The following is a 72,089-nucleotide window of genomic DNA, read 5'->3' as shown; positions in this document are numbered from 1 at the left end:
AAGTTGATAAGAGATTTTGAAAAAAAAAAAAAAAAAAAAAAAAAAAAAAAAAAAAAATGGAAATAGATATGAAGGTAACCGGAGCCGGTACCGAAAAGCTGTTTGAGATTGCAATACAGTCCGAATTATCGGAAAAGAGCATATTGTACCAGAGAAAGGTGATGAATGAAGGCAGAGAGCCAACAAATAAATATGAGATTAATACCGAGAAAGAGGATAAGGGAATAATGAGGTATTCCTATAGAATTTGGGTTTCGAAAGTTCAAGAGCGTAAGGATGAGAACTTAGATGAGAGCCATAGTTTGAGGAATAAGATTTAGAGCAAACCCTGAACGTGATAGTCAGGGAGGTCGCCATCAAGATAGAAGGAACCCATGACATAATGGAGAGGAAAATGAGGATTTTAAATTAAAAGATGACCCCAATTATGGGGAGTAGGATGAAACATTTCATACTAAGGAAATAGAAAGTCGAGTAAGGAAAGGAGAACCGAGACGGTACTCCTATACGGCAATTCATGGACCTATCTAGACAGAACTTAGACTATTATACCCAACCACCACCCTGAGGGGACAATGCGGCAGGAAATTCTTTCATGACCTTTAAATCGTTAAGCTCTCAGAGTTCCAAGGAACAGGTTGACCTAGTCGAGGCAAGAGCCTGGCTAAAGGAAATATAGGAATCATTTGAGATTCTAAATGATTGACGAATCACAAAAGACTGTTTTTATCACTCACCCTCCTAAGAGAGAGACCACCTGCTGGTGAAAGGCCAAGGAAGGCACGGAGCAAGAGATTATAATAAACTGATTTAAGTCCAGTCAATTGTTTTCGGGAAAGTAATTCCCAAAGATAAGGAGATAGTGTAAAGCTTTAGAGTCAGAACAAAGGCAGACGAGTATGATAAATTATGAATCTAAGTTGTAAAAGTTGTCAAGATTCGTTCTGAAGACGCGAATCCAGAATGACGGGATATTTGAAATCAATGCTTATGTTGTGTTGGTTCATGAAATAATGATAAGAGAAAGGAAAATAAAAAGGAATTGAAGTGGAAAGGAATAAAAAGGCAACAGAGTTTGAGGAATGATAAGGGAGTTGGGTATGAGGAAACCCTAAAGACTCCTATTAATAGAAATAGAAAAGTATATGATCGTCAGGATGAGGGTGATTCACCATGAGTTAAAGTTGACGGTTGAAGGCATAAGAGATGCATATAGTTTATCCCCTGTAAGTTGGGAAGATTCGAGGAAACCTTGAGATAATTCGAAGGATAAATAATGAGACGCGGATAGACTGAGGAGACAAGAAAGTAAGAAATTAAGAAAATTGGATGAAGGAAGTGACCTTCAAGAATGGGAAATGTAAGACCGGTGGCTTGATACCCAGAAAGGGAGACGCCAGGTATGAAAGATATCCCAACATTGAGATGACTGTTGAGATAAACAACAAAAGTAAATAAGGAATTATTAAGAAGAGGTTCACGTTGAACACGACCAATATCTTCCAGAACATCCATGTTATCGTTACCAGATTAGGCAAGAAAAGAGGATAATCGTTGTTATCTTTTGGAGGCCATTTTGATTAACCTCATTTTGTATACAGATGTTATTGTGAAATTAGGAATATACTATCGAGGTGGGAATGATTGAATAAGATACCCTTATCAGGGATATATGACTTTATTTATCCATGGATGGATGCATGTACCTTTTCAAAGGTGGAATTAAGGATAGAACATCGGTAACTTAAAATGAATCCTAGGGGAATGCATAAAGGTTGGCATTTCACCCTTAATAGGGATAGTATGAGTTTTGACAGTATGAATTGGAAAGGATTAAGGTAACAATAACCTTTAAGAATTAGTGGAGAAATTTTTCAGATGTATATAGACAATGGTTCTAGTAATAGTGAATGGTATTTTGATATGCCCTGTATCTAGGGAATACAGGAGGAACGATTGAAGGATAACCTTAGAGGTTTTACAAGGAGAAAGGTAATATTCAAAATTCTCAAGAATAAAAATGTTGATAAAGGAAATATGACATAATTATAATGATGCCAAGTGGGGCACGTGTTAAACCACGAGAAAGTATGGATCGAACCAGTAAAGGTCGAAATTGTTCAGGGCAATTAGGACCTAAGATAAAAGATGTTCTAAGTATGATTGAGAGTCAGTCGTGACAGTGATTAACCTCTAAAGATTGAGGCAATAACTTATGGAAAAATGGTGATATTTTTTTTCCATCTGATTTTAAGGAAAACATCTTCACTCAATCAGTGATCGGAAATAAGGTAGAAAATTTATTTGGAGGTGGTTAAAATGACATTGACTGTAAGGAAATTTTACTATCAGGAAAGGCCAAAGAGGTGGCCGACACTTTAAGGGTAAGTGGATAATTATAGGCGCGTGTGCCAAAAGAATACAGTGATGATGGTTAAAACTGTGAAGGTTGTATTATGGTTTGGAAGATTGACATTCCTTCTGATGACTGTGCAATACCCAACCGTAATAGTAGTTGGTAAAGGTTTAATTCGTGTAATCGCCATGATCGGGCTATCTATCTTAGAAGGTCCTATCTTGAGAATAATCCAGGACCATGTTTCAAAAAGGACTAGATGAACCCTTGAGTTAATTCTTCTATTTAGGGCGTATGATTAAGAATGGTATTAACCTGCTATCGTTGCTTTGATTGAAACTCTTCTGCACTTTTATCTGCTTCATGTCATGAAAGTACGTCAGAGTTTGGAGTGTTCTTCATGAATTGTGATTGGTGGTTATGTTAACTCCTTAGGAGAATTTGATACGACATGTATGGACTCCGTATGGTTAGCTATTAAGACTTCATGGAAAATGAATGACTACAGTAGGTTAGTAGTGGACCATAGTAATGCAGCAATGATTCTGCGAGTGGTGAGCTGATTACAACCGTGAGAGTTGTATTGGAATGGATGTTGAGGTTGAGTACCACTAATCGGGTCGTGGTAATGTATAAGTTATCATTAATAGACTAATTAAGTAGAGTATCTACCAATTGAATATTTATTCCTTCTTATGAAAAGAGAGTCGTATTACTATATGAGGAAGGTTGCGGTGCAAGCATAGAATTCTAGTAACGATGATGTCTAGAATGAGATCCCAGATTCAATTTTCGATGTCGAGGGAGTTTCAAAGGTGATTGTGTATAAGCTCGAGGAAGAGCATGGGTCCATAGAATGATGGACGGAATGGCAAAAATATTTAGGCATGTGAAATACGATGCTATAACACTTGATGTTGATATAAATATATATGTTTCGTTCTCCTATGACAGACCTCTATAGTTCAGAGGTAGGTTCCAAGCCAGATATTTGGTGACAGTATATATTTTTTTTCATATATACAATTCTCTTCAATTTGTTCTTTTCTCTTCTTTTCATTTCATATAAGCTGAGAAGAACAACCCTTCCAGAAGGGGAGGTATTGCCGAATGACTATCTATCTGTGTGATAGAAGCCGAGTAGGATACCAGCTATTGTTTAATTGCTTGTCAAGTACTAAAGGCTGGCCACCTTCTGTACTAACTATGCGATATAACAAGTGTTCATGATCATAGTGATCTCTCAACAAATTCCTTTACTTCTATATGATTAATCAAACTTTGGAAAATAGAAACAACTGAAAAAGGAGTAATAAAGTGGTGGTAGTATGCGGAATGGAAACACATTCGTGATACTAAGGTTGACGTGGTTATTAAAAGGTTATAGAACGCTAACAAGCAAAAGTATAACCCGTATAATATTAGGAACGGAAGGTAGTAGCGATTACGAACTGGAAAAGAATGGGTATTGAGAAGCAAAAGTTCTAATGATTGGAAGCTATGATGAGAGTCTGTGTAATAGACTTGAAAGAATTTGGAATGATCACTTAATTCGGATTGAGTTATCTTACGACAATAGATCATATGTCATTATCGAGATGTCGCCTTATGAGATCCTTGAGGGAAGACAATGTCGATCTCCCTTATGTTAGGATGAAGTTGTAGAGCGCAAGATGCTCGGACCCGCAGTAGTCTAAAGGACCAAGGATATGATAGATCTAATCAGAGGACGGCTGGTAGTAGCCCAAGATGGACATGATAAGTATGTTGATTTGACACGAAAGGATAAAGAGTACGAAATAGGGGACCTAGTAATGTTATAGGTATCCCTTGGAAAGGATTGATGAGATTCGGAAAGAAAGGAAAGCTAAGTCCACCAATTGTTGGACCCTTGGATATATTAAGACATTTGGGAAGTTAGCATATGAGCTAGCCCTACCCCCGAACCTGTAGCAAGTTCATAACGTGTTCCACGTATTAATGTTAAGGAAGTGTAATTCAGATGCCAGACAAATAGGGGCATATGAGCGCATAGACATGCAACCAGACGTAACCTATATGGAGCAACCAGGAAGGGTTATAGAGTGAAAAGGAACGAGTGCTTAGGAGAAGGGTTATCAAACTAGTAAGAGTTTGATGGGAGAACCACAATGTGGGAAAATTGACTTGAGAGTTAGAAAGTGCAATACTAAGAAAGTATACCCATTTGTTTTCTATCTGATTCCGGGACGGAATCCTTTTAAGGAGGGGAGACTGTAATAACCCCAATTTTTGAGAAATTTTGAAACCCTTATGAATAGTGTTTTTGCTGAACGAGAAAACTTTTCATGCCACGCTATGTAGGGGTTCTGTTATTGATCTTATGGGATATTATTAGTACTCTATGAAGTATATAAGTGTATGTAAAGATCGTCAGAATCCAATTCCGAACACTTTGGTTTTTCCCGGAAATCCACAAGATACGGAGAGAATTGAGTATAAGGTAACAGAATAAAAAGGATTTAAATTAAAGGATTATAAGAGAGGATCATAAAAGGAATACAATGTATTGAGAAAGGTTAAGGGAACCTAAGTAATAAGATCCCGGGTATGATCCTTCAAACGATAAACGAGAACGAAAGTTAAGCGAACCGTATAACAGATCAGCGGTCATTAGGCAAACGATTAGGAAGTTAATCAAAGGGATTAATGGGAGTGATGTCATCCAACCAATAGAAAGAAGACAAGGAAGGAAGGATGACATCATGTGGATGAGATAAGCATGACATGGGAAGGAGGAGGTGTGGTGGCTTTGTAACCACACAAATCCAAGGGCAAGAAGGTAATTTACTAAATCAAAAACAAAACCAAATCAACCAACCAAAAATCAAGACAAGGCAAAACACAAAATTCTTCTTCTTCTTCATGAAGCTCTCGGGTTCTCTTCTTAAAAAATGGAAGTTCAAGCTCCTCCACTTATTATTTAGCAAGGTAATTATCCTAGCTTCTCCTAGTTAAGTTACATACTTCCTATAAGTTTAAGCTTCTAAATCCAAGCCAATCTTTTTCTATAAATCATCAAAGAAGATGGTGAATAGTGTTTTCAAGAACTAAAATTTGTGTTCTTGAAGTTTTGTTTAGATTAAGCTTGGATAAGGGCTTTAAAGATGATTCCAAGCCATCCCCTTGATTCTCCACTCTCCAAGGAAGGTATAATCTCTTAACCAAGCTTTGTTATTGAAAGTTAAGAGCATAAAATGAGTATTAGAGTTCATGAGAGGCTTGATGATTGTGTATGTAGAGATTAATGGGTTTTGGGTTGTTTTTGAAGTTGTAAATCTTGGTTGTTGATTAATGAACTTAAGTGTAGTTTAAATTCATGATAAAGAATAGTATAAATGGTTAATGTGGATTTGTTGGGATTGTTATGATGTGATAAGGATGGATGTTTGTTGTATGATGGATTTGAGGTTGGATTTGAGGTTGATTTGGAATGGGTTTGAATGGTTTAAATATGGGAAATCGCGTAAACATAGCCGTCGTAACGTCCGATTTTCTTTGGACTGTTTTGTGCATAGCATTAGGACCCGAGGACCCCCTACTAGATTGTGACCACTGCCATGTTTAGATAGCTCATGTTACGAGCTTCGTTTTGATATGTAGTTCGTTCGATTCCGATTTACGGTTTAGGAGAAACGACCGTTTCAAGTAACGGCGTTTCACGAACGAAACTTTTTCCCTCGCCTTACTTTAAAACATAGGTTAAAGACCATAAAGGGTTAATTAATGTATGAAACATTTATGGTAAGTGTGTTAGGCAGTTGGTAAGACACTCGCGAAGGAATCGCTTTAAAACTCGTAAAGGTTAAATTATTAAAAATGGTGGAGCCGAGGGTACCCGAGTGGCTTAAGCGAATCAGTGAGCGCAAAACAAGCGTTAGAGTCTAAGTTAGTTAAAGTATAGATTTACAAGTGACTTTGGTTTAATTCCAACTTACTTGTTGTTTATAGGTTACCAGACTCGTCCCGAGCCATTCGTAACCCCAGTCGCTCAGGCAAGTTTTCTACCCGTTATACTGTTGTTGTGATGTAAATATATGTATATGCATTATCTTGTGATATTGCATGATTGTTATTAGCAAATTTTGCGATATATTGGAGCATGCTGATATGGTATATATGCATGTCTGTTTCATAATCTGGTTATCTATATGTTGATTTCAATGCTTATAGTTGCATAATACCTATGCTAGAAATAAGCAAGTAGTTGCGTATACCCTTAGTATAGGGGATAAAAGGTGAGCATATTTCTAAACCGGGAGTCGATGTTCCCGAGTATATTATATATATATATTTATTTATATATATATATATGGATATAGTTTTTAAAACTATTAATCGAATAAGGTTTATTCGATAACTTTAACTTTATTTTATTATTGAATATTATTTCGAATATTATTCGAAGGCGTATGACTCCTTTACATTATTTATTGGATATTACTTGGACATTCATTTGAGGATGTATGACTCCTTTATTTTATTTAATGAATATTATTTATAATATTCATTCGAGGTATTATGACTCAGCTTATTTTATTTATTGAATATTATTTGAATATTCATTTGAGGATCTATGACTCCGATTATTTGCTGAGATATATTCTTTATTTTATTAAAGAATAAGGTGTCGATAATCAAACTTATTTTTGATTATTCAAATAAAGATATTACTTTCGTATAAGTATATCTTTGATTATTTGCTATTCATTTCAAGTATAAGTTTTAATACTTCTACTTCAATTATTTTATAAAGATTATTTTTTTATGGGAATATTATTTAAATAATAATATTCAGACATTTTCTAAATATTCTGGGGACTGATTTACTTCATCAAATCAGTTTTACTCCAAACACTCTTTAAAGTGTTTTCGAGTCTTTAAAATGATTTTCAAAAGTTAGAGCGGATCCCAAAACTATTTTTATATTTAAGATCTTCCTTTTAAAAAGGGGATTTAAATACTCGCTCAAAACATGGGGGATCCGGCTCGGTGGTGTGTTTTATATTCGCAACAAGGTTGCTGTCTTGGTAAAAGAGTGTTTGATTACTTACCCAATATTCGGGAAGTAAAATTCTTGGAACAAGTTAATCCATTAACAGGCATCGCCTGGGAAATATCGGTGAGTTTTCCTTTCCAACTAGGTACGACTTCTTGGTGGAGCCGTATCAACAAGTTTCTACTTGGGGAAAGGGGGAAACGAGCTTTACGTTTCAGAGTCATGGATTTCATCTGAACTAGGAGTGGCGTAAGTGGCCGAGTAGCGCCGGCCCAGCCTTATTATATTGGCCCAAATGGCCTGGAAGTTCCGCTAAGGCGGTCCATTCCTTAGGAGTTCAGTGTTCGGTTGACAAGTAAATCCGACAGGTTCTCCTCTACATGTAGAAAATGGTGGGGTTGTACTACTACGACTGATCATCGTAAGTGGTCTTCCTGGCGCGGCAAACTCCCGTAATGAGTTCATCATCCAATTGGATAATTTCTGCAACACTACCCAGAGCACTTCGATGGAAAGGCTACGGTTGGGCGATTGTTGAGTGTTGGCAGGGTCAAGTTTTCAAAATGATGTTTACATCAAATGAAGTATCTCGTAACTTCATTTTATTTTGATAATATTTTAAAGATTTAATCTATTCAAATCTTGTCTTATAGTCTCATCTATGTGATGAACTTTTGAAGCTAATTTATAACTTGAACGGTGGTAGTTCAAGTAGTATTGGGAAAGATATAAGTATATTGGGGTATCTTGTAACTTCATCTTTTAAACTTATATCTAATTAATAATTGTCTTATGAATGACAAAGATTTTCAGAAAAACGTTGAGACAAGGTTAGATATATGAGATCACCTTGCAACGATATTTTTTTTATACAGTTATACACTGGGACTTTGTGTATATTATGCATGGAAGAGGACTTCCAATATTTTGAAAAGTATATATGTATATATACTGAATATTTTGCGACTTCATCGCATTAAGATATCAAACTTGGTTCATTTCTTTTGACCAAGACTTTCATGAGTATTATGAGTAGGCTCATATATTGTAAATCATTATATATATTATTTTGGTGGGCTTGCTGCTCACCCTTGCTTTATTTCTTCATCACACAACAACAGTTAGGAAAGATGGCCAGACTCCAGCAGACCCAGCGCAAGCGCGTGGGAAGCATCCCGCGTCTTCCCGATGATGTTGTGGCTGCTATAGCTGCAGAGGTAGATCTATTGGTAGATCAGGCATTCTATTTTTGAGAATCAAATTATGTATAATTATAACTTGTGGCAGATAATGGCAATTAACTGTAAATTTATCAAGTAATCATTTTGGGTTGTAATAACTTTTAAATTGTGGATTCAAAGACTTGTACTTATTTGAATTTCATCTCTGAGACTATAACGGGTTGTGGTGTGTGTTAGTGTGGGGTCACAGCTTAAGGTTATTATTATTAATTAAGTGAAGTGATATTGTGGAAAGAAAGACCGTGACGACCCGGATCCCCGACCCCGGATCTGGGGGTGTTACAGTGACAAGTTTGATTGTATCCCTTGCAACTTGAAAGTTATAAAAAGTTTCCACAAGCTGAGAGTAGACCTCAAGAAAACAAAAATTGGGTCTAAAACAGACAGGAAAAATGCACAACAGTCAATGAATTCTATTTTATCTGAAACAACTCATTATACTCCTGCTAAATCAGTTAACAAGAAGAAAGTGCCCAGCACTGCTTGGGTTGCTAGATACATTTAAAACTCATTGTGTGCAGGGCAAAATGAAGAAGATCATATGGATCATAGACAGTGGATGTTCCAGACATATGACAGGTGATAAGGCCCTGCTATCACAATTTGAGGAGAAGGCTGGCCCTTTGGTGACCTTTGCAGACAACAGCAAAGGATTCACAATGGAATATGGTAAGATTATTTCTGGAAATATTGTCATTGATGATATAACATTGGTAGCTGGTCTTGAAGTAAATCTTCTCTGTGTCAGCCAGTTTGCAGACAAAGGTTTTAAAGTTTTATTTGACAAAGAAGAATATATTTTCATTAGCAAGAAAACCAATGAAGTTGCTCTAAAAGGAGCAAGAAAAGGAAGGTTGTTTGTTGCAGACTGTGACTCAATAAATGAGGATGGTATTTGTTGCTTCTACACAAGGCATCTATAGAGCAAAGCAACTTATGGCATAAGAAACTCTCACATCCGAACATCAATGCAATCAACACCTTGGTCAAGAAAGAGTTAGTGAGAGACATGCCAAAATTAGAGTTTGCTCAAATTGAAGTTTGGGAAGCTTGTCTGTGGCGCCCCAAAACCCGGGGTCAGGAGTCTCTAAACTCACACAACTCACACTACAATATGTAATACTCACGCTTCACGACCCCACACTTAACACACACACACTACATATTATTGTCTTGGAAACGAACCATCATTACTAGAGAAATTTTATTACAACCCAAATGTAATTAGTCTTACCGGGGGTGACCTTTAAGTAAGGTTAATCCGCCGGCCGAATATACGCTTCTTATTTCTTATTTTACATAAACCATACTTATAAATAAGCCGAACTATAAACAACTGAAAACTAATCCAGCTTATTCCGACTACCTGAGGTACTGCACCAAACAATCTACGGAACAGCTGGCCATTTCCTACCCGTTTCCTGGCTGTGGTTCTCATGGCAGGCATCTTGATTCACTGTTGTGTTGTGTCAATTTAAGAAAATAAGTGTGAGCTAAGATGCTCAGCATAATAATGTACAGTATGAAAATGACTGTATAATGACATCATATATTATATATATGTTATATTTAAAAGTAGATTTCTCGGTGTCCCACACCTTCTTATGAGAATAATTCTTTTAAGGGGTTTTTATAACCTGCGAATACCTTCATAGTAATCCCAGCACCTAGGCTTGGGTTACGGTATTGCATATCAATTCCAATTGGAAGATTTTTGGACATCTCGCAGGAGCCACCGCATACGATGATCAGTCGTCCTACGGAAAGTAACCTTCTTTACTAGTAAAAGGACTAATACCGTCATCTCTCAGGTATCACCCTGGCCGTATTCGGGCTACATGTCCCATTTTCGGGTATACACATACTTCACAAGTTCCTGAGTACACAAAGTACCTTCGCCTGCGGTACCTTTGGTAGCCCATCCAGCACACGTAGTACCAGAGTCTACCCCTCCATTGTCCTTCAACAGAATTCTATCCATCCCGGGAACTTGAACCACATCGAAGTTCCCCAAGCGTTTTGCTTGTTGATAGAGATTATTTATCTTTTTAGAATATAAGTGTATATATATGTATATACGTACTTCCGAGAATTTCAGAGGAAGTACTAGGGATGTGAGTTGACCGTTGTCAACAGATAATTAATAAGGGGAAAAGTTTCTTCTTGAAACTATATTTAATATAATAATAAGTCGGGATAATATTCACCGACAATCTGAAATTACTCGAATGATACTTCTAAATCAGAAGGTATATCAGGATCTATGATCTTTAAATCAATAACAATCCTTAAATAAATAATCATTAATTAAATAGTAGTCTATAAATAATTAAATGATAATTGATATTCATCATACCTCGAATGAGTTATTCTTTTAGAAGATTTATTTAAATAGTGTTCATCAACTAGTTTGTGTTTACATAATTAATAATCTATAATGATTAATCGGGTTTGAAATAAATAAATGTTGAAGTATACTATTCCTATAATAAAGGAATACGTATATAATATTTAATATCCGAATCAATAAAATATAGTTGATGGAATATGCTCATTGGGAAATCGTTTTAAAAGTTCGAGGTGTTTTAATGTTTCCTAAGTGGACGATGAGTCCCTTTAAAACGTACTATTATGGACTTATATCCGTCCTATAATATCTCCAGAATGATTCTCGGGTTTTATCTTAAATCCCGACCGACCCTCGGTCTTCTATCATACATTACGCTTAAAGCGAAATAACATTTCACGATATATACTTATCGTACAACATCGCTATATCATGCGAAAATTCAAAACTACGTATCATGGAAAACATAGTATTTATGCGATGATAGTAAAACAATCTTTTCACAACACAACAGTAAAATGGAGTTGGGTTTGTAAACTTTCCTGGGTATCTCGAGGTGGAGGATGCTCTAGGTTCTGCTCGGAAATCTATAACCATAAACACATTTCATTTCGTTAGGTTCCGTCCTAATTAACGGTAATTCGCACTCATGCGCTACTTATTATACACCCTCTCAACTCATACTACCCATAACATTTATTTTAAGTCATAAACACTTTATGGTCACTTCATTTTCCTAAGTATCTTGAGTTCATTCTCATTATCGTTGTCGGCTCCGCTTAAGGATTCTTACGGTTTCTACTCGCGCGGTCTCGGCTCCGACATTTTTATAAAATTGAAAAATCATTATTTTCACTTGAAATTTTTATGACAGTTATGAAACTTCACATGTTACTCTCTGTAAAAATTTCATGATTTATGAATACTTTTAAGTCTATTCTTTATATTTTCAAAGTTCGTGAGTTGTAGCAGTTTTTGTCGCGTAAATCACTTTTACTAAAACGATCATAACTTTTGATCCGTAAATCAGAATTAAGCGATTCAAGCGCCTAAACGATCCTTATAACATTTTATATCTTAAACAAAGGTTATTTCTCAAGAATATGCAGTTTACAACTTCGAGAGTTTCTGCAGAAACTTAAAGTTACGGTTTGTTGTTTTTAACGAAGTTACGTTTACGATCGGGGTTTCGTTTATGCCTACGATCGGGGTTTCGTTTATGCCTTAACTATCAACACAACCACCAACAATTATCATATCATCATCAAAACACAAACTCCTCTCTAGAACATCATGTTCTTGAGGCAACAACAACCAACATTAAATCTACTTAACTTAATCATCAAGATTTCATCAATAACACTTAGTAAGCTAGGTTTACTACCACATACTAAATGGATCTTAAAAATGAACCTTAAATAAAGTTGGGCCAAAGATTTTTACCTTTCTTGAAAGCTTGAGACGTGTTCTTGAGGATGGTGGAGGCTTGGAAGTGCTTGGTATGATTTTTGGAACCTAAAACCACCATTAAAATCAAGAAACCAAAGAGAGGTTACTATTCACACTATTCACTAGTGAGTTTCTTGAATTTATTCCACCCATCAAAACTTGATAAAAAGAGATGAAAGATTTTTCTTACCTTAGTTTAGTTGCTAGGAGGCTTGGGAAATAATTGTGGGATTTCATAAGAACTAGAGCTTGGAGTTTTGAATTACAATTTCTTCTTTTCCTTCAAATAGCCGAATGGAAGAAAAAATGGGGGTGGGGGGTATTTATAGCACTTGGTTGCTTCTCTTGGATGAATTCTAGGTTGCTTCTTGGAAGGTGACTTGATATCTTTGCAAGTTGATCTTTATTCTTCCTAGGATAGCTTAGGTTTATTCCTTGTCTCCAAATCCATGGACAAATCTTTGTAGCTTGCTAGCTTACAAGCTAAACTACAAGGTTAGCTCCGTAGCACACTATTTGCTAGCTAGCTTGGTCATCCTAGGGTTAGCTTACTATTTGATGAAGTAACCATGGTTACTTCCTTACCATGGTTTAGTTAGTGCGTTACGTTTAATTAATCGTTTACGCGTTCGCTCGGTTACTTAAACGTTCTCCGCAATACTTATTCATAAATGGTTCGCAATGTAATTCTTTTCGTATTTATTCCTTATATTTTTATTTATCCTAATTGAATATAAATCCGTAGGATTTTAATCTCGTAATTATATTGTGATTCCCGTAGTCCTTGATAAGTCGTAATTACGGTTGTTTTTCAAAGTTCGTTTTCTTCAAAAACTAATAGCGTTTATATACACTTATTTGGTACGTATAGTCGTAATATCTATTCTGAAACTCATTTTCTTATGCACTATATAGTGTGGGCTCAAAAGTTTTCCCGTCTGTCAGGGTTACTATTCATTAAACGTTTTACAGGGTCTCAAAAATTCGAGTTATTACAGTCTTCCCCTCTAACAAGGATTCCGTCCCGGAATCAATTAGAAAAATAAGTGGGGATATCTATTCCTCATGTTGTCTTCAAGTTCCCAAGTTGATTTCTCAACATTTTGATTTCTCCACAAGATCCTAACTAGCTTCACCGTTTTGTTCCTCAGCACTTGTTCTTTCTGGTCTATTATCCTAACTGGCTGCTCGATGTAGGTCAGATCTGGTTGTAAATCTACCTGCTCGTACTCTATTACATGTCGGGCATCGGCATGGTACTTTCTCAACGTAGATACGTGAAACACGTTGTGTACTTGTTGCAAATTAGGAGGCAAGGCGAGCTCATAAGCTAGAGGTCCTATCCTCCTCAAAATTTCAAAGGGTCCTATGAATCTGGGACTCAGCTTCCCTTTCTTTCCAAATCTCATCACTCCTTTCCACGGAGATACCTTCAATAACACCGAATCTCCTACTTCATATTCCCTATCCTTCCTGGTCTGATCGGCGTACTTCTTTTGTCTATCCTGGGCTGCTGCCAGTCTCTTCCTGATAAGTTTCACCATTTCTCTGGTCTGCTGGACTAACTCTGGTCCTAATAGCTTGTGTTCTCCAACTTCATCCCAACACAGGGGAGAGCGACATCTTCTCCCGTAAAGAGCTTCATACGGGGGCATTCTTATGCTAGCGTGATAGCTATTGTTGTAAGAAAATTCTATCAGGGGTAAGTGATCATCCCAATTTCCTTTGAAGTCGATGGCACATACTCGCAGCATATCTTCTAGGGTCTGTATAGTCCTTTCGCTTTGTCCATCCGTCTGGGGGTGGTAAGCGGTACTCATGTTTAGTCTGGTGCCTACACATTCCTGGAAGCTTCTCCAAAATCGGGAATTAAACCTCGGGTCTCTATCTGACACTATGGCTACAGGAACGCCGTGTCTTATTACAATTTCCTTCAAGTAAATATCTACCAACTTGTCTACGGTGTACCTTTCGTTGATTGGTAGGAAGTGTGCGGACTTGGTCAGTCTATCAATGATAACCCATATAGCATCGTGATTGGTCTTTGTCCTAGGTAAGCCTATCACAAAATCCATGGCTATGTGTTCCCATTTCCATTCCGGAATTTCTAGGGGTCGTAACAGTCTACTAGGTCGCTGGTGTTCCGCCTTCACTCTTTGGTATGTCAAGCACTTGCTAACCCACTCTGCTACTTCTCTCTTCATGTTAGGCCACCAATAATATTCCTTAAGGTCACGGTACATTTTCGTACTTCCTGGGTGGATTGAATATCTAGAGCTGTGCCCTTCATGCAACAGCTCGTCCTTTAATTCTTGCACATTCGGAATCCAAATCCGGGACGCATACCTCATGATCCCTTCCTCATCCTTCTCGCATCTCACTTCCTCACCGGTCAATGTCCCTTTTTCCTCGCTCATCTTCTTTTCCTGACATACTCGTATCTTTGTAGTCAGTTCTGGTACTAGCTTAATCTCAAATAATCCTTCCGTTCTCTTACCGGTCATTCTTACGTCGATTTCCATCTTCTCAAATTCCTTAACTAAATCCTCCGATGTCATTATCATCTTGAGTCTTTCCTTCCTACTAAGGGCGTCATCCACCACATTGGCTTTACCCGGGTGATACAAAATTTCACAGTCGTAGTCCTTTATCAACTCTAACCATCTCCTTTGTCTCATGTTTAGTTCCTTCTGAGTAAAAATATACTTGAGGCTTTTATGGTCAGTGTAGATCTCGTATTTCTCACCATATAGGTAATGTCTCCAAATTTTTAGGGCAAATACTATGGCTGCTAATTCTAGGTCATGCGTAGGGTATCGGCTCCCATACTCCTTCAATTGTCGAGAGGCATACGCTATAACCTTGTCGTGCTGCATTAGTACACATCCTAATCCTTTCAGTGATGCGTCGCTGTATATCACAAACTCTCCCTTTCCATCGGGAAGAGCGAGCACCGGTGCTGACACCAGCCTCTTTTTCAGTTCTTGAAAACTCTCTTCACACTTTTCCGTCCATACGAACTTTTCTGCCTTCCGGGTAAGTCTAGTCAGTGAACCGGCTATCTTAGCGAAGTCTTACACGAATCTCCAGTAATAACCTGCTAAACCTACGAAACTCCTAACCTCTGTCGGGGTTGCTGGTCTTTCCCAATTGGATATCGCCTCTATCTTGGCGGGGTCAACTAAAACTCCTTTGTTACTCACCACATATCCAAACGACATGACTAAGAATTCATAGTGTCCATACCTAGTGCGAAAAGCAGTCTTTGGTATATCTTCCGGTTTGATTTTCAACTAGTGATATCCTGTCCTTAAATCTATTTTGGAAAAATGTACAGCTCCTTTGAGTTGGTCGAATAGGTCGTCAATTCTGGGAAGAGGGTACCTATTCTTTATAGTCAGCTTATTCAGCTCTCGATAGTCTATACATAATCTCATGTTGTCATCCTTTTTCTTTACGAATAGTACTGGTGCTCCCCATGGTGACACACTGGGCCTTATCATTCCGTTATCTAATAATTCTTGCAGTTGAGAAGCTAGTTCTTTCATCTCAACTGGGGCTAACCTATATGGGGCCTTGGATACGGGTGACGTTCCTGGTGCTAACTCTATAGCGAACTCGATTTCTCTGTCAGGTGGTAATCCTGGTAAGTTTTCTGAAAATACATCCTCGAATTCGTTTACTATGGGTATGTCCTGTATATTGGGGACCTCCTTCTGGGTATCTATCACATAAGCTGAATAGGCCTCATTACCTTTCCTCAACAATCTTTTTGCTTGAAGCATGGTCAAAAATTTATGGTTCTGTCGTTGACCTTTAAACACTACTTCTTTATCATTCTGCACTCTTATCTTAACTTTCTTCTGTTCACAATCTATTTGCGCTCCGTTATGGGATAACCAATCCATTCCTAAGATCACATCAAATTCTCCTAACGCGAATGGTATTAAGTCGACCTCGAAAATCTCCTCTTCTAATTTCAGCTTGCACTTAGGGTATATTTGATTTACAGGGATTATTTATTTGGTTGCTATTTCCACTCATAATACCTCACATAAGGGTATGGCATTAAGTTTTAACTTGCTAGCAAAATCTTGAGATATAAAAGACTTGGTTGCTCCAGAATCAAATAGGACATTTGCATGTTCGGAATTTAACAAAAGGGTACCTGCTATCACGTCAGTGTTTCGGACAGCATCCTGAACAGTCATGTTGAAGGTCCTAGCGGCTGGAGGTCGGTTAGATGCAGCTCTACTCATTCCTGAGGCTGGGGGCTTCAACATTGGGCAATCCCGCTTCATGTGTCCTACCTTCCCACATTGGAAACACGTTATTTTGGGCCGGGTGCAACTGTTGGCAAGGTGCCCGATTTTGTCACACAGGTAACATCTCAGAGGGGCTCTTGTCTGGTTACACACTCCAAGGTGCCTCTTCTTACAGGTTTGACATTCTGGTATTGGGCCACGTGGTTGGCTATGAAATGTTGCCCTAGTTTATCCGCCGCCCTGGCCAACGCTCTCACTTGGGGCCTTTCTGAATCCGGGGCCTCTTGCAGATTGGGACACCGCTCCCCTGATGAACCTACTTGGAAGGCTCCTATTTCCGGTTCCTATTCCTTGGCTTCCTATCTTCCTCTTCCTATTCTCCTTCTCTTTCACAGTCTGCTCACTACCAGCTTCAACAATCGAGGCTTTCTGTACTAAGGTGGCATAGTCTATCAGTTCTAACACTGCTACTCAGTTCTGTATCCATTGTTTCAGACCAAGCTGGAACCTTCGCGCTTTCTTTTCTTCAGTATTCACAAACTCAAGCAAAAATCTAGACAACTCAGTAAATTTGGCCTCATATTCTGCCACGGTCATCTTATCCTGTTTCAACTCCAGAAACCTAATCTCCATCTGGGTTTCCATAAACCTAGGGAAGTACTTGTCTAAGAACAGTCGGGTAAATCTATCCCATGGGATGACAGCATCAGTTTCTAGGTTTCGTTTGGACTCCCACCAATAGTTAGCTTCTCCTTTCAATATGTAAGAAGCGAAAATGGTCTTATGTCGTTCCTCAACTCCTAGTATCTCGAAGGACTTTTCTATCTCTTTGAGCCAGGCCCGTGCTTCAACGGGGTTAGCAGATCCTAGAAACTCTGGGGGTTTGAGGGACTTGAAGGCTCTAAAGACAGTAGTTGTAGTCTGTTGGGCAGCAGGGGGCTGTGGTGGAATAGGCTGTTGGTTCAGATTTGCTCTTAGTAGTTCCATAAATTCATTCACGGGGTTCCCTCCCTGATGGGTATCCTCAGCCTCTTCTTCTATATATTCTTCCTCATCATATTCATTATAGTTTATGTCTTCTTCACTTCCCTCATTTACTACTGGGTCACCTCGTTGTTGGTTAACAGACTCTGCGGGATGTGCCCTGGTTCTTCTTCTACGGGGTGGCATTATTCTGATAAGGAAAATTGGTCACATGATTATGACAGTTAGGTTATTTTATTCATATATAAGCATGTCATTTATTATTTAACAGGTTTTATAAAGTGCATTAATATAGACATCAATTCTTTAATAACTGCTTCGATATATATTCATAAGATCTCCCAATTATATCTTGGGGATGAAACAACTAGCCGAGTTCATACATGCCTGATTACAATCTATCACTGCTAGTTCTAAATACTGAAAGGAAAATACATAAGCCGTGTACCCTGAAAGGCTGGGAACGCTATCTACTAGTAGCGATCCTATCAAAATTGGTGACAAGTCACTCAGCCTTCTTCAAGGTCTACATCTAGTCACTAATCTCTCAGTCACTATCACTGCGAGTGAGGTCACGCACCCTCCTCATCGCTCCTGCAATCATCATCTCTGCATCGACTACCGGGATGTATCCTCCCACTGATGTCATCCTCATCTGAACCTGGTACGGAGCTCGATCCCATCGATCTCTCTACGGGCTATGGCTGGGGAAGCAGCTCTGAAGTCTCCGGGGTATCCTAGTCGGGTAGCTCTCTCACCTGTCAGTGCATGGCGTAACTCAATAATGCGGGCAGACACCACCGTGATCTCATCGTTAAGCTGACTCACTACCCAGTCCTGTACGGCTACATGCATGGTCGCCGGTGGTGGTAGAGGTGAGTCTGGGTCGCTAGAGGATATGTTCTGGACCTCATGGAACTGTGCTCGTATCGCCTCCTCATCATCGTCATCCGTATAGGACATAGGGCTCTGGATCCCTGGGGGTGCTGTAGGAGAGCGAATAGCCTGGTGTGGGTACATCTCTACATCTCTCCATACTACGCCATTAGCTACGGGGACAGGAAGCTCAGTCTCATCTTCTAGGACATCCTCAGTAGGGTCATTGTCTGAATCATCAATGGGTGGGCTCTCTGGCTCAGGAATAGGGTTATACTCAGGAATCATCAAATCATCAACAGGGTCAACCTCCCTTCTAGGCTCCACTGGTACCTGACACAATAGGCAAGGTGTTACTAACTTAGAGTCGGAATTCCCTTGAGGGTAAAACAGTCAAGACTACTCGTGTAGCCCGACGATGAACTCGACTTGAGCTCTAATTAATTGTTTTATTATTCTTAGGTCTACATATTTTATATCCTATCGTTTCCAAGATTTGATAACCTAAGGCTCTGATATCATTTCTGTGGCGCCCCAAAACCCGGGGTCAGGAGTCTCGGAAGCCACACTATCTAAACTCACACAAATCACACTACAATATATGTAAATACTCACGCTTCACGACCCCACACTTAACACACACACACTACAGGTTATTATCTTGGAAACGAACCATCGTTACTAGAGAAATTTTATTACAACCCAAATGTAATTAGTCTTACCGGGGGTGACCTTTAAGTAAGGTTAATCCGCCGGCCGAATATACGCTTCTTATTTCTTATTTTACATAAACCATACTTATAAATAAGCCGAACTATAAACAACTGAAAACTAATCCAGCTTATTCCGACTACCTGAGGTACTGCACCAAACAATCTACGGAACAGCTGGCCATTTCCTACCCGTTTCCTGGTTGTGGTTCTCATGGCAGGCATCTTGATTCACTGTTGTGTTGTGTCAATTTAAGAAAACAAGTGTGAGCTAAGATGCTCAGCATAATAATGTACAGTATGAAAATGACCGTATAATGACATCATATATTATATATATGTTTTATTTAAAAGTAGATTTCTCGGTGTCCCACACCTTCTTATGAGAATAATTCTTTTAAGGGGTTTTTATAACCTGCGAATACCTTCATAGTAATCCCAGCACCTAGGCTTGGGTTACGGTATTGCATATCAATTCCAATTGGAAGATTTTTGGACATCTCACAGGAGCCACCGCATACGATGATCAGTCGCCTTACGAAAAGTAACCTTCTTTACTAGTAAAAGGACTAATACCGTCATCTCTCGGGTATCGCCCTGGCCGCATTCGGGCTACGTGTCCCATTTTCGAGTATACACATACTTCACAAGTTCCTGAGTACACAAAGTACCTTCGCCTGCGGTACCTTTGGTAGCCCATCCAGCACACGTAGTACCAGAGTCTACCCCTCTATTGTCCTTCAACAGAATTCTATCCATCCCGGGAACTTGAACCACATCGAAGTTCCCCAAGCGTTTTGCTTGTTGATAGAGATTATTTATCTTTTTAGAATATAAGTGTATATATATGTATATACGTACTTCCGAGAATTTCGGAGGAAGTACTAGGGATGTGAGTTGACCGTTGTCAACAGATAATTAATAAGGGGAAAAGTTTCTTCTTGAAACTATATTCAATATAATAATAAGTCGGGATAATATTCACCGACAATCTGAAATTACTCGAATGATACTTCTAAATCAGAAGGTATATCAGGATCTATGATCTTTAAATCAATAACAATCCTTAAATAAATAATCATTAATTAAATAGTAGTCTATAAATAATTAAATGATAATTGATATTCATAATACCTCGAATGAGTTATTCTTTTAGAAGATTTATTTAAATAGTGTTCCTCAACTAGTTTGTGTTTACATAATTAATAATCTATAATGATTAATCGGGTTTGAAATAAATAAATGTTGAAGTATACTATTCCTATAATAAAGGAATACGAATATAATATTTAATATCCAAATCAATAAAATATAGTTGAGGGAATATGCTTATTGGGAAATCGTTTTAAAAGTTCGAGGTGTTTTAATGTTTCCTAAGTGGACGATGAGTCCCTTTAAAACGTACTATTATGGACTTATATCCATCCTATAATATCTCCGGAACGATTCCCGGGTTTTATCTTAAATCCCGACCGACCCTCGGTCTTCTATCATACATTACGCTTAAAGCGAAATAACATTTCACGATATATACTTATCGTACAACATCGCTATATCATGCGAAAATTCAAAACTACGTATCATGGAAAACATAGTATTTATGCGATGATAGTAAAACAATCTTTTCACAACACAACAGTAAAATAGAGTTGGGTTTGTAAACTTTCCTGGGTATCTCGAGGTGGAGGATGCTCTAGGTTCTGCTCGGAAATCTATAACCATAAACACATTTCATTTCGTTAGGTTCCGTCCTAATTAACGGTAATTCGCACTCATGCGCTACTCATTATACACCCTCTCAACTCATACTACCCTTAACATTTCTTTTAAGTCATAAACACTTTATGGTCACTTCATTTTCCTAAGTATCTTGAGTTCATTCTCATTATCGTTGTCGGCTCCGCTTAAGGATTCTTACGGTTTCTACTCGCGCGGTCTCGGCTCCGACATTTTTATAAAATTGAGAAATCATTATTTTTACTTGAAATTTTTATGACAGTTAGGAAACTTCATATGTTACTCTCTGTAAAAATTTCATGATTTATGAATACTTTTAAGTCTATTCTTTATATTTTCAAAGTTCGTGATTTGTAGCACTTTTTGTCGCGTAAATCACTTTTACTAAAACGATCATAACTTTTGATCCGTAAATCGGAATCAAGTGATTCAAGCGCCTAAACGATCCTTATAATATTTTATATCCTAAAAGTTATTTTTTAAGAATCTACAGTTTAAAACTTTGGGACTTTCTGCAGAAACTTAAAGTTACGGTTTGTTGGTTTTAACGAAGTTACGTTTACGATCGGGGTTTCGTTTACGCCTTAACTATCAACACAACCACCAACAATCATTATATCATCATCAAAAAAAAAACTCCTCTATATAACATCATGTTCTCGAGGCAACAACAACCAACCTTAAATCTACTTAACTTAATCATCAAGATTTCATCAATAACACTTAGTAAGCTAGGTTTACTACCACATACTAAATGGATCTTAAAAATGAACCTTAAATAAAGTTGGGCCAAAGATTTTTACCTTTCTTGAAAGCTTGAGACGTGTTCTTGAGGATGGTGGAGGCTTGGAAGTGCTTGGTATGATTTTTGGAACCTAAAACCACCATTAAAATCAAGAAACCAAAGAGAGGTTACTATTCACACTATTCACTAGTGAGTTTATTGAATTTATTCCACCCATCAAACCTTGATAAAAAGAGATGAAAGATTTTTCTTACCTTATTTTAGTTGCTAGGAGGCTTGGGAAATAATTGTGGGATTTTATAAGAACTAGAGCTTGGAGTTTTGAATTGCAATTCCTTCTTTCCTTCAAATAGCCGAATGGAAGAAAAAATGGGGGTGGGGGGGTATTTATAGCACTTGGTTGCTTCTCTTGGATGAATTCTAGGTTGCTTCTTGGAAGGTGACTTGATATTTTTGCAAGTTGATCTTTATTCTTCCTAGGATAGCTTAGGTTTATTCCTTGTCTCCAAATCTATGGACAAATCTTTGTAGCTTGCTAGCTTACAAGCTAAACTACAAGGTTAGCTCCTTAGCACACTATTTGCTAGCTAGCTTGGTCATCCTAGGGTTAGCTTACTATTTGATGAAGTAACCATGGTTACTTCCTTACCATGGTTTAGTTAGTGCGTTACGTTTAATTAATCGTTTACGCGTTCGCTCGGTTACTTAAACGTTCTCCGTAATACTTATTCGTAAATGGTTCGCAATGTAATTCTTTTCGTATTTATTCCTTATATTTTTATTTATCCTAATTGAATATAAATCCATAGGATTTTAATCTCGTAATTATATTGTGATTCCCGTAGTCCTTGATAAGTCGTAATTACGGTTGTTTTTCAAAGTTCGTTTTCTTCGAAAACTAATAGCGTTTACATACACTTATTTGGTACGTATAGTCGTAATATCTATTCCGAAACTCATTTTCTTATGCACTATATAGTGTGGGCTCAAAAGTTTTCCCGTCTGTCAGGGTTACTATTCATTAAACGTTTTACAGGGTCTCAAAAATTCTTGTTACTACATTGTCAAAAAGGAAAAATGAAAAGACCAAGTCACAAGTCAAAAACTGTGAATTCCATAAGTGCACTATTGCAACTTATTCATATGGACTTGTTTGGTCCAGTAAATGTCTTATCAATTTCAAGAAAAAAATATGCACTTATGATGGTGGATGATTTCTCAAGATACAACTTGGGTAGAATTTATGTACTCTAGAGATGAAACTCCACACATCATAATTGAGCACATCAAGAAGATAGAAAAATAGGCTGAAGATCATAATTGTGTAAAGAGATTAAGAAGTGATAATGGAACAGAATTCAGGAATGCAACATTGAGTGAATTCTGCAAAAATAAAGGCATTGTTCAAGAATTCTCAGTTGCTAGAACACCTCAACAAAATGGGATAGTTGAAAGAAAGAATAGAACATTGGTAGAAGCTGCTATAACAATATTGAAGATGCCAAGTTGCCAATAAGTTTTTGGGAATAAGCTGTTAACATTACATGCTATACTCAAAATAAATATCTCATTAACAAGGTTCATGGCAAATCACCTTACTCAATCATGTCTAGGAGAAAGCCTACTATAAAGCATCTCCATGTGTTTGGAAGCAAGTGTTATATTTTGAAAGATAACTCTGAATATGTGGGAAAATTTGACTCACAGGTTTTCGAAGCAATTTTTCTGTGATATTCATTGGAAAGAACTGCCTAAAATGTCTATGTAATTGATCAAAAGAAGAACATGGAAAGCACAAATGTGGCTTTTGATGATGACAAGTGTCCAGGATTGAAATGCCTTGATGATAATAAAGCTGAAGCCCTTGTATTTGAAAACCTCAACATTAACAGTGATTCTGATGAAGAAGATGAAGTTAATATACAACAGATGATGAATGAAGAGATTACTAAACAAGAAAATCATGGAAATGGAAGCTCATCTCAAACACCTGAATTTAATAGCACAAACTCGGGGGGGGAAGAGAAAAAAGATCTACTAGTCATACCAATAATGAAGAAAATGATGAAGGCACAAGTCAACAAACTCACACAAGGAAGTGGGATAGAAGTCACACTAGAGAAGCAATTATTGGTGATCCAACTGCTAGTGTGAGAACAAGAAGTGCAACTACTAATGAGTGCCTACATGCATGCTTTCTGTCTCAAGTAGAGCCTAAAAAAATTGAAGAAGCTCTAATGGATCCTGATTGGATATCTGCCATGCAGGAAGAACTGAATCAGTTTGAAAGAAACAAAGTTTGGGAGTTAGTTCCTGCACCAAAGAACAGAAGTGTAATTGGAACAAAATGGGTGTTCAGGAAAAAGATGGATGAAAATGGTATAGTTACTAGAAACAAGGCAAGGTTGGTTACAAAAGGCTACTCACGGGAAGAAAGAATTGATTATGATGAAACTTTTGCTTCAGTTACAAGACTTGAAGCAATAAGGATTTTTCTAGCATTTTCTACACATTCAAATTTTAAAGTGTATCAAATGGAAGTCAAGAGTACTTTCCTAAATGGTGATCTAGAAGAAGAAGTTTAGGTGCAACAGCCACCTGGCTTTGAAGATCCAGAATTTCTAGATTTTGTGTACAAGTTACTCAAGGCTCTATATGGACTAAAGCAGGCATCTAGAGCTTGGTATGATACATTGTCGGAATTCTTACTTAAACATGGTTTTACTAGAGACACTATAGACTCCTCTACAAGAAGCATAGTGATGATATTATCCTAGTTCAGATTTATATGGATGATATCATCTTTGGTTCTACAATTGAAAAGTTTTGCCAAAGATTCTCCAGGCTTATGCAGAGTAAATATGAAATGAGTATGATGGGGGAATTAAGTTAATTTCTTGGACTTCAAGTCAGTAAAAGAAGTGATGGAATCTTCATCATCCAAACTAAGTATGTCAAAGATTTATTGAAAATTTTTGGTATGGTTGATTGTTCACCTGCGTCTACACCTATGTCTACAGCAATAAAGTTGGATAAAGATAAAAAGGACAAAAGTGTAGATATTTCAATCTATAGAGGGATGATTGGATCATTGCTTTACTAAACTGCAAGTAGACCAGACATCATGTTTGCTACATGTCTGTGTGGAAGATTTCAAGTCAATCCAAAAGAATCACATTTGATGGCTGTAAAGAGAATTTTCAGATACTTGAAGGGGACTCCAAACTTGGGATTATGGTATCCGAAAGGAACTGGCTTTGAAGCTGTTGGCTACACATATACAGATTTTGTTGGATGCAGGGTTGACAAAAAAAGCACTAGTGGAAGCTGTCAATTTTTTGGACAAAGACTTGTATCCTGGTATAGAAAAAAATAACAATTTGTGTCAACTTCTACATCAAAGGCTGAATACATAGCTGCAGGAAGTTGTTGTGCTCAAGTGCTTTGGATTAGAAATCAACTAATGGACTATGGTCTAGTGTTATACAAAATTCCAATTATGTGTGGCAATACTAGTGCAATATCTATAGTGGATAATCCAGTTAATCATTCTAAAACAAAGTACATTGATGTAAGATACCATTTAATTAGAGAACATGCATCAAATGGTACCATTGAGCTCATTTTTGTTCCAACAGAAAAACAATTAGCTGACATTTTTACTAAATCTTTGGATGAAGCAACTTTCACTAGACTTGTAGGTAAAATTGGAATGCTTAATTTTTCATCCTAAGGTAAGAACTCAACTAATGTTTTGCTACAGATTAATTCCTAGTAAATCAAAATTAATTTGATTTAATTGAAAATTAACTGAAATATGAATTATAAATATTTCAGAAATCTCTGCATATTTATTTTTAAAAAATGAAAATTTAGCTTGGAATTTTTCAAATTCTAAGAAAACTATCTGGCTGTTAATTTACATTCTTAATATGTAAAATTAACACAAGGCGAAATCAAAGTGATCAAAAGTATATGGAGAACTGAGTTCTCAATAAGTCTAACTGACTTATCGACAAGTCATTTTAAGACTTCTCGAATGAGTTCTTGATAAGTGAATTTACTGACTTCTCGAGTGACTTCTCGATAAGCTTTATTATGACTAATCGATAAGTCATTGTAGAGTTCTCTAGTGGTGTTAACTCACAGAGTTCTCTACAAGTATAACTTTTAGACTTATAAATAACTCAAAACTGAAATAAAGCAAGGAATTTTCTGCACCTGGAACTCCACAGCAGAATGGAGTTGTAGAAAGAAAGAACATGACTCTTATTGAAGTTGCACGAACTATGCTTGATGAAGCAAAGCTACCAACCTATTTTTGGGCTGAAGCTGTGCAGACTGCTTGTTTTACACAGAATGCCACACTCATAAACAAGCATGGAAAAAAACCATATGAGATGGTGAAGAAAAAGAAGCCAAATCTAAAATACTTTCATATATTTTGATGCAAGTGTTTTGTTCTTAAGACTCATCCTAAACAGCTGTCAAAATTTGATCTAAACGCTGATGAAGGATTTTTTGTTGGATATCCACTTTCCACAAAAGCCTTCAGAGTCTACAATTTAAGAACAAGGGTTGTCATGGAATCTATCAGTGTATCTTTTGATGATAAGAAGATTACTGGACAATAGCTGTGAAAAGAATTTTCAAGTACCTCAAGGGTACAACTGATCTAGGATTTTGGTATCCTAGGGAATCAGATTTTAAGCTAATAGGTTACTCATATGCAGATTTTGCAGGATGCAAAATAGACAGGAAAAACACTAGTGGAAGCTACCAATTACTTGGAGGCAGATTGGTTTCTTGGTTTAGCAAGAAACAGAAATCAATTTACACATCAACTGCAGAAGCAGAATATATTGCTGCAGGAAGCTGTTGTGCACGGATTCTTTAGATGAAGAATCAGTTACTGAACTATGGGTTAGAATTTTCTAAAATGCCTATTTACTGTGATGATCAAAGTGCTATTGCTATGACTGGAAATCCAGTTCAACACTAAATGACAAAGCATATCGGCATTAGGTACCATTTCATAAGGGAACAAGTGATGGAAGGTACAGTGGAATTGCATTTTGTTTCAACAGATCAACAACTAGAAGATATCTTCACAAAACCACTATGTGAAGCTACTTTTACAAGACTGGTAAATGAACTTGGAATGGTTTCAGGTTCTTTCTCAAAATCTGTTTAGTTTTTGTTCTCATACATCGGACTTTATGATCAGTGTTTACAGATTTTCTTATCTCAATGTAATCTGTGCTTAAATTGTAACATATTAAATACTGCTTATTATCTGATGTGATTCTATAAACTCTGAAAGTTTTTTGAATGTTATGTGACTATTCAATCCAATGAGGATTATCTTGTTAGATGCTGACTTAGTAGTCTTTAACAAACTATGTATCCCATGTTTGAATTAGTTATTTATGTGGAAATCAATAACACAAGCAAATTCTGATTTTGATCTTAGTCAAATTTACTTTGTGTATCTTATTACTAAGTCACAAACTAGATTATTGCTTCTTATCTGTCAAATTCTGATGTCAGTAAATCTTAAGGATGAATTACATGCTTGATAAGCCTCACTTATCTGAAGAAAATAAAAGAAAAGAAAAATTGAAATCAGGTACTCCTTTGAGATCTAGAGTAAATATCTGAAAAGGAAGATCCAAGTGCATTGCTGGTATTAAGTTATATGCATTAGAAAAGCAAATTAATTTTTCCTGGTGACTTTTCACATTCTCTGATTACTGGAAAAATATTCTGATAATAGCATAAATTCTGATGACAGTTGTAACTCATTTATACTGAGAAGCCATAGTCAAAAGAATTTTAAAAGATGCACAAAATAAGCACAAACAGTTGAGGTGGATTCTTGCATAACTTTATTCTATAGTAGATTCACAATTCAAGACACATTTTAAGCATTTTTCTTAGTTACGGCTTATTTCTAAGATATACTGAAGTTTATCAGACTTTAATCTTTATCTGATCATTTGCACATACACACACTATCACTCCATATGAATGATGAAAATTAATGTGGTGATTAAGTTGTTTCTGATAAGTTAAGCATTATTTGCATAAATTCTAAGGACAAGTTCTGATTATATTCTGATGATTAAACTCTGAAGATACCAGTCAGTATTTTTGTGAAGAATCACAGAAACAGTCATTCACTTTTTGAGTACATAATCCATATTCTGATGACCGTTAAATTCTGATAATAGTCAAGTTCTGATACAAACTCTGATGCTTATGTGTCACATTTTAATTGGTTGATTCATTATTAGTTTTTACTATAACGGTCATTTTATCAGAAAATAATTAAGTGAGATGAGAACAATAATAATCATTTGACTAATGGGTTGCGTGTTGGTTTTTGTATATGCATGTGTGCAATAATTACTGCACATTTATCGTGCCCACTAATTACTGCCTTGACCATTTACTGCGTGACAGGTGTAACTATGTCGGTTTTACTTCCAAAAAGAGTCGTTGAGTGGAAAGAGTATATATATTAGAGATAAAAGATTATACAAATCTTTTACCTTCTCTCTTACTTTATCTCTTATTTCTTTTACTCTCTATCTTTTTCTCTCTATTTTCTGACGAACTTTCTTACAGGCATTTTATCAAATACCTTGCGAACACACAACTTTTTACTTAATTTTCACAGAAATGGCACCTAAGGATCTTATCTATGATGGAGCCAAGTTTATCCCCAACAACTATATGGCTATTCTCAACAAGGACGAGGCTCCTTCAGAACTTCACTTTATTCAAGATTTTCTAGCTCGAAGTGAAATTGGATATGCTCTGACTCAACCATAGACTCTTTCAGGCATGCAAATTCTAGAGTTTTGGAGGTCTGGAGTCTATGACAATGGTGGTGAAAATGGGTCCCCAAGCATCATTTTCATAACAGGGGAAGATGAGCACTTAGTAACCTTGTCAACTGTTCGATAAGCATTCCATCTGCCAGAAAACTGTACTTACAATTCACAAGTTGGGGAGTCAGCTCTTCAAAACATGATGGCAAATCTTGGCTATGAGAATTTTTTGTCCAAGCTGGGACAACTGAAGAGGCCCTATATCAGGAGGGAGTGGAGCTTCTTTTTCGATTATATTACCAAAGCCTTTGCCAACAAATGCTCAAATTTTGATGTTATTCCAATTCTGAGTCAGCAAATAGGGTATGCACTTCTTAATCAAACTCATTTTGATTATGCTACTGCTATTTTGGGTTTTATAGGTGATAGGATGAAAGAAGATAGAAACATAGTATATTTTGCTAGATTCTGTCAGCTTATATATAATTTATATTGTTCTGATGCACCTCAAAACTTTAGTGAGTTAATTGAACCTTTTAAACTTCACAAAAGAGCTTTCACAGACTTATTATCTACTGATAATAAGAAGAATATACTAAGACCCCTCCAAATTCTTCAATCTGTAAAATAGTTCTTAGTAAATTCTGATCCTCACACATACACTACCATATATCCTGATGTTGCACCAGCATAACCTCCACCTACACAACCTTTCAATACTCAACCACAGCCTACTATCAGAACCTACTATCAACCAACACAATACTCTCAACCACAACCATCAGTACCTACTATCAGAACCTCACCTCTCAAATCTAAAACCAAACCAACCTCTGATACTTCTCAAAAGGTGCCAGTTGTAAAATCTGACACATCCTCTAGGCCCAAAACCAAATAAACTATCTTTGTGCCTAAATCTCCACTAAGGAGAAGAAGAAGGATGATTCTGAGAGATGAATCTGATGAGAATGAACAAGTCCAGGTTCCTGCATCAGAACCTGTGACAGTAGAAGCTGAAGAGTCAACTCTTCAGAAGGAGAATGAAGCTGAGGGTTCTGGGATTTTGAAAAGAAAAAGATCTTCAAATTCTAATACAGATAATATCACTCCACCATCTAGAAGATCAAAGAAGACTAGAGCAGGTATGCATATTGCACAAATTCAATTTAAGGATGCTGAAGATGCTGAGAAAGGGGATCAGGAATCTCTGATCTCATCAGAACCTACAGTCATTGAAGCTTTGACAGCTCCACCTCAACCTGAAGACACTGTTCAAGACATAGTGATCAGACCTCCTATCTATCCATTCAAAGCAACTGCCTCAGTTGGAGATTCAGGGTTAAGTCCTGAAATTGATATTCACAGGTTGAATATTCCTTCTGTTCTCTATCTGGAAGCTCCACCAGCAAAACAACCAATATCTCATGTTTTACCAATTCTACATGCTGAAATTCCTACTACACCAATTATAAATTTGGAACCTGAAGATCAGAATTTGGAAATAGAATCTCCTTCAGTAACATACACTCTGGTGTTATTAGAAAATGATAAGATTTTATCAGATTCTGGAGATAGTGCTCCAGCAAGTGCTCCAGTAAATGCTCCAATTCTTGGCAAGGAGGCACTGCTTAAATTTAATGAAGAAGATGCTCCTGTTATATAGGAGGAGACCTTTAGAGAAGTTGAATGGACAAAGAAATGGAATGAACCTGACTTCATTCCCAGCTCACATGTTCTGTCAGAACATATTTCAAAAGCTGATGAGTTGCTGACAAGTTCTGATTTCAAGCACCAACTAAAAGTCACTGCTCTCAGTACTAAAAATCTTCAAGGTCTACACTCCAAGACTCATGAAAAGGTTGATAAACTCCAGGAAGCATCTGATAAGCTAGACCTGATGCTCAAACTAGATAAGAATAGGTTTATCAGACCAATTCAAGAAAAAGTGGAGGCTATTGAGCTTGTTCAAGAAAAGCAGCAGGCCCAACTGGATGAGGTCCTGCAGAATCAAGCCTCTCAACAAACACAGCTCAATGAAATTCAATCTTCAGTGGAACTCCTTCTTTCTCTACTCCTGTCAGATGATGCCAAAAAGGGGGAGAAGGTAGTTACGTCCAAATGCTCACCAAGCCAAACACTGAAGAAAAAGGATGATTCTGAAGATGACCAGAGAAACCCTTACAAGGGCAAAGGTCAAAGTCAAGGAAAGCAAAGCAGCAAAGTTTCTTCATATAAACTAATTTCTGATTCGAGCAAATCTTCTACACGGAAGAATACAAATTCTGAAGCTGTGAATGCTCAAACTCTAATATCAAGTTCTGATATTAGAACTTTTGATGAACTTCTGATATTAGGAGACTACTGTCTACTATAAGGATCCCAAGATTCAGACTTTTGATGAAGAAATTGCTAAAAGATTGTTTCTCAAGCATAATCTTGGAATGGATTTAGAGACTCTAAAGGAGGAAGAAGCTAGATTTGCTGCTAAGAAGACAAATCCAAAATCTAAAGCTTCTAATGCAAAGAAGCCTCCCAAACCTAAGGAGAAAGGTATTGTGATTAAATAAAGATCTGCCATAGAGATTCCTACATCAAGGACTAGATCTCAAACTACTACTGATCCCAAATACAAGGGAAAAGGAAAATTTGGGGAGACAGTCAAGAAACAGAAGATGAAGATTCCTCAAATTCTGATGGATCATGTGTGCAAGATGGTTCAAGTCTTTGATGATCCTGTGTGCAAGATGGTTCAAGTCTTTGATGATACAGCTGCTGAAGATGAAACTGTTGAAACTCTGAAGAGAAAGAAGATGACAGAAGAATCTAAGACAACCTATGACATAGCTCAAGTTGTTCAGAGTGAAGATATTTTAGAACAGCAAGTTACAGAAGAATCTGCAAATCATGAATAAGTCATCAAGATATCAACCTCTGACAGAGCTCAAGTTGATTTGAACAAGATGACAACTGCTGATAAGAAGAAACTCCTATGGAAAAATATTAAACCATCAGATCCTAAGAAAAGTCAACTGCTATCTGATTTCATGACTGTTAGATTGAATGCCAGAGAAGCAAGAGACAGATCTGGGTTAGGATCAAGCGAAGCCAAGATCAAAACATGAGTTGAAGTAACTATCAAAGATCCATTTTTATTAACTGACAAACTACTTGAGGAAGTTACACAGAAACACTTTGACAAGGTTATATCTGCTTAAGTGGTACTAGATACTCATGATAAGAGTAAAGTTAAAGAAAAGTTGATTCCATTTCTTAAAGATGGAAGAACATACAGAATTAGATGTGCTGAACAAATCTCTTAAAGAACTTCAATTCATTCATTATCTTTTGGAGATAAAGTCTGAGGTTACCAGAAGATGGTCAAATTTCTTGATGAAGACCATAAGGGATAAAGCCAGAATCTTTGGATCAAGGGTTACAGAATTTATTCCAAAGATAGTTGAAGATGATAAAAGAGAAATTCCTATGAGGAAAAATTCTGCTAAGGTAGAAGTAATTCTGAAAGGAAGATGTTTATGTTACGATGAAGACTCTTCACATCCCAGAGTTATTAGATTTGAAGATGGGCTCGAAAGAACATCAATTCTAGCACTCAGAGCAGCCATCTATCAGATTGGTGATAATGAAGATGAAGAACTGATGCAAGTCAAAGCACAGTTAGTTGAAGTTCTGAGAAATGCTGAGGACAAGCTAGTAACAGACTTTACAAGGAATCACTTTGGATTCAGATTGATCCAGTGATATTGGTAAAGCTACATGTACTGTAAGTTGTATTTAGCTGTTTAAAATAATATCTCATTGCATTTGTAATTAAATGTTTTTGACATCATCAAATCTATTAACTTGTATATTTTTCATAATTTATAAGTTGAGGGAGATTGTTAGATATATTTGTGATGTCATGTCTAATTTGATTTGTTTAGTTTCAGAACTTATTATCAGAATATCAGAACTTAACTGGAAATCGGAACTTACTGAAGACAGGAAGTTATCAAAACTTAAGGAGTCAGAATTTATATCAGAACTTAAGTGCAGATACACTTCAGGGATGAAAAGCGGTTGATTTATAGGAGAGGATCTGGATTAAACAAATAAAGATATGCATGGAGAGTTGGACAGCTAAAGGACTACAGAAGATAATCTGATTGATATATTTTAGGAAGAGATATATTTCATATCAATTAGAAGATATCTTATAATTGTGTACTATATAAACACAGCTTAGGGTTTACACTATAAGTGTTATCATTCTCGAGAATATTATTCATAGTAACCCTAGCAGCTCTTAGTGATATCATACATCACTGAGAGAGTAGATTAAACCTATTGTAACAGAGTTTGATATATTGAATAAACTTGTTTTCTGTTATATACTTGTGTTTATAATCGAATTGATTGTAGATACTATATTCAACCCCCTTCTATAGTATCATTGAGGCCTAACAGATTTGTTAAATGGTTATCTAAAGACAGACATACTCAAACTTGTTGAAGCTCTAAGTGAGACACCAATCATAAAAGAACTTGAAATTCTTGTTTACTTAAAGGATCTCATTAGAGAAGAAACAGAAGCAAAAACTGTCTTTACCTAAATATTGTAACTATTTAAACTCAAGAAATCTCCTAATGTATAATTGTTGTAATTGTCTCAATTTTTATGTATTAATCTTATTTTCCATTAAAGCTTGGGGTTAGTATTGTTAACAGACATGCATCTGTATAAGCAATCTTCTCACAAATTAGGGGAGATTGTTGTGCAAGACATGCATGTACAATAATAAGACTAAGTCAAATTGACAATCCTAAGTAAGTTGTATTGTAATCTAAGTTTGCATTTTGTACTATAATACTTAAGTCTATAAAAATATAAATAGAGCAGACTGGAGTCTTTTTCTATAAACAGTATCAAGCCTAAGAATTTTATCTGGAAGAAGATCAAGAAGATCATGCCTCAGAAGAATTATGAAGAAGCTTGGATTTGAATAAATCTGTTTTAGGAAAATAATTCTAAGTCAACATCTCTACAAGTCACGGATTTTGTGTTATAGAGAAGTCATTCGAGAACTCCAGAATGACTTATAGAGAAGTCAGGAAAGCTACTAGAGAACTCTAGAGATATCGATAAGTCAAAATGTCACTAGAGATCTCTGAGATATCGACAAATCAAAATATCACTAGAGATCTCTGAGATATCGATAAGTCAAAATATCACTAGAGATGTCTGAGATATCGATAAGTCAAAATATCACTAGAGATGTCTGAGATATCGACAAGTCAAATTATCACTAGAGATCTCTGAGATATCGATAAGTCTATTTGCCACTAGAGAACTCAGAGATATCGATAAGTCAAAGTGAAGACATGAAGATGAGAGATCTCGACAAGTTAAATTCTCTTATAGAGAACTCAGAGACCTCTATAAGTCAAAACAACCATAGAGTAATGAGAGATCTCGATAAGGCATTATACTTATTGAGATGTCAAGTTCTCTATATACCAAACTGGAGATCTCGAGGTAAAACTCAAAGTACAAAGTGCAGACTAGTTCAATATCCAAGATTAACAATCAACAAACAATCCAATCAGTTGGATTGACAAGTCTACAAAAAACAGCTTGAAGAGTGCAAGATCAAATGCCAAGATTAACTGGCAAAGTAAAGTTACAGGCGTGCAAGATTAGCAAAGATACACTAAGCCAGAAATAGAAAGATTTGATTATCTAAAAATAGGGTTTAGTATATGTTGTTGCATGCTGTGTAATAACCAGTGTTTATTGTTCTATAAAGTAAACACTAGATGCTTTGTTAGTTGTAACAATTTAGATAAGAATAATCTTGTATTCTCTCAAGAAAGAAGTTAAGCTCTTTATCAACAAAGAGCCTATAAATTTTGTAGCAAAATATTCTTAATTTTATTATAAAATTATGTGAGTTTTGAAAGATCTGTGTTCTTTACTGTTAATTGTTTAATTTCAGTTTTAACACATTTCACTACAAGGTTTAATTTACTTTGTTCACCACTATAAACAAATCAAGAAAAGAAGAAAAATACTAAAATACATTCACCCCCTATGTGTGTTATTCATTACCTAACACTTATCTTCACTTTTTTTTAAAATTTATAATTATTACTACTTTTTAATAAAAAGTATATTATAAAATGATTATATAAAACTTATTTAAAATTGTCTACGATTGTAGACAACTTGATTACTATTTTTAGCCGAGACAACGTGAGTACTTAAATAATGATTGGCTAAACAACTCAACCTTTATATGAGAGGATTTGTGTCACGTGGATAAATATAGGAATTGTTACTCAACAAATCACAATCATGAGGCCCTTGCCAAAAAAATTTAGACGAGAGAAAATAATTTCATGCATTTGATTAATCAATTATGCTTCCTTAACTTTAAAACTCATCTTTGTGATATTGTTTTGAAATTTTATGCATTAATTTAATTTTCAAACGATCAAATTCGATTTAAATTCATATTTATTCATTTTTTAAAAAATATATATATAATCAGTAAAATATTTTATAAATATTAATATTAGTACTTTTAAATAAATTAATTTTTTTTGTAGAATATGGAGGTACGTGATTAAATTTAATAAAGTTAATAATTTAATTGATTTTATATTAAAAATATAGGGAATCAATATAGAAAACACCCTTGAAGCAATTATCTTTTTGGTTACCTATATTTTAGTTAAGTGCACGTTTGAGAAATCTTAAAATAAGTAACTTATGACTTAAAATAAATAATTGACTTATAAGTGGTAAGTAGATAAATACTTATAAGTTGTATAAGTATTTGGATAATTTTACTTATAAGCCAGAATTTTTTTTACTTAAATAAATAAAAATAAATAATTTTTAATTTTTTTTATCTTAATTCATAAATTTTAAATTAGATTAACATTTCTAAACATATATTGTAAAATAAAAGTTTATAAAAAAATAAAAATTTAAAAATAAGTTGAGAAAAAGTACGTCGTTACTAACATTCAACTTATCAGCTTAAAAATTAAATTTATAACTTATAAGTTGGGTCAACAAACACTCATCGATAAGTACTTACGGGCTTATAAACAGTGTTGTAGAACTCAGTCGAGTCGCCGATTAATCGGTCGATATATCGGCGAGACTGACGATTGCGATCTTATTTGCCTGAATCGCTGCATAACCCGGTTTAAGTAATATCGGGTCAAAACTCGGGTCAATCCCGTAAAATCGGATCTCTGGGCTCAAAAAAGAATCATACTTTTCGCCGATAAAACCCTTTTTGCCGCCTCTTTCACATCTATTTCTTCTTTCAATTTCATTTGGGTCACCGAAAAAGTTCAAAGGAAGTTTAAGATCCAAGAAAAAGCAGAAGAAGTTGAGTTCTGCCGGATATGAAGCGAGACTGAAGAGTGAAGAGTTGTTGAGGCCGCGACGGAAGAGGCGTTGAAGATGCGAGAACGCGAGATGAAGGAGGAGGATGGAGAGCCTGTTGTTTATAGATTGTTGTTGAGAGTGAGTGAATGGTTTGCTTCCGAGAGGCTTGTGAATTCTATAGAAAATAATGTTTGTGAATCTGTGAAATTATATTTTTTATTATAGTTTTGGGAGCTGTTCCCCAGCCATCGTTGGATGGGATACAGCTGTCGCAATACTTTATTGCGATAGTACTCACCTGCCGCAATAAAATATTACGAAAGCCTGTAATAAAATATTGCGGATGGTGTATCCCAACCAAGTTGGTTGGGAATAATTTGCCTATAGTTTTTAGTTTTACAAGTTGCAACTTCAGGTTTGTTCCAGACATTGGTTGGGGAATATTGAATGTTTATAAAAAAATATTATTATTATATATATATATAATTATATATTAATATAAGTTACTTCTGATTTTGTTACCGATTAATCCTTCCGATTAATTCCTAATTTGCCGATTAATCCTTACACGATCATGTAATCGATCTTCCCCAATTTCCGATTTCTGTAACACTGCTTATAAGTCAATAAACTCCTTATTTTTATGCAGCCAAACAGGCCCTAAGTATTATTTTAATAAATTTAGGAAAATATTATAGGTAACCCATTGGGTTGCTCTAAGAGCACTTCAAATTACTCTAACCCTTCAATCAGATTTTTTACATATTTTCTTCTCATATTTAGCTCGCATTATTATAAATTTAGTTTTATAATTTATTTTTAAAATTATTTTTTTATGTATAAATGTTTAAATATTATATTTTTATATAAAAAATATTTAAATATTTAAAATTATTTAAAAAATCATATTTTACGAAACCCTTAAAATACGTGCCGATTTCCGTGTTTGATGTAAAAAATCCAGGTCTCAATCAAAGTATTTGGGGGCACTTAGTATTGAGGGGAAACTCAAACAAAATATGTAAAAAAAGTGTGTTAATTGTGAAGTAACGTGTCATGAGACGACGCAACCTTCTCATTAGCATTTCCCTGAAATTCAAAGAGCATTATTTAAGTGAACAGAGATTCTCACTTAGATTTTAAATTTTAAAATCCTTAAAGTTCAAGTTGACATCCATGAGGGTATCAAATTATACATGGGACCAATAATAAATACCTTGTATGTGTAATATATTTTGTCATTTTGAGAAAAATTAATCTAAATTGACCGTTCTCTCTATTTTTTAATATTACGATTTGATTTTTATATATATTTTAATTTGATTTGATAAGTAATTAAAAATATTATTTATAAAAAAAGAATTTGTGAATAAAAATAGACAATATATATTTTAATTCACAATGAAAAATTTAAAAATTATATATATAACTATTCGATTAATACACATTGAAATACGGAAAAGGTCAAAACGTATAAAAAACAAAGCCAGTAAAAATTACTTATGTTATGTGATAATTATAGATTTTGATAAAATTACCACAAATTTCACTTATCATAGTTTGAAATTCAATTACCACGAGGCACATCCATTCCAATTTTATTATCTTAACTTCTTTAAAAAAAATTGATTCAATTATCAAACTAAAAATTATAAAATCAGTAAATCTATCTGTGCTGGCGAGCAAGAGCAGTAGTGGAGGAGAAAAGAGTGAGTGGTCAATGACAGTGACAAGGGTCAAATATGTCAAATAGCAAAATAACTAACAAACTTTTTGTCCTTTTATATAACAGTACAGGCCTCAGAACCATTGCCCCAACTCCACTGCACAATACGTTCACCGTCTCTCTCTCTTCCTCTGCACATCATCTGGGATTCTCTCTCTCTCTCTGACTCGGTAAGTGCATTTCTGTGTAATCTCTGTTCTGTTTGTTACTTCGTATATATATTTACGTGTATGTAATACAATGTCAATACATGCTACATTTTGATGAGTTTTTAGCATAATGATGATGAGTTTTACACAATGAAACAGTAATAAATTGTACAATCCGTTATATTCTTTTGTACATGTGTTCGTGTAGCTGTGCTTTTATGCATTTTCTTTTGTGCTTATTCATTCTGAGTTCTTATGTGTATATCTTTCTCATTATATACGTGTAATGATTCAATAAATTGTTGTAGTTTCGTCCGTATGATTTTCTTGAAGATTTGTACTTATGAGATGTTTGCTCTTGCGCGCTTGGATATTAAGATCATACAAATTTTTCATGTAATTTACGATCTATTTGTGCGCGAATCTGCTTCAGGAATCGACTATTTGTGAGCGTGAATATTCGTCACCTTATACACTTTTTTAGTTCTACATTCATGACTATATGTGATTTATGCGTGTGTGATTTACCGAGAATAGTGAACAAAAAGTAACTAGTAAATGCAGGTCTCATTCTATCTTCTTATGTCATGTTTGATGCTGGATCTAGGTTATGCACTCATGGTCAATTGTACTGCATAGTTTTATTGAGAAAGTATGTGACATGTTTGTTAAAATAATTATGCGGATCGATGTTGACAAAATCGTGTACTATTAGATATTTATGGAGTCATTCACTAATATGTCATAATTATGTGGATTAGCGGTGCTGAAGTTGTATAATGTTAGATGTTTTGCCGTGTACTGGTAGATGTTTCTCGAGTACTGCACTCTTAGTCTTAAGTGATGTGATTAGTGTTGGCGATATCGTATATTATGAGATGTTTATCGGTGCATGTTTCTGTGCTTCTACATGTTTAATTATCTCTTTGTTTAAGTACTGAGTCCATTTTAATAGTTACAGTCAGTCTGGAAAATTGTTACCAGTTGGTGGTGCTATTACTTTCTTAGAAGCTGTGTTAAGAACAGTGAAGAGAGCTCCTAAACAATGAAAGTATTGAACTAGTTTGTAAATGTATGACATTCTAGATTTTGTTATTCTAACAGATTGAATGCTGAGTTGGTTCTGAGATGTTAAGATGATGTGACAAGCTTATGTGTCTTCTATGCATTATAATTTTGTGTATAGTAGTGGCAGCTATATTATCATGATTTTGCTATGATCCCTATCATCGTTTAGTTGTTTATACAGAATTGATTTGCATTTGTATCGTATTTCGTCATAACTGTGTGCACAATAGTGATTATATAGCAGTAGGTATAATTCTGAGAAATCCTAATTCATAGCATTTGCTGCACAGAAATGGTTTCGCCTGTGCGTACTTTTATTGAGGAGCTCGTTGCTAAAGTCAAAGGGAAGGCTCCTTCCTCTGCTGCCTCCTCTGAGAGCAGTTCTCCTAATGATGCCATGAACCTTTCAGTTGTTAAAGCTCAGTGTGCAGATATGTTTTCAGCATTTTGTAGCTTTGTTGGTGTGCTCATTGCCAAACTCAAAAGCAAGGTGACTTTCAACCCTGTATCTGGCTCCGTTACTCTTGGCCCTTTCATTGTCAGCTTTCCCTACAAAAAGGTGTTTCTCATTCTTAGTTTCAGATATAATAACAGGTTTATATATGTTCAATAGTGTTCACTAATCAGTTGGTTTTATATTTAACTAATCAATTGCAGAAATTTCCGAAACTCGTGATGGAAAGGAGCGACAATCCTGATGAGGGTGGCCAGTCTGCTATCAATGGCAAAGGAAGGGATGGGTGATGCCGCCTGGCTTGAGTGTTAGTTCATGTCTGCATGTCCATGACTATCAACTCAAAGCTTCTACTCTGTTTGAACTGTGTTTGGCTGATAGTACATATCTGAATAGCTATCAATTCATAACTTCTATTCTGTTTGAATTATGTTTTGCTGATGGTACATTTCTAAATAGGGCGTTGCCCCAGATGTAGAAAATTTGGCAATGTCTGTCAAAAAGCATCCATATAATGGTAGTTAAAACTTGTCCTTATTTGAGAAGAGCTCTGCTACAGGTCATATCATACCTTTATGATTGTCACTAGAGGGATTCCCAAGTACATGCATTATTCGTCAAGTATTCATGATTCTATCAAACTAATGAGAAAACAAAAAAAATGTTGCGAGTGTTTAGTTCAGTTCTGCCGCGAGCTGTGTCTCTTGTGTCGAGAGCACCAAGAGCTCCGGATTCACTTGGTACTTAGTTGCTTCTTTCATTATATCATAAACATATCATGTGTATATATAGGGATTTTGACGATTCAAGATTCGATGCAACTAATTATTTGCATAGCTTGGTAAGAACAGAATGGAGTGGCTACCTCTCTGTTGTACCTTTGAGCAAGAGAATAAATGAATGCGACATGGTTTAACATGTCCAACATTGTTCTAGACTTGGAGTACATTCTATATAGATACTCATAAATAAATACTTTGTAGGATTTAGCACTACTAGCTTCAAACCATGCTATGCACGCACTTTACATATTTTTTTTAATATTACATTATTTTAAAAAAAATACTTGAATTCAATTCTTAATTTGGTTCATTTAAAACTTTAAATGATATGACCTCATGATAAATATATAAGTAAACATATATGTTTATAACCTTTTAAAATATTTAAATTTATCTAAAGTGATAACATTAGTAAGGGAAAATATTATTTTAATGATTTTTTTATTGAGGGTAAAAATATAATGTCTCTATTATGTTGGTACCTTAAAAAACTATTATTTTACCATGGTGATTACTTAATCGATTAACTATAACTCTATAAAAGATATTTGAAAATGCAATATTACTGATTGAACGATATAATTTTATTGATAATTTTAAGTGTATTTTAAAAAAATTATGTTTTAAATAAAATTTGATTTTTATTTTCACATGAATAGGATACTAATTATAATTAGTTTAATATTAATTTGATTTATCTCGGATTAGTGATTTACATTATTTTATTTTAGTCTGATGCTCAATACACCCATTTTGGGAACGTTCAAACTAATTATTTTTAGTGTAATTTTTTTAAATTCCGGATCAATAAAATAATTTTGTTTTAGACTGAATAATTAGTATATATATTTTTTTTTGGTCGGATTGTATTTTTATTTTAATTTTGTGGTAGTCTAAATCATTATATAATGTATTTTTTTATCGTGGATAAATAAAATATATTATTTTGTTTATCCAAATTCATTAGTATAATTTTTTTAGGAGAATTGATAGTATTATTATTTTATCTTAACCCGGATCACATTATATATCAACCAAATCTTAAGAATTATATTTAGTTTGTTTAAATTTAATTTAGCCCGAAGTAACAAATTAGAATGATATATAACTCGATATGAATTAAAATTTAAATTGATAGAAGAAATTGAATTTAACATAAATTATAGTGATATATAGTTCGATATAAAATAAAATTGAAATTGGTAAATTAATAGAGGAAGTTGACTTCAATATCAATTAGAATTAGAATTGATCTACCCAGTAATTAGAATTAGAACAATTAAATAAGGGTAATTAAGTAATTTCAGCAATTACCGACCGACCACCAAATTTTTAATATTTCGTCTATTATAATATAGTATAGATAGATAGATTTGTTTTTCTAACTTTTATCCTAATTTTTACATAATAATAATAATAATAATAATTATTATTATTATTATTATTATTATTATTATTATTCTCAATAATTTTGTACAAAAGAACGAGAAAATAAGAGGAAAAAGAAGTTAAGGTTACCGAAGAAAACCGCAGTTAGAAGGAATTCAATTTAGCACTCCAAATCCCGCAGGAATTCTAATATCTTTGGACCAAATTCCCGATATGAATCATAACTCCTTTCTTATATACAAATACACAATGGATCAGTAAACTCACAACCACGACACCAATCTCACAATCACGGCACCAAGTAGTGGCAGACTTGATGTAAAGAAGCAACTGAGCTTAATAATAGCAGTCACAACATGATTGGTTTGGTCTTAGTATTTCCTTTGTTTCGTTTGTTTTACCCCATCTTACATAATTTATTTGCTCGTCGCTATTACTCTTTACCTGCACCCAAAAAACACGAGTGCAGTGTACTAAAGAACACCAACACTGAATTTATTACGACTACGGACACGAATGTATGGTGTGAACTTGATACTAATATTTTAGGAGATATTATGGGTAGACTATGTCTTACGGATCAGGCTCGTCTTCATGTTGTTTGCAAGAACTGGCTGGCTGCTGATCCCATTAATACTAACAAAAACGGTATACCCTGGTATTTGAGTTTGGATCGCTTACATTCGACTGTGAGTAATAGTTTAGAGTTCCGACTCTATGACCCATCAACGTCTTCAACCACTCCCGAACTAGTTTGGGTGCACAATATATCATTGACTGAACTAGGTATTCCAACTCCATCATATCGCTATGTTGGGGCTTGTTTTAAAAATAATTGGTTATTTTGTACCATTGGCAGCTCAAGATGCCTTTTTTGGATGCGCAGACACTTTCTGTTATTCTCACCATACACCAGAAAAGTCATCAGACTTCCTAAACTAGATTTCCCAGGTCGTTCTACGTTCACTAGAACATTTTCCACCGACCCTGATTCTCCAAATTGTGTATTCTTTCTCATAGACGCTTGTAGTAAGGGTGGCAAAATTGTTGTTATAACATGTCGCAAGGGTGACATGGAATGGACTACTAGGAAATTCGGCAGAGGTCATGATTTTGTGCCTTGTCATTGCGATCCCATCTACTTCCGAGGAATCTTGTACATTGTTTCTCCTTATGGACAACTAGCATCCTATAATATAGTTGATGGTGAATTTAAGTTTGAGAGTTTGCTGATAGACCAACTTTTTGATCTAAACTACAGGTCGTCCATGATGCACGAAGTGTTTGAGCTGAATGGGGAGCTGATGCTTATATATTTCGGATCATGGAAGAAAAACAGTAACCCTCTTCCTGGGAGCAAGCATTGTATCAAAAGGTACGATTGGTTAAACAAGGTTTGGATTCCCGTGAGCACTTTAGGCAATAATACATTATTTGTTAGTGACAAATTTCTCTACTCTCTAATATTAAAAAAGGAGGAAGTGAGAAATGATGGAGTATTATCAAACAAGATATATCGGTTTTTTAAGGGTGGATGTATTATCTACACCATAGAGGATGGAGATATAGTGGAATTTAAGTCTGTCAATTCAAAGTTGTTGAAGGATGGCGGTAGTGATTTAATTGAGTACAAGTATAATCGTGGGATTTCATACAAGGACAAAACCAAGGCATTTTATTGGTTGGAACCTCCTGTTGTGCACTTCTAATACAGCCGACGTAAAATGTTGAGTATTCTCTTTCGCTTAAATTATATTCATATGTCATTACCTGAAATTGTAAACATCTTTTCCAGATTTGTTGCTAATCTTAATTCTTTTTATTAATATTTTTTTGTTGGTGCGCTTGATTGTTTTTATTTTTGTATTAATACGTGGATCATAAGACACATACTTAATCAATATATGGATAAACTGGACACGGCTTTCGTCTTAGAACATATGCCTGGATGAATCAATTGCAGTAAAGTCACTACGGTCTACTCCAGAATCTATGAGCTCTAATGCTATATGTAAATCAAATTTGGCAATGTCTGTTAAAAATAGCTTTCAGTTATTGTAGTTAAAACTGACTGTTTCTTTTATCTTTGTCTGGTCGTTTTAATTTAAAATGAGCTCTTCCAAAGGTAATTTATACCAAGTTGGTCACGGTGGCACCAGTGCCAAGTGGCTAATCATTAGTTGTATCCCGTCTCCTAGTGTTAGCACTTAACAGATGCGATTTATAGTGCATGGCTTGCCACTGTCGACATGTTGTATATGCTGAGCCTGAAGAGCCATGACCATGGTCGGATCTATACTTCTTTGTACCATCTTAGTAGAATGAAAACTTAGTAGAATGAAAGAATTTCTTTCTACCGCGTGATATAAATGGTTGATAATTGATTGACGTAGAGTTTGTACCCGGTAGGGGTGTACACGGATCGGGTTGGGCGGGTTGGGAGAATTTAGCAACCCAACCCAATTAGTTCGGGTTTTCAAAATTTCAAACCAACCCAAACCGTTTAAATTTGTAAACCAAACCAATTTGTATTGTTCGGTTTGGTTCGGTTTGATCGGTTTATTAAATATACAAAATTAATATAAAAATTATAATAAAACATAAGGTTTCAAAGTTTAAAACACTTGAAAATAGTTCAAAACAATATTACAATCCTCCATATTAAATAGTCTTAAGCATCTAATTTTCGACATCAAAAGTACTAATAATATTGCTTACGCTTTAAATATTGGAATGAATCATAAATACAAAAAATATAACACTAATCAAACATCTATTATTATTACGAAATGAACTATGAACACGGAGGTTATAAGTTACATTTAGAGTTAGAGATATATGGATCTATGTAAATGGCCTAAACATAATTTTGGATTAACTTATTAGCATGTACATATATATTTTAATCGGGTTGGGTTGGATTGGTTTAAAATTATCGAAAACCATATCCAAACCAATTAAATCGGGTTGACATTTTTTCAACCCAACTATATATCGGGTTGAAAAAAATCGGTTTGGTTCGGCCGAAATAGGGTCGGTTCGGTTTGGATTGGTCGGGTTGACCAAACCGTGTACACCCCTAGTACCCGGTTAGAGATGCACAAAAGGTCCACTGGGCCAGAATTTGGCCGGGCCTTAAAAAACCCGGGCTTTAACCGGGCCGCACTTTTCGGGTTTTAACTTTGACCGGGCCGTGCCGGGCTTTCCAAAAATGTCAGAGCCCGTTTGGGCCCTCGAGGCGGGTCTAACAGGGATTTTTTCGGGCCAGATCGGATCGGACCGGATTTTTTTCTAATTTAAATCGGATCGAGTTTTATCAGAGATTCCGAACACTACATATGTTAGCAACTATATCATCGTAAAAATGTATTAGTTTACATGGAATATATTATGAAAATATTACTTCATTGAAAACATTTAAGTTCGGCAAAAAACAAACATGTTTATAGAATAATATGTTTTATCATTGTTATCCAAATATATATAGTGTATTTATTATATCTTCTTTCATTATTTATGCAATGAAGTATATAAATAATATTATTAATCACAAATATGTAAATATATATGTGTTTAAAGTATTATTTATATTTATAGTATATGTGAATTCATAAATATATAAGAAAATATATTAGAATAATCAGATTTTAACCGGGGTTTTTCGGGTTTTTAATCGGGTCGGGCTGGGCCGAAACCCGGGCTTTTAACTGGGCCCGGCCGAAGCCTGGGCTTTTAACCAGGCCGGGTCGGGCTTTGCCTAAAAATATATGGTCCGTCGAGGCCTTAAGCCCGGGCCGGGCTTGACCGGGCTTTGACCGGATCATGCCGGGCCAAATACAGTCGAACAAATTTTACAGTCGGGCCAGATACCAGTACAAATTTCATAGCCGGGCCAGATACCAGTACAAGGATATAAGCCGAAATACAGCCGAACAAATTTTACAGGTCTAAATTCGACCCAATTCGGTCGAATTTATGGTCAACTTGAATGTTTGACTGGGCACAGCTAAATACAAGTGTCAGCGGTCGAATTTAAATTCGGTTGAAATAGTACGGTTGAATTTAGTAATAAATTTAACCGGTATTTTTGTGCGGTCGAATTTAGCCTTGCCAAAAAATGGAGCGAATTTTATCGACAACTAAATTATTTTACGCTCGGTCGAATTTAGCCTTACCAAATGGAGGGATATTTTCCCGCCTATTTGTTTGAATTTACTTAAATGGCAAAAAAAAACCAAATGCAAAAAAAAACACAATTCGGTTAAAATAATTAAATTGATTGCAAGCGGTTATATTTAATAAACGAAAAACCACCAAAAAAAGAATTAAAATAATATATTTTAAAATCGAAACACCAATTCAAGATTAAACACTAATTAGTTGTAGAAGGCAAACTAAAACTTGATTGTTAAAATGACAAACCAAATAAAAAAATTTTGATATAAAACTTTGGTTATATCACTAATATATATATATATATATATCTATTGACATCCGTATGGTTGGATCGTTGAAAAATATTTTTAAAAAAATCGAAACACCAATTCAGGAATAAACACTAGTTAGCTGTACTGGTCAAACTGAAGCTTGACTGTTAAAATGGCAAACCAAATAAAATTATTTTGATATGAAACTTTAACTATATCACTAATATATATATATATATATATTGACATCCATACAGTTGGATCATTTAATTTGTTTTTTAAAATTGAAACACCAATTCAGGATTAAACACTAGTTAGCAATACTAGTCAAATTGAAGTTTGACTATTAAAATGGCAAACCAAATAAAATTATTTTGACATGAAACTTTGTTTATATCACTTATATATATCTATTGACATCCATACTGTTGGATCGTTTAAAAATATTTTTTTTAAAAAAATTGAAACATCAATTCAGGAATAAACACTGGTTAGTTGTACTAGTCAAACTGAAGCTTGACCGTTAAAATGGCAAACCAAATAAAATTATTTTGATATGAAATTTTGATTATATCACTAATATATATCTCTATTGACATCCATACTGTTGGATCGTTGAAAAATATTTTTTAAAATATCAAAACACCAATTCGGGATTAAACACTAATTAATTATATTAGTCAAACTGAAGCTTGACTGTTAAAATGGCAAACCAAATAAAATTATTTTGACATAAAACTTTGGTTATATCACTAATATATATATATATATATCTAGTATCAATTATATGGTTGGATCATTAAAAAGTATTTTAAAAAAAATTGAAACATGCCCGCAAGGGTTGGCTCAGCTGGTTAAAGAGAGTAAAACTATCCTCTTGGTCACAGGTTCGAATCCCACGGGAGGAGAATTTATGATTATGCCTCCTGAGTCAGAGTCTGTCGCTTAAATGCGGTTTACCTTGGTTCACGTGGTTTGCAGGCTATTGCGTGAGCCCGTAGGGTTTACCCAGTGATCACCCGAAGGGTAGCGGCTGCGGGTTACCTATGAAAAAAAAAAATTGAAACACCAATTCATGAATAAACACTAGTTAGTTGTACTAGTCAAACTAAAGCTTGATTGTTAAAATGGCAAACCAAATAAAACTATTTTGATACGAAACTTTTATTATATCACTAATGAAGGGTTTTTAGCACATAAACGCAACGAAAACGTAAATTTAAATCTTAAAAAAATGAAACCCTCTGCAGGATCCATGCGAAAAATAATATTTAATTCGTAGTTCAGTATGTTTACCTTAAGAAGCTTTACGTTAATGGAAAGATGGAGGTCTTTAATGGAGATCCAAAAACGATGAACGGAGATCCTTAGCAGCTGCTCCTCAAGTGTGAAGCACTCCACTGGTATCCACCAAGAAAACGATGTAACGAAGGAGGAGATGGAGAGAATTAGTGTTTTATAAATCTTTTTGGTTGAGGCAAAAAAAGGGTCTATAATAGTATATTTATAGGCAAAATTTTCAGCTGAAAATTTTCCCATAAGATATTATTATTATTAACCCTTTATTATTCTCACTAATAATTAAAACACCTTTTAATTATTAATCCTTTTTTCTAAACACTTTAGAAATAATTCTCTCATTTGATTTATTTTCAAAAAATTAAATTCTTAATTAATAATATTAAGAACTTTTTCTTAATTAATTTATAATCAATTAAATCTCATTTAATCAATTATTAAATTTGCCAATTAATTATTTATTTCATAAATAAATAATTATCAGCCATTATTAATTAATTTCTCCACCATTAAATCATTATTTTTTATGGTGTGACCCTGTAGGTTCAATATTAAGCCGGTAGTAGAAATAAATAATAATAAAATTATTTTATCATTATTTATATAAATTCTCTAATTCATTAAATATGATTAATTAATTAATCATATTTATTCTACATCGTGAGTGATACTTCTCAGCATATCGCGACTATCCGGATAATACGAATTCACTACTTAGAATACCAAGAACCTATTCAGTGAGTAGTTACCGTACAATTAATTCCTTCTACCCTGCAATGTCACGATTAAATACAAGGCATGAAACTTGTGTCAAGCCTATCTTATTTAATCACTTGCTTTCCCATTCACTATGCTTAGTTCTATTTAATGTAAATTAGAAACTCCTTTCTAATTTCATTCAATCTGGCCAGAGATTCCTGAACTAACATAAGTGGATCAGCATTGAACATTCTCTTCCTACACTGGAAGGGGTAGATCCTTTTTTTATCATACACTATCTTCGTGTACAAATTCCTATACCCAGTAGAGCCCTTATAATTGTCCCTTGAGGCTAAGAACTAAACCAAAGCATAGTTCAGTGTACACAAGATGACTATGATGACCTCAAGTCTAAGGATACTTGTACAACTATCACTATGTGAACAACTGCTGACACGTGAGTGAACTCCATCAGTTGTTCAGCTGTGTGAGTCATGTTCAGTGAACTTATTCTATAATAAGCACCTACATACTAGCTATAGTGTCACCACACAAATGTCTATGAGAACAGACATCCTTCATAATGAAGCAAGCATAGTATGTACCGATCTTTGCGGATTATTAATTACCAGTTAGTAATCCTACGACCAGGAACTATTTAAGTTTAGAGTTATCATCTTTTAGGTCTCATTATTATGATCTCATCACAATCCATAAAAAGCTTTACTCTAAACTGTGGTATATCTTATTTAAACATTTAAATAGATAGAGCCCACAATAAAAATAAAACAAGTCTTTTATTAATATCAATGAAATCAAAACAGATTACATAAAAGTTATTCATAAATCCTCATACATGATTGGACTTAGGACATATCTCTTTCAATCTCCCACTTGTACTAAAGTCAATCACTCTAGTATCTAATACCCATCTTATCTTTATGACGATCAAAGTGACTCTGAGAAAGTAGCTTTGTGAGTGGGTCTGCTACGTTGTTATGTGTGTCAACTCTCTCGACGTTGACATCTCCTCTATTTTCAACTCAGATTCACCACCAAAAATAAGAAAAATGTCCTGAGTCATTCGCAAGTACTTAAGGATGTTTTTCACTGCTTTCCAGTGGTCTTCACCTGGATTGGACTGATATCTGCTCATCACACTAATTGAATAAGCAACATCAGGCCTTGTACACAACATCGCGTACATGATAGATCCTATTGCTGAAGCATAAGGAATCTTACCCATACGCTCTCTTTCCTCAGGTGTCTTAGGAGACATTTTTCCGGAAAGGGACACTCCATGGCTCATCGGTATGAGACCTCTTTTGGAGTTTTCTATGCTAAACCTTTTAAGCACTTTCTGGATGTATGTACCCTGGGTAAGACCTATCATTCTTCTAGATCTATCTCTATAGATCTTCATACCGAGAATGTAAGATGCTTCTCCCAAGTCCTTCATGGTGAAGTTCTTTGATAGCCATACTTTGACTGATTGTAGCATCGGTATATCATTTCCTATAAGAAGTATGTCATCCACATACAATACAAAAAATGTTACTGCGCTCCCACTAACCTTCTTATAGACACATGGTTCATCTATGTTTTTGATAAAACCAAACTCTTTGATTGTCTCATCAAAACGGATGTTCCATCTACGAGAAGCTTGCCTTAAACCATATATGGTTCGCAGCAGCTTACACACTAGGTGTTCATTTCCCTTGGAAAGAAAACCCTCTGGCTGTGTCATATACACTTCCTCCTCAAGTTCCCCATTGAGGAAGGTCGTTTTCATGTCCATTTGTCAGATCTCATAATCGTAGTAAGCAGCAATCGCAAGCAAAATCCGAATTGATTTTAACAGGGCTACAGGCGAAAAAGTTTCATCAAAGTCAATCCCTTGCCTTTGTTTGAATTCTTTTGCCACGAGCCTGGCCTTATAGGTCTCCACCTAGTCATCTGCTCCAATCTTTCTTTTGTATACCCACTTGCACCCAATAGGCTTAACACATTCAGGCGCCTCAACCAGAGTCCATACTTGGTTGGTATACATAGATTCCACTTCAGATTTTATGGCACTATGCCATTTCTCTGAGTCACCACTACTCATAGCCTCATTATAGGTCACAGGGTCGTCATCATCAATGATTGACAACTCATTGTCATTCTCAATGACAAGGCCATAATACCTCTCAGGTTGGCGAGACACTCTCTCTGTCCTACGAATGGGCTGTTCCACAGAAGGTTGTTCAGTCTGAACAGGTGTTTCCACTTGATCCGTAGTAGTTTTGCTTCTTGAACTTCATCAAGTTCAATTTTGCTCCCACTGTTTCCTTCAAGGATAAACTCCTTTTCCAAGAAGGTAGCATGTCTGGAGACAAACACCCGATGATCGGTGTAAAAGTAATACCCCAAAGTCTCTTTAGGATATCCCACAAAATTACATTTTACGGATCGAGATTCCAGCTTATCTGGGTCAACTTTCTTGACATAAGCGGGACATCCCCAAATCTTAACGTGTTTAAGACTCGGTTTCCTTTCTTTCCATATCTCATATGGTGTTTGAGGAACAGATTTGGAAGGCACCTTATTCAGTAAATATGTTGAGGTTTCCAATGCATAACCCCATAGGAATACTGGAAGATTCGCATAGCTCATCATGGACCGAACCATGTCTAACAAAGTTTGATTTCTCCTTTCAGATACCCCATTTAACTGTGGAGTATATAGAGGAGTCCACTGGGAGACTATACCATTTTCTTTGAGATAATCTAGAAACTCTCCATTCAAGTATTCACCACCTCGATCTGATCGAAGAGTTATAATACTGTGTTTGGTTTATTTCACCACTTCATATTTATATCTTTGAACTTTTCAAAGGCTTCAGACTTGTGTTTCATCAAATACACATATCTGAATCTAGATCTATCATCTATGAAAGTAATGAAGTACGAAAATCCACCCATGGCTTTCGTAGACATTGGTCCACATACATCTGTGTGTACCAATCCTAGCAAATCTGCAGCCCTCTCTCCATGTCCACAAAATAGAGATTTGGTCATTTTACCCAATAGATAAGACTCGCATGTAGGATATGATTCAAAATCAAAGGGGTCAAGTAACCCTTCCTTATGCAATGTCTGCAGTCTATTTTCACTAATATGACCTAGCCTACAGTGCCATAAATAGGTCAGATTTTCATCATCTCATTTTATTTTATTAGTTTATTTAATCTGAAGTAAATCATGCTCTACGTCACATACATACAGACCATTATTTAAAATGCCACGTCAAAAAAGAACATTATCTCTAAGGATAGAACATTCATTATTCTTAATAATAAATGAAAAACCATCCACATCCAACATAGGAATAGAAACAATATTCCTCACAATAGAGGGAACGTAATAACAATTATTCAAAATAATAGTCTTGCCCGTAGGCATATGTAAACTAAATGATCCTACATATATGGCTGCAACCCTTGCTCCATTGCCCATACGTAGAATCACCTCATCTTTTTCAAGAGTCCTACTTCCCTTTAGTCCTTGCAACGAATTGCAAATATGAGAACCACAGGCGGTATCTAATACCCAAGTAAAAATTTGACCTAGTGACATATTAACTTCGATCATGAACATGCCTGAATCAGAAGCGGTAGTCTTACTACCCTTCTTCTTCTTCAATTCTGCAAGGTAAACCTTGCAGTTCCTCTTCTAGTGCCCCAACTTGTTACAGTGAAAACAAACAGCTAAATTAGGACCAGTCAACTTGTGAGCATCTAGTATGCTCCGGAGTGATAGTATAGAAGACATGACGAATATAGTAAATCTGTAAATGATAAACACATAACAACACTTAGCAAATATTCAATTTCATTTCAAAACACTATATGAATCAGGTCTTTATTCATAAGTGTCTCCCACTAGTTTATCTAATTTTTTCAACCCCCTAAGAGAAAATTGAGCATTCATAATGCTAGTGGGAATAGGGATCCTACATTCCATCACACAACCTCGGCTGTGGCACGAAACGTCATGTGATGTTCAATAGGCAGACAACTCTTGTCAATTACATCTTATGTTATTCCCTAATATAAGTTTAGCCTCTTGAATAATTGAGTCACGGCTGTGGCACGACAAACTCAACATTCTAAGTCAAGTCTAACCCAACATTTCGTACAATTGAATCAGTCTCCAACGGCCCACGGCTGTAGCACGTACCGACCTTTAGATTCTAATTCAATGTACACATCTCTATGTAATATACAAGTATTTCTTATTTCGAAATCAAAGCCATCGACTATAGCACGAAACGACAATGATTTATAAATAAGAACCACTTTCTACCATGTTGGAAGGCTATGACCGACACAAGCCCGTTGTGTCATTGGCCAATTACTACTTGATATTATTTAATTTTAGAGGGATTATATTACGTTACAATCATAATCATATTATAAAGAGATTCTTCCCTATTAAATTAAATATTTCAAATCAATAATCGATAATCAGATGATTCCCAGATCGGGTGGAGCATTGTGAAGAGGCGTCACTTAATAACCCTTTCTTACAGATAGAAATCTGTTGTTGACAGAATCATCCTTTCTCTCAATATTGAAAATTCATATTCAATTACGTGTTTAATAAACAAAAGAATCTCATGATCGTATTCATAATATTTATTGTTAAGGCAAGAAATGATTCCTATTTTAGATTTTCTAGAGCACGCTTTATATTGATTTAAGTTCACCTAAATCTATCATCGCATGGTAAACATAGGCATATATCGCATATATAAAATTAAATAAACAAGTAAATGTAAAGTGCAATAAAGTAAATGTTTTTGGTTATGGCCCCATCATATGTGATCTTTATCAAGCTCATGATAAAGATCAAGGTCAATCTAATATGGTGATGGAAATAAATACAACTACTTATTACATAAGTCTTCTTCTTTTTTAGACTTCTTGTATGCCTCGTCTTCTTCTTTGTATCACCTCCATTGGATAGCCTTCTTGAGTCTTTAATTACATTATATGATTGAAAGTAAAACTAATCTAATGAACTTACAAGAATAACTCGAGTTACATTCGAGATTTATGATTATAAAGATTGACGACATGCAAGTCGTATTTAAAACCAAAACCAAAACCATTACACTAAGGTCGAAAGGCCATAACCATCCACCATGCTCATACAACAAATAAAAGCATGTTAAAACACATAATTTGATCTTAACATATCATATTATCCATGATCTAATCATAAAAAGAAAATATGACAAAAATAAAAAAAAATCAGAATCAAATCAGAAAAATAAGAATCACTGTTTACGGGCAGTAAACGACGTCAAACGCCTTACAGACGAGTAGTTGATAGCTTTTGCTATCAGTTTTGTTCAGACGCTCGTTTACCTATGGAATAGGGTATTCGTTTGCGTAAATCGGACACCAGACCCAGATTTCAGCAAATCTGCAGCAGCCAATTCAGAATCCGTATCGAATATGATTCTCATAATTAGAACAAACATAAATCATGTATATATCAGTATATATACAGATTACATAATCATCTTATGATTATAAAACTCACATGAATATCATATATTCAAAACCATACATATATAAGCATATTATATCAACATCAAATCATGGCGAATTACGTACATGCTCATATATCGAAAATAGTTAAACACATAAACAAATTAAAAACTTTTCGCAAGTAGCTCTGATGTCATTGAAGGGTTTTTAGCACATAAACGCAACGAAAACGTAAATTTAAATCTTAAAAAAACGAAACCCTCCGCAGGATCCATGCGAAAAATAATATTTAATTCGTAGTTCAATATGTTTACCTTAAGAAGCTTTACGTTAATGGAAAGATGGAGGTCTTTAATAGAGATCCAAAAATGATGAACGGAGATCCTTAGCAGCTGCTCCTCAAGTGTGAAGCACTCCACCGGTATCCACCAAGAAAACGATGTAATGAAGGAGGAGGAGATGGAGAGAATTAGGGTTTTGTAAATCTTTTTGGTTGAGGAAAAAATAGGGTCTATAATAGTATATTTATAGGCAAAATTTTCAGCTGAAATTTTTTCTATAAAATATTATTATTATTAACCCTTTATTATTCTCACTAATAATTAAAACACCTTTTAATTATTAATCCTTTTTCTAAACACTTTAGAAATAATTCTCTCGCTTGATTCAATTTCCAAAAATTAAATTCTTAATTAATAATATTAATAACTTTTTCTTAATTAATTTATAATCAATTAAATCTCATTTAATCAATTATTAAATTTTCCAATTAATTATTTATTTCATAAATAAATAATTATCAGCCATTATTAATTAATTTCTCCACCATTAAATCATTCTCTTTTATGGTGTAACCCTGTAGGTTCAATATTAAGCCGGTAGTAGAAATAAATAATAATAAAACTATTTTATCATTATTTATATAAATTCTCTAATTCATTAAATATGATTAATTAATTAATCATATTTATTCTACATCGTGAGTGATACTTCTCAGCATATCGCGACTATCCGGATAATACGAATTCACTACTTAGAATACCAAGAACCTATTCAGTGAGTAGTTACCGTACAATTAATTCCTTCTACCCTGCAATGTCACGATTAAATACAAGGCATGGAACTTGTGTCAAACCTATCTTATTTAATCACTTGTTTTCCCATTCACTATGCTTAGTTCTATTTAATATAAATTAGAAACTCCTTTCTAATTTCATTCACTCTGGCCAGAGATTCCTGAACTAACATAAGTGGATCAGCATTGAATATTCTCTTCCTACACTGGAAGGGGTAGATCCTTTTTTTATCATACACTATCTTCGTGTACAAATTTCTATACCCAGTAGAGCCCTTGTAATTGTCCCTTGAGACTAAGAACTAAACCAAAGCATAGTTCAGTGTACACAAGATGACTATGATGACCTCAAGTCTAAGGATACTTGTACAACTATCACTATGTGAACAACTGCTGACACATGAGTGAACTCCATCAGTTGTTCAGCTGTGTGAGTCATGTTCAGTGAACTTATTCTATAATAAGCACCTACATACTAGCTATAGTGTCACCACACAAATGTCTATGAGAACAGACATCCTTCATAATGAAGCAAACATAGTATGTATCGATCTTTGCGGATTATTAATTACCAGTTAGTAATCCTACGACCAGGAACTATTTAAGTTTAGATTTATCATCTTTTAGGTCTCATTATTATGATCTCATCACAATCCATAAAAAGTTTTACTCTAAACTGTGGTATATCTTATTTAAACACTTAAATAGATAGAGTCCGCAATAAAAACAAAACAAGTCTTTTATTAATATCAATGAAATCAAAACAGATTACATAAAAGTTATTCCTAAATCCTCATACATGATTGGACTTAGGACATATCTCTTTCAACTAATACGTATATCTATTAACATCCATATGGTTGGATCTTTGAAAAATATTTTAAAAAAAATCAAAACACCAATTCAGGAATAAACATTAGTTAATTGTACTAGTCAAACTGAAGTTTGAATGTTAAAATGGCAAACTAAATAAAATTATTTTAATATAAAACTTTGTTTATATCACTAATATATATATATATTGACATCTATACGGTTGGATAGCTGAAAAATATTTTAAAAAAATCGAAACACCAATTCAGGAATAAACACTAGTTAGCTGTACTAGTCAAACTGAAGCTTGACTGTTAAAATGGAAAACCAAATAAAATTAATTTGATACGAAAATTTGATTATATCACTAATATATATATATATTGACATCTATACGGTTGGTTAAGAACAAAAGTTATATAAAATTTTAAGAATTTTTAATCATTAGACCTTGATTATTTTAACAAAATTAAATTTAAGGGCTGAGATCCTAAACCTAGAATGTTTCTCTTATTTGGAATAAATATTAAACAATCCAACTGTTCATATATTAAAATGGTTAAAAAAAATATTATATTTTAAGAATTTTAATCACTAGATCTTTATTATTTTAATAAAATCAAATTTAAGAGTTGAGATCCTAATCCTAAAATGTTTCTCCTATTTTGTAATAAATATTTAACATAATCGATCAAAATCATAATTTTATTTTTTTATTAAATTACTAAATTATCATAAATTTATTTTATACAAAAATATATTTGAGAAAATAATTTTGATTTTATTTTCTTTGATACTTTCCCAAAAATTAAGAATTGTTTCATTATTTAAAAATATATAAATTAGTTAAATTAAATTATGACACTCCCAAATTTGACCGATGGAAGTTGAATATGTTGCCATGTGAGCGATCCATGTGAACAAGATCGTAAGCACCAAATTTAACCCCTAAAAACTAATCCAACGTTACACACTCTCTTTCTACTTCCTTCTCTTACCCTTCATGTTCCCACCCGTGACTAGAGATGCACAAAAGGCCCACCGGGCCGGGCTTTAACCGGGCCTTAAAAAGCCTGGGCTTTGACCGGGCCGGGCTGTTTGGGTTTTGACTTTGACCGGGCCGGGCCGGGTTTTCCGAAAATATCAGAGCCCGATTTGGGCCCTTGAGGCGGGTCTAACCGGGCTTTTTTCGGGTCGGATCGGATCGGGCCGGGCTTTTTCTAATTTAAATTGGATCGAGTTTTATTAGAGATTCTGAAGACTACATATGTTAGCAACTATATCATCGTAAAAATGTATTAGTTTACATGAAATATTTTATAAAAATATTACTTCGTTGAAAACATTTAAATTCGGCAAAAAATAAACATGTTTATAGAATAATATGTTTTATCATTATTATCCAAATATATATAGTATATTTACTATATCTTCTTTTATTATTTATGCAATGAAGTATATAAATAATATTATTAATCACAAATATGTAAATATATGTGTGTTTAAAGTATTATTTATATTTATAGTAAATATGAATTCATAAATATATAATAAAATATATTAGAATAATCAGATTTTAACCGGGTTTTTTCGGGCTTTTAATCGGGTCGGGCCGAAGCCCGGGCTTTTAACCGGGCCGGGCCGGGCCGGGCTTTGCTAAAAAATATAGGGCTCGTCAAGGCCCTAAGCCCGGGCCGGGACCGGGCCAGGCTTTGACCGGACCGGGCTTTGACCGAATCGGGCCGGGCCAGATTTTCGGGCCCGGGCTTTTTGTGCATCTCTACCCGTGACTCACAAACCTCCCCAGTCCCCCACCCCCTTTTTCTCTCTCCTTTTCTTCTTTCTCTTTGCATATAAACACACACATATAATTAGCACAAATTCAGTCCTCTTTTATAATTTTGATCAACTACCAGTCCCATCAAACCCTTAAAAAATACTCTGACACAAGTCGATCTTGAACTAGTTGTTATGTTAATGGTGATGCATAACTTAATATCGTCGCGGTATTAGAGAAAGCTTAGTTTTTGAAGAAATTAAGAGACTCGGATGCTGCACCACCACCAAGAATAGCTTCCTTTTCATAAATTTCCGGCCAACGAACAGCGCCGACTCAACTTCCGACGAGCATGTTCTCCTACTACACTATTGGTCTCACATTAGCACTGGATGTTTCGCCGACAACCCTCACTGATCAATTCCCGTCTCTGCAACTTATTAATATGTAGCTTATTTTTGTATTACTTTTTAATTTTGTATTACTTGTTAGTGAGCCTTTTACTTGGATTTATACATGTCAGTATCGATTTTGCAGTATAGGCTGGAGGTTCACCGCTCTAAAGCGACTTGCAACGATTTAATTTCGGACGTTAGTCGGAATATGATTAAGAAAAAAGATTCATCTAATTATTACTAGAATTATATTTTGAGTTTTTTTTTTATTTTTTTAAATTTAGTGTTCATTAATTCGACCGGATGCGATAAAATTTAGAATCGTATTTTTGATCATATATAGTCGAATTTAATATTTTTGCGGGCCTTTCAAATTTTTTCAAAAAACTAAATTTTTTTTATTCAATTTTCAAATTTGAAGTGAAATTTAAATTCAACCGCTTTCAGTTGAATTTGACCTGTTGAATTTAGTACTAAATTCGACCGACCTACTAAATCACTCCCACATATACGACTGGGCCAAAAACCGGTCGCATTAGCTTAAATCAACCGCCCGCGGTCGAATTTAGTTAAATGCAACCGGTTTTGGACTAGCGGTTAAATTTAGCTAAATGCAACCGGTTTTAAACCGCTTGTATTTATCCGTTTTTCTTGTAGTGACCCCTCATTCTCATCACCCTAGGCCCTAGGGTATGCCATGTATTTATTCAGAATAAAAAATGAAAAAAAAGCAAAAGCAGTTGTTTAATACATTTATGTACTCTTTAAAAAAGATGGAAACAAGTGTTGGAAAATATGGGTTTTAGCCCCACATTTATAAGTCATATATGAGCCATAATTGAATGAGCGGATATTGTTGCGTGTGCGCAATAAATGACGCTTGAAAGGCGTGCTCCTCCATGAGAGCTTTCCGAAATATTTTCAATCACTCAAAATGACCAACAAATAAATGAGATATGAGTATTTAAAAATCACCCTTAAAAGTGGAATGTAGTTAAGTAACCTTATATCCCACGTTGAAATGGAAAGGGGATTTTCATAGCTTTATATATAGCACAACACTATAATAGTGCCTAAATGAGTTATTAAGGTATTGCTCCATCTTCTAAATGCGCGCAGAGGTTGCACATCTTGCAGACCATGGGATTTCGAGGCTAATTCGAAGCTTGCAAAGGTAGCTTGGGCGACGTGTGGACACGAATGTAGCATAAAATTGTGTCATCCAATCACGAACTAGTTTTGTTATTACTTATTTTCGTTGGGATCTAATTAATTAATGGAGTAGCGCACAAGTCTTATTATCCCTATATATACATCATTAAGTCGTAGGGTTTTCTTCATTGAAGCCGCTCTCTCTTTCCTCTCTATTTTCTGGTGGTAGTTTCCTTGCTCGGATCAAACTCGCTGATAATGACGCTCTACTTCACTGCAACTCGTTTTATCCTAGGAGGCGATTCGCTCACACATACGGTGAGGGCTAATACACTTTAAGGAGACAGTCACGCACTGGACTCAGGTTTTTGGTTCATGTCTCCTCTTCCTTTATTTTGTTCACTGTTTTATACACCAATCCGCTATTCACACATAGAAACCCGGTGATTGTCCAAAATACTGTTATGTATATTTTATTATAAAGCAAAGACGAAGCTATAGAATTTAAAATCTATAAAGAAGAAGTTGAGACACAAAAAAAAGGAGAAAATCAAAACGATACGTAGTGATCGTGGAGCTGAATATGTTGAACCCTCTGGGGAATTCTGTTCACAACATGGTAAAATCCATGAGGTCACTGCACCATATTTCCCTCAGTCAAATGGAGTAGCTGAGAGCAAGAATCGCACTCTCAAGGAGATGATGAATCCGATGTTCTTAAGCTCTGGACTTCCGCAGTCGATATGGGGGTAAGTCATCTTAAGTGCAAATTTTCTTATTAACAAGATGATTAGCAAGAATAAGGAAGTAAGTACTTATGAATGGTGGAAAAATAAGAAAGTAAGTCCTTGTGAAATGGTATCTACAGAATAAATATGAAACATCTTGATACCATTCACAATTTAATTCATTTAAATCAAACACATCAAAAGCAGAAAAACGGATGTACAACTTCTACCACAACAGTCACCGGTATATGTTGAATTTCAAGGAAGAAAATAAAACTAACCTTGATATTGACATTGATATCTTTCTGAATTGCAGTAAAGTATGGATACTTTTGACTGCCTAGAGCAGATGTGCAGGAGGAAGAGTAAAGCAAACTTGTTGAGTGCCTGTTGTGGATGTCAATTTTGCATTCCAATGTGTGAAGAGTCTGGCAGATGCGTCACAGATCCTTAAGAACGAGATGATGCTGAGGCAGCTTGTAATGATATCTTATGCATAAAGTGATGACTATAATTTCTCTAACATGCCGTATTATAATCTGTATTTTCAGGAGAAGCACAACCTTTTAGAGTCATATGGATGCTCTTATATGAAGCTTGTCATTCAACCTTCATATAATAGGTCCATAGATGCATAATTGTTACCTTGAACTGGCTTCAGTTGTTAAATCTATTCGCATTACTAGTAGCAAGTAGTTTCTTAGATGTCAATAGGTTTACAATTTTCTGTCCTGTGATGCATTTTAGTTCGCATATAATTAGCAAAAATAAATTTGCGGACAGGCAACGTACATGTTGCGAGCATTTGATGATGATCAAATGCATAATAGACCATCAAATACCAGTTTAAAGAATATAAGCCAAGCTGAAAAAAATGACTCTACCTTCAACTTGACAGAGTGATACTCAAATAAGCGTATATTTTTACTTGCATTACGAGTTTTGATATTCAATTTAAATTGAGCGTATAATTTTACTTGTATTACGAGTTAACACGGATTTCGATGTTCAATTTGAAATGAGCATATAATTTTACTTAAATTACTTGCATTATGTTCATCGACCAGTTTTAGCCTCATTTCTAAATGATTGTCTTTATTTAACAATACTTTAATTTTTGAGGTTGACAAAATTTATATACAAGCTTTCTGTAATATATTGATGTAAATATGTCAACATTAAGCACATCAATTTATTAATTTTAACTAAACTTCTTACTTGTTTTAATTAAAAAATGACTAATTTATAGAATCTTTACTCTATATATGTTAATGGTAAAATAGTAAATTGGTCAATGAGGGGTCAAATATGTCACAATAACAAACTAACTAACTATTTTGTCCTTCTATACTACATCATTTCTAGAGGTCTTCATGAACTGAATTATTCGCGAACAAGTTCGGACTCGAATCGGCTCATTAAGAAACTTGAGCTCGAACTCGAACACAAAAATTAGTCTTTTAAGCAAAACGAGCTCGATCCGAGTTTTAGTATGTTTAGCTCGAGCTCGGCTCAAACTCGACTCGAACTCATTCGGCACGAGCCCGCTCGATAAAACTCGAAAAAAATAAAATTTTCTGAATATTTTTATTAGAGTAAAGTGCACTTTATGTACCTGTACTTTAACTGTCAGACCACTTGAGATATCGACGTTCATAAAGTACCATTTGCTATACTAAAAATCCAAAATTTTTATAAAAAGTGTATTTCCGTCAAATCAGTTTAACGTCGTTAAAAAGTCAGGGGTAAAATCGTTTTTCAACAGTCATCTTCTTCTTCAAACCCAGTTTCACCATTAACAATAGGTTCATAACTTGAACTCGTATATCTCTTTCATTTCTTAACTGAATCAACTAATTTAAATTACAATAAGATTGTATCTTTCTCTATTACAGTATGATATCAATTTTAGATAGCAAAAAATTATTTTTAAATTTTATGTATTTCATATTTACGTGAAGGTATTGTGATTGGCTTTGTTGACACCAGAATTAATTCATTTCACTCGAGCTTTGCTTATGATTCATTAATGACTTTTTTTTGCTCCACGGAATTGCTGTCTACAAGGATATATATATATATATATCAATGCTAAGGAACTGTAACAGATTTAGTAGTAACAATTGATCAACAACCACCTTTTTGCGTTTGTCCTATATTAAAAAATCAACCTCAAAACAGAATTACCTTAATTTATTTGATTTGATCTCAGTAATGTTGCATCAAATTATTTTTTCTTTTTATTTTTCCAACTTCAAAGCTTTACAGTTGCTGCTAAAACTAACAGTTGAAGAAGAAAATAGATTAAGAGATGAAAATACAACTATAATAAATAATTGCAGGTAACAATGGATGGAGTTGACGTCCTGAAGATGTTCATTGGACCAAATGATACACTTACTTTCTGAAGCGTTTTCGAGATCTTTATGTCATTTGCACGAAAGGCTGGAGTTTTCATGGTTTAATCAGCTGAAAATCATGGTCCGGACCTTTCCTCTGTTGTCTCCTACATCCCATGGGCAGTTGGTGTCGCAGCTTCCGGTTCCGATAGAAGCTACTCGTGTACTGTGATTCTTGGAAATGGTCAGAGAATCACCGGTGTTGAACTGTCATGTGTGAAATGTGTTATGCAGATGGTATAAACTCTTTGTTCTTATATTACATGTATTATCATTCACGTAAATAAGTGATTATGATTATGCTTTTAGGACTAAACTCTGTGATCGGAGATTTACGGTATAAGCTTGTGATGGCAAAAGACACAGTTAAAGTAAATAAGACATTTTCAAGGACAATAACCTACATAGATAAATGCCAATACCCAAAGGCACTAGATCCATTTTTAATAAAAGATAGTATTGTTATCTGCACATTTTTGACGGGCTTCTTGGAGAGAACTTCATCACTCACAGCTATGACTGACACAACAAAACATATTTCTAACATCTGTTGTTGAAATACACAGAATTTAAAAGTAAATCTTTGTTAATTAAAATTGAAATTATATTGTAAAGGAGAAAAAAATGAGTTTAATGCAATTTAAATGATCTGATTCGGTTAAGAAATGAAAGATATATAAGAGTTCCAAGTTCTTAAAAAATTGTTAATGGCGGAAATTATTTTGAAGAAGGAGATGAAAAGGAGATGATAGTTAAAAGACGATTTTACCCCTAACTTTTCTAACAGCGTTAAGCTAATTTGACGGAAATACACATTTTGTAAAAATTCCGGATTTTTAGTATAGCAAATGGTACTTTATGAACATCGATATCCCAAATGGTTTGACACATAAATTCCAGGTACACGAAGTGCACTTTACTCTTTTTATTATATTTACCCTCCTTTGTTTAGTTATACACCTTCTTGATAGATATACACGGATATACAGATAGATTGAAAGAGAAGAGGACAAACCATTTATAACCAAATCACAATCCAATCAAAAAGTAAATCCAAAAACTAACCAAATAAATATCTTTTCACTTTGTTAAATCCCTTCACTTCTTGAATCTCGAATGCAAAGCTGAACTTTTTGCTGTTAAAATCTCTTCACTTTGTTCACTACAAAACCTTCGTATAGGAATTCACAAAGAAACGCTCCATCTAGGAACACTAAGATTGAATTGGAAATATCGACAAATTCTTTGATATCACTTTGTTCGCTTTATTTATAATCACTTTGTTCATTTTATTTATACGATTGTTTGTATTATTGATAAAGAATTAGGCAGGGGGAAAGAACCAAACAGATAAGAAAAAGATGAAAAGGAAAAAGAATAGAGAGGGAAATTCAATAAAGGAGATTGATAATGTAGGTCTAGTGTTTTAGTTAACTGGGATGAGAAAGGCTGAGCTTAGATTAAATATTTAGATAGTTGGATTGGGCTTGAAACAGTTGGGCTGGCTAACAAAATTGTTTTCTTTTTTTAAAAAAAAAAATTTAACGAGCTGCTCGATTTTCAGCTCATTACCTAGCAAGCTCGAACTCGAACTCAGTTTGTTAGGAAAGAAAATGAAAGTTCGATTTGTTAACGGCTCATCTCGGTCCCTCGACAGCCACGGCTCATCTCGGTCCGTGGACTGCTATAAAGCATAGCCATTACTCAGCTCATGTACTATATATACTCTTACCCCCTCTCGCTTTTCTTGCTGGAATTCTGATCCTCTCTCCATTTCTTTCTTCCAGACCCAATTAGTGTAATCTCTCAACTCTTTATGTATACATGTGTATCTAATACTATTAAAATAGTACAATCTTATTATGCGTGTATCTGCGATTGTATGCAATTTTGCTTTGTGATTCTGAATTCTAGTATATATATCATTTCTCATTTTGTAACTGTTTCTATGAATTCTAGTCTCTTGTTCCTAATGTAGTTCTGTTTATGGTTGCTGTTTTTATTTAAATGATGTATCTACTTATTCTGATGTTTGATTTGAAAAATTAAATAGAATTTGCTCAACCGGACCTCGGGTTAGGGTTTTGCAATTTGGATTAGGTTTATTAAAAATTGTGATATTATATATATAAGAAATGGTAGTTATCGTGGGGATGAATTTAGTGATCGTGACTCGAAAATTGATATCTCGAGGAGAGAACCGGAGTTTTTGAAGGGGGGATGAAAGGGTAAGGAATAGGAATAGAGATTATGCAAATGTTCGGCCGAGGTAGTAGGGATAGGGGGAGGGTTAGGCAGAAGGATGTTAAAGAGAGGGAAGTGAGTAATGGTGGTTCATATCATTCCGTTTCAGAGAGTGATTAGGGAAGTAGTGGAAATGGAAGTGCAAGTAGTAGTGGTGGTGGTGGTGGTAGAAGGTTATGTAGATTGTCAGTTAGTTTGGTTGATCGGGAGCCTGGGGAATTATCGATTGAAAGTGGGTCTGACAAAGGGATTGATTCCGTACATGGTTATAATAGTGATTATCTGAAGAAGGATAATGGGAATCTTTCACCTTTTAAGAGTAAGAAGAAGAAGCTCTCGCCAATTGTGTGGGATAACGAGGAAGTAAGGGTAGTATTGTTTTGACTCCTAGTGGGTTTCCACCTCCACCTCCACTGCCCAAGTCTTATAGAAAATCACCTAATGTTATTGCTGCAGGTGCTGTGCGAATTTCTCTGGTTCAGGATGCTAGGTCTAAACACTCAGAGCTCCTGGTTGAATGTGTCTGATGCAGCAGATTCTCCGGTCATTTGTCTTCCTCTCCACTTCAGGAACAACGCATCAATTACAATGATGATTATGCACCAATCGTGAATATAAGATCCTCGAGATGGGCAAATGATGATGATTCCTTAGCTGACGAAGGTGAGATTTCTGCTCCCCTTTTAATGTTAGAATGCATAAAAAGAAGAAGAAAATGCCATTTTCTGCACAACATGAGATGAAGGTGCGAAATAAGTTGATTAGTCCAGAGTTTGAGGAACTTAAGAGAGAAGGTTATGAAGGTGCCAGGGCCAGATCATCCCATTCTGATGAAGTTGCACGTGGTAGGTCTTCGAGTAGAGATAATTATGCCGACAGGGATTTGGACCATAATGAATACATGGAAATGGAGGAAGAACGCAATAACGGTAGTACTACTGTTAGCCATATATATATAGATTTTGAGGATGAACATGATTCTCATAATACGCCTGAACCTGTTGCTCCCCAGAGAAATGTGAACATGCTTCAGGGTTGTAGAAGTATAGACGAGTTTGAGAGGCTGAACAAGATAATGAAGGTACATATGGGGTAGTTTACAGAGCTAAAGATAAAAAAACCAGGAGAAATTGTTGCATTGAAGAAGGTTAATATGAAAAAAGAGAGGGAAGGTTTTCCACTGACTTCTCTGCGAGAAATAAATATTCTTCTTTCCTTTGATCACCCCCTCAATCGTAGATGTGAAAGAAGTTGTGGTGGGGAGTAGTCTCGATATCATTTTCATGGTAATGGAGTACATGGAGCATGATCTGAAGGAATTGATGGAGACAAAGAAACAACCACTTAGTCAAAGCGAGGTCAAGTTCCTTATGATTTAGTTACTTGAGGGAGCGAAGTATCTTCATGATAATTATTGGCTCGTCAATATGGGAGCCCACTGAAACCATATAGACATCTGGTTGTAACTTTGTGGTACATGTGAGATATAAGCCTACAAATTATTGTAACCCCGCTAGGTTAAATTTGCTAACACATATTACTTTCAAAATTAGGAGGTACTTTTCACATGTCATTATGAGGGTGTTTGGGATCGCTTTTCACATGTTTCTTCCTTTGTTACTATTTCAGTTAAACAGTTATCACTACTTGGATACCAATTTTTTATTTGTATAATATATTTATTTGTTTATTGTGTTTATTTTTTACATTTCATTACAAGACAAATATAATTCTTTGGTACAGGGCACCTGAACTTTTGTTGGGAGCTAAACAATATTCAACTGCTATTGGCATGTGGACTTTGGGTTGCATTACAGCTGAGCTATTACAAAAGGAACCATTCTTTAATGGGAAAACAGAGTTTGATCAGATTGACAAGATAATCTTCATTTTAACTTTTAATATTAATAATCTCTTGGCAGCTAAAGCTTACTTTCTGGATTGTTGGTATTGCATTACATTTTTTATGGTCCAATTAGTTGAACTTAAGCCCATCGCAGCAGATATTTAAAATGCTTGGTACACCAAATGAGACTATTTGGCCTGGTTTCTCTGAACTTCCTGGAGTCAAGGTGAACTTTGTCAAGAATCAGTAAGTATCTCTCTTTCTAGATCCCACATCCCTGTTGTAGGTTAATATAATTGGCATTATATTGTGAATATTGATTCTTGCTTTCTTAAATGCACAGAGAATAACAGCTGATGCTGCTCTTAGCCATGAGTGGTTCTTTGAAGTTCCTCTTCCCAAATCCAAAGTTTCATGCCTACTTTTCCTGCTCATCATGCTCAAGACAGGTATGTTCTAGGCATTTGAACTTGGTCGATGAAGATCGACTGTTCTTCTGATCACTTGTGTAGTTTTACAATTTATTTGGCAATTCAACAAAATTAATTTTTTTCCAGACGTACACAAAGAGTACTGAAGATTCCAGATCCTCTTGAAGGGCAACGATGAAAAGAGTTGCAGCAAAGAGAATTTGGGACAGGCGATCTGTTTGGATAAGCAAATACAGTATTTGCTGAGGCGGTCAGAACCTATAAGTTTTTTTACATGTAGAACCCACAAAATGAGATGTTGAGGTGAGAACCATGCCTAAATATGGTAAAACTTTATTTGTGAGAAGATTAATCATGTTGTTTTTTAGGAGGCACTGCTTGATGATCTGGGTGAGAACTTAAAAATTATAGGCCCGCAATCAGATAATAGCAGCCTGACCTGTTCTTCAGCTCTGTCCATTGATATTAATATAATGTCAAGGAACAGTTTTGTTAAAAATCTTGTATGTATAATATTTACTGTGACACAATTGTAAACAGTTCTCTTTTAATTGTTTTTCCAACTAGTTGGAACTTATAAATTTCATCATTTCATTTTTAATATTTGTATTATGTTTGCACGGGGCGAATGCTCCAAAGAAGAAGAGGCTTACTAGCACTACGTGAAAAACGAGCTTTTCCTTTCAAAGGAATTAACACTACCAGTTTATTGACAAACATAGCTTGTTAATATTTAATAAGATAGTGAATAGCCTACAGGTTTATGAAAGTGAAGCTAAAATGTCTGAGAAAGAGCTTGGATTTTACTTAATTGTTGAACTAGGTAAAACGATCACTAGTTTTACCACATCATTTGTTAATGGTCCACTGTATATTTTGCTAGCAATTATTTATGGTTTTATTCAACAGATATTTTAGTTTCAACATTTTGTTATTTTCTGTAACGATTGTGTTGTGCAAGACATACTTGTACAATAACAAGATTAAGTCAAATTGACAACCCTAAATAAGTTGTAATGTAATCTTAGTTTGCATTTTGTACTGTAACATTTAAAGCCTGTAAAAATGTCAAAGAACAGACTGAAGTCTTTTTCTTTAGACAGTATCAAGTCTAGAAATTCTATATGGAAGAAGATCAAGAAGATCATGCCTCAGAAGAATTATGAAGAAACTTGGAGCTGAATAAATCTGTTTTGAGAAAAATGTTCTAAGTCAAGATCTTTACAAGTCATAGATTTAGTGTTATATAGAAGTCATTCGAAACTCCAAAATGACTTATAGAGAACTCAGTAAAACTACTAGAAAACTCAGAAATATCGACAAGCCAAATTGAAGACATAAAGATTGGAGATATCGACAAGTCATTTCTTTACTAGAGAACTCAGAATAATCGACAAGTCAAATATCACTAGAGAACTCTGAGTTATATACAAAACAAATATTATTAGAGAACTCTGAGATATCGATAAGTCAACTATCACTAGAGAACTCTGAGATATCGACAAGTCAAATATCGCTAGAGAACTCTGAGTTATCGATAAGTCAATTAGTCACTAGAGAACTCAGAGGTGTCTATAAGCCAAAGTGAAGACATGAAGTGGAGAGATCTCGACAAGCTAAATTCTCTTATAGAGAACTCAGAGACCTCTACAAGTCAAATCAACTATAGAGTAATGAGAGATCTCGATAAGCCAATATACGTATCGAGATGTCAAGTTCTCTATATACCAAACTGGAGATCTCGAGGTAAAACTCAAAGTACAAAGTGCAGATCAGTTCAATATCCAAGATTAACAATCAACAAACAATCCAACCAGCTGGATTGACAAGTCTACAAAAAGCAGCTTGAAGAGTGTGCAAGATCAAGGGTGAAGATTAACTGACAAAGGAAGATCAAAGTTAACACAGTATGCAAAGATATGCTAAGCCACAAATGAAAGATATATTTTTCCTAAAATGGAATGATTAGTGACAGTTTACTAAAGTGAATAACATCTCTTATTATACACTGTGTAAACCAGTAGTTAACTATTACATAAAGTTAACACTGGTCCTTTGTTAGGAGTAACAATTTAGATAAGAAAAATCTTGTATTCTCTCAAGGAAGAAGCTAAGCTCTTTAACAACAAGGAGCCTAGAAATTTTGTAGCAAAATATTCTTAATTTTAATATAAAATTAAGTGAGTTTTGAAAGATTTGTGTTCACTGTTATTTCTTGTTTAATCACAGTTTTAACACATCTCACTGCAAGATTTAATTTATTTTGTTCATAATTATAAACACTTCAAGAAAAACATAAAAACACAAAAACACATTTAGCCCCCTGTGTGTAATTCATTACCTAACAAGTGGTATCAGAGCAAAATCTGAAAGCAAACAGATTAAAGATCTGGGAATAATGAATACACAGAAAATCAGTAGCATCAAAATTTCTACTTTTGAGAAGGCTAACTACACTCTTTTGAAAAAGAAAATATTACTATTTATCAGGATGGCCAATCCACTCTACATTCAGATTCTCAAAAATGGGCCTTTCACTTCTATGGTTAGAGTTGAGGAATCTACAGATGGAGACATGGCCATCCCTGCTCATTACGCTCCCAAAGATCCTTCTAAGTACACTGAGCCTGAAAAAGAAAAAGTCTCCCTGAACAGTGGCTTGCAGTTGATCCTAATAGAGTCACTTGACAATGTAATGTACAATAACATTGTCAAATGTGACACTGCTAAGCAGATTTGGGAAAAGATTGAAATACTTAGTGAAGGAACTGAGGAAGTTAGATCGAATCAAAGAAGGATACTGATTTCACAGTATGAGGGTTTCATGGATAAGCCAAAAGAAAGTATCACTGATGTGTTTGAAAGGTTTAACAAGCTGATAAATGACTTGCAGCTCCATAAAAAATACTATAAAGCTGAAGAAGTGAACTTGAAATTTTTGCTTACACTCCCTGATCATTTGGAACAGAAAATTTCAGCAATCAGAGAAGGGAGAGACTTGAGCTGAATAACTCTAGAAGTTCTGTATGGAATCTTAAAAATATATGAATTAGAGATGATTTAAAATAAATCATAAAGAGCTGGTCAAGGGCACGTTGTAGATGGTTCAAGTGATTAAATTGTCAATGAAATCCAGACCTCTAATGATGAGCCAAGATCCCAAACTCCAGTTGCCTCAGCAAGTGAGTAAAGAAACAATGATTCACAGGAACAAGTCATACTGGAATTGGAAGAAGATGAGTTCTACACCCTGGATGAACTTGATGAGCTTGAACAGTCAATGGTCTATCTGGCAAGAAAGTTCTCTAATATTAGATTAAAGAAGCCAAGATTCTTCAAGGGTAAAGGACAATCATTCAACAAAGACATCAGCTGGAAAGGAAAAGGGAAGTACACATCTGATAGCAAAAATGGTTACAAAATTGGATCTGTTGACAGATCAAAGATAAGGTGCTTCAACTGTGATGAACTTGGCCATTTTGCTACAGAATGCATGATACCTAAGAAAGCAAAGAAAGACAAAGCTTATCTTGAACTGGAAGCAAAGTATGAAGCTCTTCCGAAGAAACAACGAAACAAAGCTTATATTACAGAGGGAAGAAGTTGGGATGATTCTGATAATGATGAAGATGAGGAAGTTGGAAATTATGCACTAATGGCTTTGGAGCAAGGAGAGTCATCCTCATCAAAATCAGAGGTACCAACTCTCACTACCATTGATTTAAATATGAGTCAATATAAGGAAACTGTAGAGAAGATGAGCACAGAAATGTTTCACATTCATACAAGTATGGTTGCTGCTAATGAAGAAGTTAGCAGACTGACAAAGATAAATGAGAAGCTTAAAAATGAGAAACAAGAAGCTGAATTATTGCTGGTAGAGCTTGAAGCTGTGAGATAAGAGAATGCATATCTGAAGAACAAGCTCAAGTGTGCAAGTGAGATTGAAGCATTGTTAAGGGAGAAGCTGGAAAAGAATGAATTAAAGTTGAAGTCCTTCAAGAATGCATCTGAGTTGGTTGGACAATACCATGAGAAAAATAAGCCATGTGCAAATATTTCTATTGGTCTTGATTATGATGCCTTGAACAGCAAGAAAAAAATATAGGTGACAAAGGAAAAGAAACATAAAATGAAAATGTTCCAGCAATGCTGAAAAATGTTGCTTCACCTATGTTCAAGGCATGTGAAGTTAACTTCAGTGAAGAAGAGTTGATTATCAAGCAAGAAATTGTTGATGAAGATAATGAGAAAAAAAATGAAGAAGCAACTCAATCTTCCAAAGCTAAAGAGAATCTCATGGACAACCAAGGTTCCAAGACGCCTGTCAAAGAGACCAAAACTGAAGATGCAAGAAAGAAGAAGAAAAATAGAAATGGGAAAATTGGGATAAACAAAAGAAACAATTTTGCTTATGTTGCAGATGCTCCAAGAAAGAAATGTGAGAAATGTGGCTTTATGAATCACCTAAATCACCTTTGTAAAAAGGGGGTTAGCAAGCCAGTTGAAGAGCCTGTAAATACAATGAAGCATATGCAAATGATCCCTACTCATTCTGTGACAAGTTTGATTGCATCCCTTGCAAGTTGAAAGTGATGAAAAGTTACCACAAGCAAAGAGTAGACCTCAAATAAACAAAAATTAGGTCTACAACAGATATGGAAAATGCACAACAGTCAATGAATTGTATTTTATTTGAAACAACTCATTCTACTTCTACTAAATCAGTTAACAAGAAGAAAGTACCCAACACTACTTGGGTTGCTAAATATACTTAAAACTCATTGTGTGCAGGGTAAAATGAAGAATGTCATATGGATCATAGACAGTGGATGTTCCAGACATATGACAGGTGATAAGGCCCTGCTATCATAATTTGAGGAGAAGGATGGCCCTTTGGTGACCTTTGGAGACAACAACAAAGGATTCACAATGGAATATGGCAGGATTGTTTCTGGAAATATTGTCATTGATGATGTGTACTAGTAGCTGGTCTTGAAATGAATCTTCTCAGTGTTAGCCAATTTGCAGAAAAAGGCTTTGAAGTTTTATTCAACAAAGAATAATGCACTTTTATCAGCAAGAAAACTGGTGAAGTTGCTTTGAAAGGAGCAAGAAAAGAAAGCTTATTTGTTGCAGACTTGGAGTCAACAAATAAGGATGGAATCTGTTGCTTCAACATCAAGGCATCAGAAGAACAAAGCAAGCTATGACATAAAAAGTTGTCTCACTTGAATTTCAAGGCAATTAACACCTTGGTCAAAAAGGAGTTAGTAAGAGACATGCCTAATCTGGAGTTTGCTCAAGTTGAAGTTTGTGAAGCCTGTTAGAAAGGAAAAATGAAAAGATCAACTCATAAGTCAAAAACTGTGAATTCTATAAGTGCACATTAGCAACTTATTCACATGGACTTGTTTGGGCCAGTAAATGTCTTATCAATTTCAAGGAAGAAATTTGCATTTGTAATAGTGGATAATTTCTCAAGGTACACTTGGGTAGAGTTCATGCACTCTAAAGATGAAACTCCTCACATCATAATTGAGCACATAAAGAAGATAAAGAAATAGGCTGAAGATTAAACTGTGTAAAGAGATTGAGAAATGATAATGAAACAGAATTCTGAAATGCAACATTAAGTGAATTCTGCAAAAATAAAGGCATTGTTCAAGAGTTCTCTGTTGCTAGAACACCTTAACAAAATGGAGTAGTTG

At 35.0% G+C, this 72,089-nt stretch overlaps 2 protein-coding genes and 2 pseudogenes across 2 annotated transcripts; all 4 read left to right on the top strand.

Moving 5' to 3' along the window:
- The first annotated feature begins 37,778 nt into the window (after positions 1-37,778).
- On the top strand, positions 37,779-39,999 carry LOC141723922 (uncharacterized). The gene is made up of 3 exons (XM_074525873.1): positions 37,779-37,882; positions 39,220-39,488; positions 39,587-39,999. Exons 2-3 carry the CDS (start codon positions 39,222-39,224, stop codon positions 39,671-39,673), a joined length of 354 nt encoding a protein of 117 aa, XP_074381974.1. The 5' UTR covers positions 37,779-37,882; positions 39,220-39,221; the 3' UTR covers positions 39,674-39,999.
- A 1,911-nt stretch (positions 40,000-41,910) lies between these two features.
- On the top strand, positions 41,911-43,263 carry LOC141660740 (F-box/kelch-repeat protein At1g57790-like). The gene has a single exon (XM_074467729.1). The coding sequence runs from the start codon at positions 41,911-41,913 to the stop codon at positions 43,261-43,263; it is 1,353 nt and encodes a 450-aa protein (XP_074323830.1).
- A 20,456-nt stretch (positions 43,264-63,719) lies between these two features.
- Positions 63,720-66,565, top strand: LOC141660739 (uncharacterized; annotated as a pseudogene).
- LOC141724875 (cyclin-dependent kinase G-2-like) lies at positions 64,771-65,838 on the top strand (annotated as a pseudogene).
- Positions 66,566-72,089: the final 5,524 nt, after the last annotated feature.

Source organism: Apium graveolens, chromosome 5 (genome assembly GCF_009905375.1).
Source record: "Apium graveolens cultivar Ventura chromosome 5, ASM990537v1, whole genome shotgun sequence".
NCBI lineage: Eukaryota > Viridiplantae > Streptophyta > Magnoliopsida > Apiales > Apiaceae > Apium > Apium graveolens.
Note: the sequence above shows the minus strand (reverse complement) of the source record. Positions and strands in the feature narration are given on the sequence as shown.

Coding starts and splice junctions, on each gene's coding strand:
- LOC141660740 (XM_074467729.1), top strand. CDS start 41,911: ATGATTGGTTTGGTCTTAGTATTTCCTTTGTTTCGTTTGTTTTACCCC.
- LOC141723922 (XM_074525873.1), top strand. CDS start 39,222: ATGGTTTCGCCTGTGCGTACTTTTATTGAGGAGCTCGTTGCTAAAGTC. Junction 39,489..39,586: donor TCAGCTTTCCCTACAAAAAG/GTGTTTCTCATT, acceptor AATCAATTGCAG/AAATTTCCGAAACTCGTGAT.